This window comes from Hyla sarda, chromosome 1, assembly GCF_029499605.1.
Source record: "Hyla sarda isolate aHylSar1 chromosome 1, aHylSar1.hap1, whole genome shotgun sequence".
NCBI classification, from domain to species: Eukaryota; Metazoa; Chordata; class Amphibia; order Anura; family Hylidae; genus Hyla; species Hyla sarda.
In genome coordinates, this window is record NC_079189.1 from 285,985,004 (window position 1) to 286,057,092 (window position 72,089).

Below are 72,089 nucleotides of genomic sequence, written 5' to 3' on the forward strand. Positions count from 1 at the left end.
AAGTCATTTTGTAACTTTTGGGGGCACTTTTCGGTAAAAATTACACCTTATCTTTATTCTGTAGGTCCATATGGTTACAAGGATACCTGATTTATGTAGGTTCTTATTTTACTACTGAATAAAAACTAATAACTACCTGCACCAAATTAGTATGTTTAAAATCTCATCTTCTGACCCCTATAACTTAATTTTTCTGCATATGGTGATGTATGAGGGCTCATTTTTGCGTGGTCTGTAGTTTTTCTCGGTACCATTTTTGTTTTGATTGGACTTTTGTATCGTTTTTTTTTTTGGTACATGAAGTTACCAAAAATGCATATATTGATCAATGCTATCGGTGCTCTGCTGCTCACACCTGCTGAAGTTTCCTGGAGCAGTAGATCACCGATCGGATGGCAATGGTCCTGATTAGCTGCACTGAGCTGTCGAGATCATATTAATTTCGTTTTAGATGCCGCTATCAACTTTGATTGTGGCGTCTAAAGGGTTAATGTTGGGCATCTGCCCGATCGGCGGTTCCCGGATTTACCCCTGGGTCCTGGCTGCTGAGAGCAGTCGAGACCTATAGGGTTTGAAGCCTGGTAACGTTACACCTTGCATCCTTAACAGGTTAAGATGATATATTGCTCCACGGCCCAGAGTGCCTGTAGTTCCCCCACTTTTTCAGCAGAGATTACTGCCAGCAAGGCCACTGGGGGAAAGCCTCTTTAGGCTGGCTTCTTCAAGACGTTCAAAGAATTAAGAACATAGTTGTTTAACCACTTAACGATCATAGACATGTATACACATCATTGTGCCGTTAAGGGTGTATAGCACAGGTTGAAGCCATACCGGGCGGCCCTCAGCTGATTACTAAGTAAATGGAGCAGAAGTTCCAGTTTCTTGTTGTACTATGTAGCCATCAGGCCCTTCAGCACACCCCAGTGAATGGTGAGCTGGGGAAAGACTTCTGTAGTCAGAGACTACATATTGTCATATTCCAGGCCCACCAATCTGCTAGAACAGTGTTTCTTAAGCGCGGTCTTTAAGAACACCCCAGGTCATGTTTTCAGGGTTTCCTTAGTCTTTCACAGGTGATATAACTGTGGTGATGCTTGATTCACTGACCACAATTATATCACATGTGAAAGACTAAGGAAACACTGAAAACATGACCTGTTGGGGGGTCTTGAGAACCGCGCTTGGGAAAGGATATGTGTTAATAATACACTAAATACAAGTAAGAGCTGTGCAATGTGTAACACATATCCTTTCTCAAGCGTGGTTCTCAAGACCCTCCAACAGGTCATGTTTTAAGGGTTTCCTTAGTCTTTCACATGTGATACAATAATTGTCAGTGAATCAGGAATCACCACTGTTATATCACTTGTGAAAGACTAAGGAAACCCTGATCCGTTAAGGGGTCTTGAGAACCATGCTTGAGAAAGGATATGTGTTATTGCACAGCTCTTACTTGTCTTTAGTCTATTATTTACATTATTCCTAGCACCTCCGGAGTACTCCATTGTTAGATTAACCCCAGCTCCCTGCTGATTAAGGCCTTTATGCTATACATGTTGACCGTGTGACTACTTTGTGGTTCCACCCAAGCTTCTATATCGTTAAGCTTGAGAAACACTGCGCTAGAACATTCTGTACATCCCTGATGTGAACAGCAAATAATCTGGTTATTCTGGAGGCCGTATTGTACAATCTTATGCGAATAATTTCTCCGAGGAGAGGGGAAAACACTTCAGGGTGTAGTACACTGCTCTTAATTCCTTGGTATTGGAAAAAAGTAGATTTTTGGACTTACCGTATAATCTCTCTTTCTCTAAGCTTCTATTGGGGGGACACAGGACCATGGGTATATGCTGCCTGCTGCTAATAAAAAAAATCAAGAGAAAGTCGCCTCCTCCCTGCAGAATATACCTGCCTCCTGACTGAGCAACTCAGTTTTGTCCCAAAGGAGAAGGAGAACCGACCAAGAAAGAACAATCCGAACACAAACCCAGACAAGGAGGGAACCGGAAGAAAAAAAAAACACACACACACCCCTGAGGGGCGGAAACTGGCTAGTCGCAAACAAACCAATGGGTGGGTGTTGTGTCCCCCAATAGAAGCTCAGAGAAAGAGATTTTACGGTAAGTTCAAAAATCTAACTTCTCAAGAACTTCATTGGGGGACACAGGCCCATGGGATGTCCTAAAGCAGTCCCTGGGGAGGGAAGACCCATCCCAGCCAGAAAAGAACTCAGGCGGACGTCTGAACTGCCGCCTGTAAGACCCCACGGCCCAAAGCTGCATCGGAGGACGCAAAGCTATGAACATGGTAAAACTTGGCAAAAGTATGAATAGACAACCAAGTTGCCGCCTTGCAAACCTGAGCCAAAGCCCTGTGGCTGACCGCACAGGAAGCTCCCACTGCACAGGTAGAGTGAGCCGTCACTCGAAATGGGGACACCTGACCCTTGCAGCGATACCCCTTCGAAATGGCGAGAGCATCCACCAGGAGATAGTAACCTTGGAGGCTGGGAGCCTCATCAGGGAGCACAAACAGGGAGTCACACCGGCGGAAGGAGGAAGTGACCGACAAATAGGTCCAAACCGCCCGAACCAAGTCCAGTTTGTGAAGCTGACGCTACCAGGGATGAGAAGGGGATGGAAAGAAAGAAGGCAATATGATCTCCTCGTTCTAGTGAAAAGTAGTCACGACCTTGGGTTGAAAAGAAGGCACCGGCCGAAGAACCATCTCGTCTTGGTGAATCACCAGAAAAGGGGAACAGGAAGAGAGGGCAGCCAATTCTGGCACACAGTGAATGGATGTAACTGCTACAAGGAAGGCCACCTTCCAAAAAAAAGGAAATGAAGGGAAACCTGACAAAGAGGCTCAAACTAAGCACCCTGAAGAGCATCCAAAACAAGGTTAAGGTCCCAAGGCACAGTGAGGGGCCGGAACGGAGTGACCTAGTGAGCCACACCATGCAAAAAAGTGCAAACATGAAGGTCGGACACAAGGGCATTGGAAAAGGTCAGAAAGCGCCAAAACCTGCCCCTTGATGAAACTGAGGGCAAGGCGCATCTCCAGCCCTGATTGCAAAAAGGGACAAGAGATTCGGCATAGAAAATTAGGTGGGAGAGAGAGAGAATGAGCTATGAGAATGAGGTACGGTGGTAAATCCTGACAAGGGGTTTCCGGGCACGGAGCATAGTCCGGATCACCCGGAAAGAAAAACCCAGAGCCCTCAAAACCGCGGTTTCCGCCGCCAAGCCGTCAAATGCAGCGGAAGTAAATTGGGGTGGCAGAGGGGCCCTTGGGAGAGGAGGACTAGATGATCCAGAAGACAGAAGGGAATGTCTGCCACGAGACTGACCACGTTCACGTACCACTTGACGAGGCCAGTCCGGAGCCATCAGAATCGCCGAGACTCCCTCCCCCTTGAGCTTCCCGACAACCCTGGGAAGTAGCAGAAGTGGCAGAAAGAGGTAGGGAAAGCGAAGGGGGTCCAAGGGACCATGAGAGCATCTACCGCCAGTGGATTTTGAGACCTGGACATGAAGCGAGGGACCTTCCTGTTCCAGCGTGACGTGAACAGATCCATGCCTGGAGTCCCCCAGCAGTGACAGATTTGATCAAAGACCTCCGGGTGAAGGGACCACTTGCCTGGGTCTGTGGTGGAGCATCTCAGGAAGTCCGCCTCCCATTTGTTGATCCCAGGAATGTGCACTGCCGGTATGGGTGGAACTTGAAGTTACGCCCAAAAGAGGATCGACACCTACCTCTTGGCCACTGAGCTGCGGGTGCCACCCTGGCGATTGATGTATTCAACGGCTGTGGCGTTGCCAGTCTGCATCCTGGACAGTTTGGTCCCAAAAGACCCCTCCCCAGCCGAGGAGACTCGCATCCGTGGTCAGGACATGCCAATAGAGACGCAGGAAGGAGCGACCCTCCCAGAGGAGAGTGGACCGAAGCAACCAAAGGAGGGAGCGTCAAACTCTGCGTGAGAGTTGGATCCTGAGAGATTAGTCCCACTGAGGTAAGATGGCCCACTGGAGAGGACTATCGAAATTGGGGAAAGGAAACCGCCTCCATGGAGGCCGCCATCTTGCCCAGAACTGATATGCAGGTGTAGACGGGAATCAGACCCGGATGCCGAAGTAAGTGAATACCTGACAAGAGCTCCCGGAGCTTGTCCTCCGGAAGAGAGAGGCGAGCCGCCGCCGTGTCAAAGTGGATCCCAAGAAACACCAGAGATAGGGATGGAGACAGGTTGGATTTCGTGTGGCGGATGATCCAACTGAAACTGGAGAGGGTCTGTAGCGTGATGTTGAGGCTGACCCGATTCTGTTCCAGAGAGGGCGCCTTGATGAGTTGGTCGTCCAGGTAGGAGAGAACAGACACCCCGAGAGTGGAGGAGAGCCACCACTGCTGCCAGCATTTTGGTGAATACCTGGGGTGCAGTCCCCACTTACAGGGGATGACAGTTGCACTTTAAGCCCGACCTGGCAAACAGGGGCAATTGGGGGAGCCGGACCCAGGGTACACCACCAGGCACTTGTTGGTGGCGAGGAGGGGTTAACAATACAGCGTGTCCCTAGCTCACAACGCCATGCTCCTGTCGCCCCACGCTAGAAAAAAAAATAAGAAGAGAAAATCTAACTAGATGCTGAAACTAGGAAAAATAAACAAAAGAAATAAGACATGTGTCTGCCTCCTGCTGACACTGAGCTAAAACTGAGTTGCTCAGTCAGGAGGCGGGTATATCCAGCCAGGAGGAGCAGGCTTTCTTTTATTTTTTTGCCTAGTGTCTGCCTCCTTGCGGCAAGCAGCATATACCCATGGTCCTGTGTCCCCCAATGAAGCGCTCAAGTGCAAACTCTTCTGGATTCCATCTTCCAGACACTGTACTGGTCAACAGATAAGCACCCCAGCCTGAGCCATCTGTGGTAAGAACTGTCTAGTCCAGTTCTTCCAGGAACATGCAGTCTTGAAGGTCAGATGCCGTGATGAGATGAGCGAACTTACAGTAAATTCGATTCGTCACGAACTTCTCGGCTCGGCAGTTGATGACTTATCCTGCATAAATTAGTTCAGCTTTCAGGTGCTCCGGTGGGCTGGAAAAGTGGGTACAGTCCTAGGAAAGAGTCTCCTAGGACTGTATCCACCTTTTCCAGCCCACGGGAGCACCTGAAAGCTGAACTAATTTATGCAGGATAAGTCATCAACTGCCGAGAAGTTCGTGACGAATCGAATTTACTGTAAGTTCGCTCATCTCTAGCCGTGATCAAAGTCGGTCCTTAGGATACCCATAGAATTAAACACTACATCAGCCAATGCACTTACAGTTGAAATGTAATTAACCGCTTAAGGGCCTAGCCAATTTTCACTGTAGGACCCGACCATTTTTTGCACATTTGACCACTGTCACTTTAAGCATTAATAACTCTGGGATGCTTTTACCTTTCATTCTGATTCAGAGATTGTTTTTTGTGACATATTCTACTTTATGTTAGTGGTAAAATTTTGTCGATACTTGCATCATTTCTTGGTGAAAAATTCCAAAATTTGGATGAAAAAATTGAAAATGTTGCTATTTTTTTTTTTTACTTTGAAGCTCTCTGCTTATAAGGAAAATTAATATTCCAAATAAATTATATATTGATTCACATATACAATATGTCTACTTTATGTTTCCATCATAAAGTTGACATGTTTTTACTTTTGGAAGACATCAGAGGGCTTCAAAGTATAGCAGCAATTTTCGAAATCGAAATTTTTCAGGGACCAGTTCTGTTTTGACGTGGATTTGAAGGGCCTTCATATTAGAAATACCCCACAAATGACCCCATTATAAAAACTGCACCCCTCAAAGTATTCAAAATTATATTCAAAAGGTTTGTTGACCCTTTAAGTGTTTCACAGGAATAGCAGCAAATTGAAGGAGAAAATTCAAAATCTTCATTTTTTACACTGGCATGTTCTTGTAGACCCAGTTATTGAATTTTTACAAGGGGTAAAAGGAGAGAAATCTTTCTAAAATGTGTAACCCAATTTCTCTCGAGTAAGGAAATACCTCATATGTGTATGTCAAGTGTTCGGCGGGCGCAGTAGAGGGCTCAGAAGAGCGACAGTGGGATTTTGGAGAGTGAGTTTTTCTGAAATGGTTTTTGGGGGGGCATGTCGCATTTAGGAAGCCCCTATGGTGCCAGAACAGAAGAAGAAGAAAAAAAAAAAAACACACACCACATGGCATACTATTTTGGAAACTATACCCCTCAAGGCACGTAACAAGGGGTCCAGTGAGCCTTAACACCTCACAGGTGTTTGACGACTTTTCATTAAAGTTGGACGTGTAAATTATTTTACTTTTTTTTTCACTAAAATGCTAGTTTTTCCTCAAATTTAAAAATTTTATAAGGGATAATAGGACAAAATGCCCCCCAAAATTTGTAACCCCATCTCTTCTGAGTATGGAAATACCCCATGTTAGGACGTAAAATGCTTTGCAGGAGAACTACAATGCTCAGAAGAGAAGGAGTCACATTTGGCTTTTGAAAAGCAAATTTTGCTGAAATGGTTTTTGGGGGGCATGTCCCATTTAGGAAGCCACTATGGTGCCAGGACAGCAAAAAAAAAAAAAATATATAAAAACACATGGCATACTATTTTGGAAACTACACCCCTCAAGGCACATAACAAGGGGTCCAGTGAGCCTTAACACCCCACAGGTGTTTGACGACTTTTCGTTAAAGTTGGATGTGTAAATGATTTATAAAATTTTTTTCCCTAAAATGCTAGTTTTCCCTCATATTTAACATTTTTACAAGGGATAATAGGACAAAATACCCCCCAAAATTTGTAACCCCATCTCTGAGTATGGAAATACCCCATGTGTGGATGTCAAGTGCTCTGCTGGCGCACTACAATGCTCAGAAAAGAAGGAGCGCCATTGAGCTTTTAGGAAAAAAATAATTGTTTGGAATGGAAGTCAGGGGCCATGTGTGTTTACAAAGTCCCCCGTGCTGCCAGAACAGTGGACCCCCCCACATGTGACCCTATTTTGGAAACTACACCCCTCAAAGATTGTAATAAGGGGTGCAGTGAGTATTGACACCCCACTGGCGTTTGACAGATCTTTGGATCAGTGGGCTTTGCAAATGAAAAATAAAAATTTTCATTTTCACGGACAACTGTTCCAAAAATCTGTCAGACACCTGTGGGGCGTAAATGCTCACTGTACCCCTTATTACATGCGGGGGTAGTTTCCAAAATGGGGTCACATGTGGGGGGGGGGTCCATTGTTCTGGCACTATGGGGGCTTTGTAAACACACGTGGCCTTCAATTCCGGACAAATTTTCTCTTCAAAAGCCCAATGGCGCTCCTTCTATTCTGAGCATTGTAGTTCGCCCGCAGAGCACTTTACATCCACACATGGGGTATGTTCTTACTCAGAAGAAACGGGGTTACAAATTTTGGGGGGCTATTTTTCCTATTTTCCCTTGTGAAAATGAAAAATTTAGGGTAACACCAGCATTTTAGTGAAAAAAATGTTCTCTTCATTTTTCCATCCAACTTTGAAGATTATCAAACACCTGTGGGGGTGTTAAGGCTCACTATACCCCTTGTTACGTTCCGTGAGGGGTATTGTTTCCAAAATGGGGTCACATGTGGGTATTTCTTTTTTGCGTTTATGTCAGAACCGCTGTAAAATCAGTCACCGCTGTGCAAATCACCAATTTAGGCCTCAAATGTACATAGTGCACTCTCACTCCTGAGCCTTGTTGTGCACCCGCAGAGCATTTTACGCCCACATATGGGGTATTTCCTTACTCAGGAGAAATTGCGTTACAAATTTTAGGGGTCTTTTTTCCCTTTTAACGCTTGTGAATATAAAAAGTATGGGGCAACACCAGCATGTTAGTGTAAAAAAATTAAAATTGCTGGTGTAGCTCCCAACTTTTCCTCCCGAGAACGGAAATACCCCATATGTGGCCCTAAACTGTTTCCTTGAAATACGACAGGGATCCGAAGTGAGAGAGCTCCATGCGCATTTGAGGACTAAATTAGGGATGGCATAGGGGTATTCTACGCCAGTGATTCCCAAACAGGGTGCCTCCAGCTGTTGCTAAACTCCCAGCATGCCTGGAGAGTCAGTGGCTGTCCAGAAATGCTGGGAGTTGTTGTTTTGCAACAGCTGGAGGCTCCGTTTTGGAAACACTGCCATACAGTAGTGTTTTTAGGGTACATTCGCACTGGCATGTTACGGTGAGTTTCCCGCTAGGAGTTTGCGCTGCAGGAAAATATTTGCCGCAGCCCAAACTTGAAGCAGGAAACTTACTGTAAACCTGCCTGTGTGAATGTACCCTGTACATGGGGGCGGGGGGCAAACCTCCAGCTGTTTCAAAACTACATCTCCCAGCATGTACTGACAAACCGTGCATGCTGGGAGTTGTACTTTTGCAACAGCTGGAGGCATCCAGGTAACAGAACCTAACTGAAGGTTTTCCAACCAAACTCAGTATTTTCCAACCAGTGTGCCTATAGCTGTTACAAAACTACAACTCCCTGATCACCGAAGGGCATGCTGGGAGATGTAGTTATGCTGGAGGTACGCAACTACAACTCCCAGCATGCCAAAACTGCTGTTTGGGCATGCTGGGATTTGCAGTTTTGCAACATTTGAAGGGCTACAGTTTTAGAGAACACTGCAAAGTTATCTCGCAACTGTGACCCTTCAGATGTTGCAAAACTACAAATCCCAGCATGCCCAGACAGCAAACAGCTGTTTGGGCATGCTAGGAGTTGTAGTTTTGCAAGATCTGGAGGGTACAGTTTGAGACCACTATACAGTGGTCTCTAACTGTAGCAAAACTACATATTCCAGCATGCCCAAACAGCTGTCTGGGCATGCTGGGAGTTGTAGTTTTGCAACATCTGGAGGGCTACAGCTAGAGACCACTGTATAGTGGTCTCAAACTGTACCCTCCAGATCTTGCTAGGCAACTCCCCGGCTTTCGTAGGATCCAGCCGCACGTCGCCGCCCGCAGCCTTCGGATGGGCAAGTGGATCTTCCGAGCCGGTCCCCCCCCCCCCCCATCTGTTATTGGTCGTCGCTTCTGGTGACCAATAGCAGGGATAGGAGGGGTGGCATCCCTGCCACCTCACTCCTATCCCTTCATGGGGATCGTAGGTGTCTTAGACAACCGCGATCCCCCTTATATTCTTTGTCACCATAGACCCGTAATGACCCGGAATCACGCAAATCGCAAGTGTGAATTCACTTGCGATTTGCCATGATCGCCGACATGGGGGGGGTCCCCTGGGCGTTTGCATGGGATGCCTGCTGAATGATTTCAGCAGGCATCCCGGTCCGATCAACGCGCGGAGGGGGGCCTGAAGTACCAGGGTGTCATGACGTAAGCGTACGTCAAGGGTCCTTAAGGGGTTAAAAGGATGCAGTTACATTAGTGATTTACAGATGACAGGTCCCCCAGTAGTAGTTTCCCCAGTATATAGGTTCCTTAGTATGTAGGCCCTCTTTAGTTAGGCATACCCACCTTACCTGCAGTCACTGACATTCTTTCCTCTACCTCCATGGTCACAAGCTTCATGCCTGCGGTCACTAGAGACCTGCAGTGTCTCCTCCTTTCTGACGCACATGCATAGGATGACGTTACTCATTCTCCACACGTGTGTCATAAAGAAAGATGTTCAAGGCCCATAGTGGCGGCAGGCATGAAGTTGTATGCAGCCATGAAGATAGAAAAAAAATGCTGGGGGAGCTGGGAGAAGTTGAGTATCTACTGGTCCAAACTAACTATTAAAGGGAAACTTTATACTGGGGGCACTATATACTAGGGGAACTGTCATCTGTAAATCACAGAATATAACTGCAGTGTATTCGCTTATATGGTCCTTAGAGACTGTGTAGGACTAGTATTTACCACCATATTGGAGGGGGGGGGGGGGTCGGTGTACGTACAGTCTTATTAACAGCATTGGGATCGTTGGGTTTGTGGTTATGGTGTATTAAAAAATTCTCAACCCAACTCAAAAAGAAAAAAAAAAATACGCCTACGCCCCTGATCTCGTAATAATGTCACACATATATTAATATTGAGTTTATAAAGTGATATCAAGCAAAGTCACTAGAAGTTAGCTTTATTAACCATGAACTCTTACCATCAAAATTACATAAAAGACATTAAAAAGAGGTATTCCAGGAAAAATTATATTTTTTAAAATATTATATCAACTGGCTCAAGAAACAGATTTGTAAATTACTTCTATTAAAAAATCTTAGTCCTTCCAATAATTATCAGCTGCTGAAGTGGAGTTGTTCTTTTCTGACAACAGTGCTCTCTGCTGACATCTCTGCTTGTCTCGGGAACTGCACAGAGTAGAAGAGGTTTGCTATGGGGATTTGCTTCTACTCTGGACAGTTCCCGAGACAGGTGTCATCTGAGAGCACTTAGACAGAAAAGAACAACTCAACTTCAGCAGCTCTTAAGTACTGAAAGGATTACATTTTTTAATAGAAGTAATTTACAAATCTGTTTAACTTTCTGGAGCCAGTTGATCTAAAAAAAAAAAAAAAAAAAGTTTTTCCTGGATAACCTTTAACCATAAAGAAGTGCACAATATTAGTAACTAGATCACTTCATCATGCAGATAACAAGATCTGACTTAGGAAAGATCAGTGCAATTGTTGTAGCGTTAACCCCAAAACTTCTATGGTATTTTCTCACAAGAGTCCATGCTGGTAGATTCTAATAGAACTTGTGGAATGATATCTGCACCTGCACTAATTCTCTATCTCAGTGTCACTTGTGGTTACAGTTTGCTCTAGTCCATTACAGTGGCCATTTTTTATGCTTTGGTGGTGAAAGCCATTAACTTGACCAGTCACTTTCTTACTGGAAATGGGACAAGTTGTTGAGATTGAGCTGGATGTCTTCAGACTCATAAAACTTCTTTGCATCTTGTGCTCCAACATCATATGGTTCTGAGGTGGTAGACCCAAGCATGCCCTGATTACAAAAAAAAAAAAACAGACAATGTTAGAGAATGCGGTAGACGTGACATATAACAAAGGAAAAACGGCAACTCCCAGTAGGGGAACCCTACCTTTAAGAATATTATAATCACACCTTTACAAAAGGGACATCAATCGGGGCACTGGACCAAGGACAGCAATATACACAAAATTCACAGGGAATGATATTTTATTGGTAAAAGATGCAACACATACACAAGCGTTTCCAGACTGGACTGGGTTCTACGTCATGCCCAATTTTGCATCATATAAGCCTGTGTTGCATCTTATCAATAAAATACCATTCCCTTTTAATTTTGTCCTTTGTACAGTGCCCTGATGGATGTCCCTTTTTCCTGGGATATGTTGCCTTTCCTGCCTGCAGATTAGTTACCGGTGACCAGCTGGCTGCAGACTCCATTTACATATGCTTATAGCTGTTGTGCCCTGAGCAAAACACATCTTGGGAAGGCATTTCCTCCTGACTACCTACACTAGATGCGCACCTTTTTTTGCTATTCATTACTTTCAATCATCTTTAGTCTTTGGGTCAGTACGATTACAGTGGTACCCATTACCTTTTTGTTTTATTTTTCTACTTGGTAAAATGGTAACTTAAATGCTAAAAAAAAAAATTCCCTATTTATTTTTCCATATAAAGGGATGTATGGGGGCTCAATTTTTTATTGTTATCTGTAGTTTTTTTTTATACTATTTTTTGTGTAGATTGAACTTTTTGACTGGCCAAAAATCAGCAAAGTTTTTTTTTCCTTTTCCCTGGTTCACTGTGCAGTTTTGAGTGTCCTATCTAAACTTGTAAACAAAAAAGGGAAACATATCCAGTGTATAGAATTGTCCAAGTTTTATCTGAAAAATGGAAAGGGAAGGAGGAGATTTGAATTTTTATTATGGGATTTGTTTTAAAATGTTTTTACACTTTTTAATCCCCCTAGGGGACTTGTGTGAGCAATTAACCGATTGTTCATACAGAGCCATTACATTGCATTGATCCATTAACCCCTTGGGGACCAAGGGTTTTTCCCATTTTGTGCACTTTTGTTTTTTCCTCCTCACCTTTAAAAAAAATCATAACCCTTTCACTTTTGCACCTAAAAATCCATATGATGCCTTTTTTTTGCATCACCAATTCTACTTTGTAATGACATCAGTCATTTTACCTAAAAATCTACGGCGAAAGTAAAAAACGGCATTTTGTAACTTTTGAAGGCTTCCGTTTCTGCGTAGTAAATTTTTCGGTAAAAATGACACCTTATTTTTATCCTGTAGGTCCATATGTTCAAAATTATATCTAATATAGGTTTGATTTTGTCGTACTCATAACTACATGCACGAAAATGAAAATGTTAAAAATTGTCCTTTTATGACTCCTAGAACTTTTTATTTTTCTGCATATGGGGCGGTATGAGGGCTCATTTTTTTGCGCCGTGATCTGAAGTTTTTGCAGTACCATTTCTGTACTGATCTGACTTTTTGATCACTTTTTATTTCATTAAAAAAAATGAATAAAAAAGCGACCAGAAATACGCTATTTTGGACTTTTGAATTTTTTTTGGGCATACGCCATTGACCGTGCGGTTTAATTAACTATATATTTTTATAATTCGTACTTTTCCGCACACGACAATACCACATATATTTTTATTTATACTTTTTTTAATGGGAAAAAGGGGGGTGATTCAAACTTTTATTCACTTTCACACTTTTTTTTTTTTTCTGCAGAGTTACATAGCTCCCATAGGGGGCTATAACACTGCACACACGGATCTTTTACACTGATCACTGCAAAGCCATAGCTTTGCATTGATCAGTGTTATCGGTGCTTGACTGCTCCTGCCTGGATCTCAGGCACGGAGCAGTCATTTGGTGATCAGACGCGCAGGATGAAATTGCGAAGTCCCGATCAGCCTGACTGAGCTGCCGGGAGCATTTTAGTTTCGCTTTAGCCGCGGCGATCAGCTTTGAATGCCGTGACTAAAGGGTTAATAGCGCACAGCACTGTGATCAGTGCCGCATGCTATTAGCCACGGGTCCCGGCCGTTGTTAGAGGCCAGGCCCGACCCTCCTCTAACCCGCTATGACGTTACAGAAAGGGAGGGGGCTAAGGGCGTACAGGTACGCCCTTGGTCCCTAAGAGGTTAATGACAGCCATGAAGACCTAATAAAGGCCTAAGACTGCCATGAAACCGTGTTTAAGGGTAAGGTCACACGTGTTTTGCTGCGTATTTTGCTACCCAAAGACTTAAATGGGTAGGAAAATATGCAGCAAAATACCCTAAATGTAACTGTCAGCATTGTCGGTAACTTTTAAACAATTAAAATAGCCGGCATTTGAGATGGCCGTGCTGGCTATTGGCAGAGAAAGCAGCCAGGAGCCACAAAGTATGGAGGCGACTGCTTCCAAGCTCGCTCCATACACCCTAAACACCACAAATCATGTACATGAATGATTGGTTGTTAAGGGGTTAAATGCACACCAATGTAAGGCTACTTTCACACTGCCGTTGCTCCCCGTAGAGAACTGCCGTTGGTTACTTTTTTTTTCTTTTTGACTAAATGCCGTTCACTTAACAGAACGGGTCCCGGCGGCTCCCATTTAGTATTATGGGGCACCAACAGCAGTGTGAAAGGGGACTTATGAGTGTTTTTTCAGTGATCAAGAGCTTCAAGCTATAAACTGTAAATTTTATAGTGGACATCTGAAAATGTCCCATCTGCTTGCCACATATGAAACAGAACAAAAAATATAGTACATTAAGTACCTTAGGATGTTCTCAATGCAGTTTCTCTGTCTGAAAAGTGCATTAACTACTGGGGTTCCCGCTGGCACAAGTGGGGCTTTACAAAGGAAGCTGAGAATAGAGAGGACACTGTGAAAAGTCTGGAAGTCTTGGTCTTTTTCAGTGCAGAAAGTAATCCTTTGACAGATTTCAGTGAGGATCGCTAGGTCTAGAATAATGGGACTAGCAAGAAGGGAATCCTATAAAAAACAAAAAACAAAAGTGGTTAATGCTTTCAAATGAACCATTACAGTAATGGGGAAAGGAAATAACTATTCTAAATGATTATGAACACTCGGGAAACTCAGAGAAATAAAAAAGGTAATTTTGAAATGTGTGTGTGTACTGTCTGAAATGCACAAAAAAAAACAAAAAAAACACTAGACTAGACAATTGCTGTTTCAGCAGAGTGGTAAAGAGATTTGACCATTTGAAGGGGTACTCAGTAGGAAAAGAAATGTTTCCAAATCAAGTGGTGTCAGAGGTAATTTACTAATCTGTATAACTTTCTATCACAAGTCTTCCAGTACTGCTGTATGCTCTAGAGGAACTAGTTATCTAGAAAGTAGTTCTTTCTAGTCTGACCACAGTGCTCTCTGCTGCCACTTTTGTCTGTGGAAGGAACTATTCGCAGCAGGAGAGGTTTCCTATGCTGATGTGCCCCTGCTCCGGACAGTTCAGTCACAGACAGAGGTGGCACCAAAGAGAACTGTGGTCAGACTGAAAAGAACCACACAACTTTCTGGAGCATACAACAGCTGATAAGTACAGGAAGGCTTGGGATTTTTAAATAGCCATAATTTACAAATCTGTATACATTATATATCTGTATACTTTTACTCAAAGGCTTGAACCCCAAATATTAAATCCTGATTGGATATTAGTAGGGTGAGAACTAAAGACCCCTTTAATGGTCCTTACTGCATTACTATTTTATTTAGCCTGCTCCGATACCCCCTCCCCCTTACTGCTGTTCCCATAATGCCCAGTCAATAGCGTACCTACACTTTGGCAAACCCAGGACACTTGCCTTGGATTCCCTGACGAGTGAGCTCAGCTCTCAGCTGTATGCACATATGGTTGAAAGAGTGTAGACTGTGACTTAAGCCTGCACTGAGGAGCAAGAAAGACTCGGCCAGCCTGTACTGCAGAGATTACTGTGTGGGACATGAGGCAAGCCTAAATTTTTCTTCTTTTTTTTTGATCCTGGCATCCTTGGGTGGGTGGGGCTGACTAGTACCCATAGTACCCCAGGCCCTGCACATTACTGGAAAAACAGATCCACAGTTTAGCAAGACAAGGGATCACTGCAGCACACCAGCGTACCTAAGATACACTGGTGTGCTGCAGTGTACCCTTGTCTATGTATGCTACATAGCTACCTGGCTACCAACCTACCTATATAGCTACCCACCCGGCTTCCTACCTGGTGTTCATGCAGCCTTATACTTTATACCTTTATCGACAGCACAACCCTTTTACAATGTGAGGCCAACAAACAATGATGTTTAAACCTATACAAACAGAGTTAGCTCATTCGTCTGCAGATCGCTGGGTCCATTACACTAGGCATTTATTTGCCTGTTCGGCCATAAGCACTCTGTGTAATAGAACTTATCTGACTAGAACACTCCCTGAGGTAAGAACGTAAACAGTCTTAAAAAGGACTGCTTTAATATCCTGAATAAGGTATACATGTGTCTAAACACAAATCCATATTTTGTTTATTTTGTTATACTGACATGTCCTAAAGCAACTGCAGATACTTTATATAAAGTATTAAATAATGATAAAAGGTGAACAAGACAAATAAAAAAAAAAAGGATTTACCTCACAAGTGTTGTGAGTAACAATGGTGTTGGTTCCCCCCATCATGATTTCGGATGTATACTCATCCATTGCTCTTTTACTGTCTCCCACATATGGGACATATTTAATAACCACCTAGAAACAGAAGTAACATGATAAACATACAACATTATCAACTGTTAAATAAATATATAAAAAATAAAAATCAGCCTACAGCTGGTATCATGTAAAAAGAGAAGATGTTAGGTGCCAGACACTTGACATTTTACCACCTAACAACCCTGAACAAGATGCAAATACACAAGTAAAAGGGCAGAAACAACTGACTTGGGATATGGATTAACATGGAGTATTACTTCAAGTGGTCCAGTGGATCCCCATCTTTTACTATCATTGTATCAGGACTAGAGAGCACATTTTGTCTGACAGGACATGATACAGGACAAAGACAACAGAAGGGTCTGGTAAGTAAAACTACTCACACAGTGGTCTGGTTTTTCATTCGGTCCATATAAAATAGGGTTTGACTCGACCATGTCATCCACCACATTGCTTTTGGAAATCTCCTTTGAGCGGAACTGCTGAGGAGCAGAAAGATTCTTCCCATCATTGTTACCAAGGTGGTTGTAACTCACAATAGACACAGTCTAGATTGATAAAAAAAAAAAAAAAATGAATAAATGAGATGTACAGTGGGTTACTTTTAAGACAATACTCTTCTTAATGTAAGGAATTCTATCTATTTATTGATCACATATCTACATATTTTATGTTAACAATATTTAGTCATTTAACAGTTTATTTGCAAAGCAAATCTATTTTATAGGAAATTCACCCCTTAGCGAACACCCACTTATACGTAGCATCACCATGTCGCTGCAAGGTTGGATGTCCAGAAGTCAGTCACAACTGTACATACACTAGAGAGAAGGCAGAAGCAGTTTTTAACCCTGCCTCCTTCATTGCTGTATACACCATGCTAAATGAAGTCTATTAAAGATGAGCGAATCGAAGCTGACAAACCCAAATTAGTTACGAATTTCACGAAATATTTGATTTGCAACGAATGCGAATATCACCGCGATTCTATCGCACAAATCGCTTCATTAAACTCCATTTACTACGGTCCAGGCTCCAAGGCATCTAAAATGGCAGGTCCACATGTCAGTACATGGGGTAAGGAACGCTGGTAAGGGAAGTAGGTGGGATGGCCATGAATCATATGCAGGATGCAGCCTATCAGCAGCCAGTCACCCCTGTGATGCCAAAGCCCTATATATTCGCCAGCCATTTTGCGGCTCGTCATATTCATTACACTGCTTAGAGATAGGACGGACATCGCAGTGTGTGCGTTACACAGAAAAGCTTGTTGCAGCAGCGTTTCACTTCTGTGTCACCTCAGCCTTCTGTAGGACACAGAGCACAGCGTTTTTGCACAGAAATGAATTCTTACTGCAGCGATTAACCCCTCAGTCACTGAACAGCATTGTATTGCATAGAGGGGCAGAGAGCTGTGTGTTGCCTCAGCTGCAGAAAGGTTTTCAGAAGAGGGAGAAATAATTTCTTAGGGCAAATCTGTGTCTTTGTTCCACAACTGGTCTGCTGTATAATCCATACCTAGCAGTCCATTCCTAATAGTGTTTGAGAGAGAGTCTTTTTGCAATTTTGGGTTTAGTACACATTGACTGTGCGCTCCAGCACTGTTGTGTACTGCTGGTGCTGAGGGCAATATATAATTTTTGGTTTTTTTAGCGCATTTTTCTGCCCTCATAAGTGCATACCACATAACTACATCTAAGTGGTGTATTATTTTGTACCTGTTAATCTGTCAAGGGCCTATATACTGTGAAATGACAGCCAATAATACACACCTGCTGCTGTTCAATACTGTTTTAAGCGTAGTGAAGCGTATTGTACTTCCCTCATATACACAATAAGTAGGTCAGGCAGAGTAGCGCCAGGATGTGCACAGTTCAGTGGCCTAAATTCATCAGGCGCAGGCAGAGGTCGCAGCAGAGTAGGGGTGAGTGGCAGCCGGAGTCGCAGCGAGAGGTCTGGGCTTCTGGTGTCAGCTGGCAAGTAATGTCTCGACCAGCAACCATGATTGATCGGTTCACTCGGTCATCCACTTCATCCCAAGTGACATCCGACACCCCAGTCAACAGTAGGTGGTTCCTCAGACTCAACCCTCAGTTGGCATGGCCCTCATGTTGCTGCTGCCACCTCAAGGCTCTCCAATTGTGCTACTCTATGGTCTCCTCATGCTGATGCTACCACCTCCAGGCGCTCTCATTGTGCTGCAAGACATAATTAAGGTGCTGGTCCCCAGTTTCAGAAATTCCTCTGCATTAGGGTGACTATCAGGAATCCTGATGCTGCTGCTGCCACCTTCACGCTGTCTCATTCAGACACTATATGGTCTCCCCATGCTACTGCAAACTCCAGCCAGCCAGCCACTATATGGTCTCCTCATACTGATGTCATCTCCAGACGCTGTCATTGTGCCGCCATGTGACTCCTTGTTAAAATTTGGTCCTTTGTACCCACACGCCGGGGCCCGGGACACTAAGACTTGGGAGTTGAAATTTCAATATCCTCAACTTTTAAAATCTTAAATTACTATGGTCCCCTCATGCTTCAGCCAACTCCAGGCTGTGTCATTCAGCCAATATTTAGTTTACTGATGCTGCTGGGCGTAAAAATGTTAAATGGTAGAACTAGCTACCATGAATCTTCAATTTAAATTTCAAAATTAATCTTTTAATCTTAGGGATTGTGAAGCCCTAGTGTCTACTCATGCTGCTGCCAGCTCCAGGCTGTGTCATTCAGCCACTATATGGTCTCCTCATGCTGCCAACACCTCCACTCTGTGTCATTCAGCCACTATATTGTCCCTCATTTACTATTCTAAACCCAACTGGTTTTGTCAGTTTTTTTGGCGCATCTTTGTCTGCGACATGTTGCAGACATCGTGCGCCAGTCTGCGCCACGATGCGACATTTCTTTCCGATGGACCCGATGTGGATTCTCCCAAACCCGAAAAAGGGGCGTAACCCGACATTTCTGAGCTTTCCCACGTATTTATAAAGGTTTCCAACCCGAATTTGTTGAATTGTTGTGGATTTTTTTCCAAACAACTCAGAGGAGTTGGAAACCAAAACCAACAAAACCCACGTGCGACAAACATAATGCGACATATTAAATACCAGTGGAAAAAAAGCAGTCGGGTAAGAAAGCAAGATAGACTTACAACCCGATTTTCTAAGTAAATGAGGGCCATTGTGTCCTCATGCTTCAGCCTCATTCAAGCTGTGTCATTCAGCCACTATATGGTCTCCTCATGCTGACAACACCTCCACGCTGTGTCATTCAGCACTATATCTCCGCATATTGATGCCACATGCAGGCTCCGTCATTGTGCCGCTCTGCGGCAGTGATTCTAAAAGGGATGCCTGTAATCTGCATGTCATACTGAATAACCGTATTATTTCACTACCCCAGCACATACCATATGCGTGTTATAACAAAGCAAAAAGTGTTCTACACCCCTATTGAGGCTCTCTGTACGCCAGAAATAGCAGTTTTTTTAATATAGATTTGCCGTGAATAAATTTGGATTAAAACAAATTTTTTCTGTTAATTCGGCCGAATCGAATTTTTCAAAAGTTCGCTCATCTCTAAAGTCTATGTATATAATACTGGTAGGGCTGGTTCCTATATCTTTAGTACTCTTCCAGTAGTCATGTGATTTGTTACACTGTATCAGAGCAAATGGCCAGATATACATCATGATTTGTGGTTCCAAAGCACGGAAACACGGTCAATTTTCAAAATGTCATGGTGACAGATCTGTGCTCAGACAGGTACACAACAGCCCAAGCGTAGATAATTACATTCAGGTTGTTTGCCAAAGGTATCCAGGCTTTGTCTCAGACTGCTGTAAGCCACATCTGCCCATTCTTCAACCACAATTTCAACTGAACTAAACAACAGACAATACTTAGCAGAATACATTCGGTCTATTTAAGGCAAGAGGCACACTGCCGATACACCATAGTACACATTAGATTACAGTATCCCACTGTATACCAATTACATACTCCAAAAAGGTGACATGAATGGTGCCTGATATGTGGTTATTGTTGTAGGGTGCAAACCTTGGAGAATAAGGCAGGAGCTGAGAAAGAAATGTTTAGAAGCTCTCTTTTCCACCAATGTCTTAAACAGTCATGGCCTTAAATGTTGGCACCCTGAAATTTTTCTAGAAAATGAAGTATTTCTCACAGAAAAGGAATGCAGTAACACGTTTTGCTATAAATTTATTCCCTTTGAGTGTATTGGAACTGAACCAAAAAAAGGAGGAAAAAAAAAGCAAATTGGACATAATGTCCCAAGATTCTCCAAAAATGGGCTGGACAAAATTATTGGCACCCTTATTTTTTCCAAAGGGTGTGCAACCAAATATTAACTGAAATCAGTTGATTCCTATAACCATCTATAAGCTTCTTACACCTCTCAGCCGGAATGTTGGACCACTCTTCCTTTGTAAGCTGCTCCAGGTCTCTTATTGGAAGGGCGCCTTTTCCCAACAGCAATTTTAAGATCTCTCCACAGGTGTTCAATGGGATTTAGATCTGGACTCATTGCTGGCCACTTCAGAACTCTCCAGCGCTTTGTTGCCATCCATTTCTGGGTGCTTTTTGACATATGTTTGGGGTCATTGTCCTGCTGGAAGACCCAAGATCTCTGACACAAACTCTTTCTGACACTGGGCTGTACAGTGCGACCCAAAATTCGTTGGTAATCCTCAGATTTCATGATGCCTTGCACACATTCAAAACAACCCAAAACATAATTGAATCATTTTTCACTGTAGGTACTGTGTTCTTTTCTTTGTAGGCCTCATTCCGTTTTCGGTAAACAGTAGAATGATGTGCTTTACCAAAAAGCTCTCTTGGTTTCATCTACCCTCAAGACGTTTTCCCAGAAGGATTTTGGCTTGCTTAAAGGGGTACTCCGATGTTTTTTTTTTTAAATCAACTGGTGCCAGAAAGTTAAACAGATTTGTAAATTACTTCTATTAAAAAATCTTAATCCTTCCTGTACTTATTAGCTGCTGAATACTACAGTGAAAATTATTTTCTTTTTGAAACAGCTGTCTGCTGACATCATGAGCACAGTGCTCTCTGCTGACATCTCTGTCCATTTTAGGAACTGTCCAGAACAGCATATGTTTGCTATGGGGATTTCCCTTTGGACAGTTCCTAAAATGGACAGATGTCAGCAGAGAGCACTGTGCTCATGATGTCAGCAGACAGCTCTGTGTTTCAAACGGAAAAGAATTTCCACTGTAGTATTCAGCAGCTAATAAGTACAGGAAGAATTAAGATTTTTTAATAGAAGTCATTTACAAATCTAGAAGAAGAACAGAAAAAATTTGTTGCAGCTCACAATTATACACTTACCGAGGTAACTGGGGTACACACTATACCTTGGTGTGTTAGAAAGGTACAATAAAAAATAGCAAATTACCCCAACCTCAAGGTAGGTGTTAGTATAAATTACAATAAGACCGTGCTTCAATTATTCTATTGGTTTATTAAAAATAAATAACAGATTCCCCTCTCACAGGGCCCTTGTGGGAGAGAAAAATGAATTATAATACAATAAAATACAATCAATACGCCACTGGATTGCTATAGTAATTGCTGGTTATATTGCAGAATAATGTTTATTAAAAAATAGCAAGGCTTTGTAGGGTGAAACAGTCATTGAAAATGTAACAATATCAGTCATAGCACTGCTATAGTGTCTCTGGTGAAATCCTTCTACATCAATTGTATCAAATAATATAAACAGATTGAATTCTTTTACCAGTTCCTTTGATGCTCCATTCAGCGATGTTTACTTAACTACAGATGCACTTGCAGAGAGTAGGTGCTGGCGTGCACCAACGGCGGCTGGTCCTGACGGCGCAGGGCCCGGGTGATGCCACCCGATGGAGTGTATGCAGAGCCTCGTGGTTTCGGCGTCTGACGTCACAGCTGATGCGGGCTGTTGGAGCTATGACTGGTTGAGTGGAGGCTTGGATGTAGGTAAGCGCTGGAGATGGATTGCTCGTTCAGACCTAAAGGTGCTAGCCGGATGATAGCTGTCCAGAGACGTTCACCAGTAGATGTAAAGCAACAAAAATCCTTTTTGCAATAAGTGGTGGAGATTTAAAAGCAACTAGACGTGTTTCAGGGTACTAGTGTTATCCAACCCTTTCTTCAGTAGTTCTTCTGACTACTGAAGAAAGGGTCGGATAACACTAGTACCCTGAAACGCTCTAGTTGCTTTTAAATCTCCGCCACATATTGCAGAAAGGATTTTTGTTGCTTTACATCTACTGGTGAACGTCTCTGGACAGCTATCATCTGGGTAGCAACTATAGCTCTGAACGAGCGAGCCATCTCCAGCACTTACCTACATCCAAGCCTCCACTCAACCAGTCATAGCTCCAACAGCCCGCATCAGCTGTGACGTCAGACGCCGAAACCATGAGGCTCTGCATACACTCCAACGGGCGGCATCACCTGGGCCCTGAGCAGTCAGGACCAGCCGCCGTTGGTGCACGCCAGCACCTACTCTCTGCAAGTGCATCTGCAGTTAAAGGGGTATTCCAGGCAAAACCTTTTTTTATATATATCATCAACTGGCTCCGGAAAGTTAAACAGATTTGTAAATTACTTCCATTAAAAAATCTTAATCCTTCCAATAGTTATTAGCTTCTGAAGTTTTCTGTATAACTGCTCAATGATGATGTCACGTTCCGGGAGCTGTGCATGATGGGAGAATATCCCCATAGGAACTGCAGAGCTCCCGGGACGTGAGTTATCAGAGAGCAGTTAGACAGAAAACATCAACTCAACTTCAGAAGCTAATAACTATTGGAAGGATTAAGATTTTTTAATAGAAGTAATTTACAAATCGGTTTAACTTTCTGGAGCCAGTTGATATATAAAAAAAGTTTTGGCCTGGAATATCCCTTTGAGTAAACATCGCTGAATGGAGCATCAAAGGAACTGGTAAACGAATTCAAACTGTTTATATTATCTCATACAATTGATGTAGAAGGATTTCACCAGAGACACTATAGCAGTGCTATGACTGATATTGTTACATTTTTAAGGACTGTTTCACCCTACAAAACCTTGCTATTTTTTAATGAACATTATTCTGCAATATAACCAGCAATTACTATAGCAATCCAGTGGCGTATTGATTGTATTATAACTCATTTTTCTCTCCCACAATGGCCCTGTGAGAGGGGAATCTGTTATTTATTTTTAATAAACCAATAGAATAATTGAAGCACAGTCTTATTGTAATTTATACTAACACCTACCTTGAGGTTGGGGTAATTTGCTATTTTTTATTGTAATTTACAAATCTGTTTACCTTTCTGGCACCAGTTGATAAAAAAAAAAAAAGTTTTTCACCGTAGTACCCCTTTTAAGTTAATTTTGGCAAAATATAGTCTTGCTTTTTTATGTGTCAGAAGGGGGGGGGGGGGGTCCTCCTTGGTCTCCTGCCACAGCATTTCATTTATATGTCGACGTATAGTTCACGCTGACACTGATGCTCCCTGGGCCTGCAGGGCAGCTTGAATAACTTTGGAACTTGTTTGGGGCTGCTTCTCCACCATCCGGACTATTCTGCATTGACACCTTTCAATTTTTCTCTTCCGTCCACACCCAGGGCGATTAGCTACAGTGCCATTGGTTGCAAACTTCTTGATAATGTTGCGCACTGTGGACAAAGGCAAATCTAGATCTCTGGAGATTGACTAGTAACCTTAAGATTGTTGATATTTTTCCACAATTTTGGTTCTCAAGTCCTGAGACAGTTCTCTTCTCTTTCTGTTGTCGGTGCTTAGTGTGGCACACACAGACACACAATGCAAAGACTAAGTGAACTTCTCTCCTCTCTCCTTTATCTGTTTTCAGGTGTGATTTTTATATTGCTCACACCTGTTACTTGTCCCAGGTGAGTTTAAAGGAGCATCACCTGCTTGAAACAATCTTTATTTTTCCACAATTTTGAAAGGGTGCCAATCATTTTGTCCAGCCCATTTTTGGAGTTTGGTGTGACATTATGTCCAATTTGCTTTTTCCCTCCTTTTTTGGTTTAGTTCCAATACATACAAAGGGAATAAAAATGTGTATAGCAAAACATGTGTTACTGCAATCCTTTTCTGTGAGAAATACTTCATTTTCTTGAAAAATTTCAGGGGTGCCAACATTTACGGCCATGACTAATTATATTTGTGTTTAATACACGTTATTGCTTCTTTTTAATGTTTTACTGGAATGTTTTCTTTAATGTGTCTTATTGTAGAGGAAAAATGGGGAAGGTACACTCACACACACACACACACTTAGGTCTACATTACCTTCAATCCAGCACTGATAAGAAAATCCACCAGAACAGACTTTATCTTGGTCTGCCCAGATTTAAAGTCATCGCCACCGATAAAGACGGAGTGTCTGACAGCAAGTTCTATCGCTCCAGGAACAAATGTGTTTTGAGGAGAACCATTGATATAGGCACAGCCTTCTAAGATACTGGCCACTGCAAACATTGTGGAAGGAGAGACCTCAAGTCCAAGCTGTGTAAGTAAAGAAATCGGAAATAAAAACATGGCGTTAAAGTAATGCAGCGACTCAATGCATGATTTCATCTTAATATGGCAGATTACAGTTTATGACCTAACAACTGTGTAGAAATCATCTTTATATCTGTACATCATAAAGGATAGAGAGGAAAGTTCAGCTGTAGATGTTCTAGAGCAAAAGTAGTGTAAACCTTATAACCTTGTCATTGCGTAAGAAGCAAATGTATTAACAGATTTCCTTTAAGAAGTCAAATGTGTAAGTGAGTCCAGAGGTCTATGCAGAGGAGAACATTGCTGATGAAACCTGAACCTCAGGAAGGAAATGCAGAGACTTTAACATGAATGGTGTCATCACGCTGAACCAACCAGATATGTGAACACTACAAGGTGATGGGGAGGAACTAATCTGCTTACATAAGCTCTCCCCCTCCCTCTTAAGATTTTGTACAGGCAATGACATTTGCCTCAACAGTGTAACAGTGCAGTTAGTTGCCCAGTGACTATATATTTATGACATCCTTACTATTTTTACCGTGTGACATTCATAAGTATTTCCACTTAAGTTATATCCAGATTTTGACATATGACAGATAAGGCATTATTTTCCTTGTGTTTAGAATTTTTTTGTTCATAGCCTTTTTAACCTCTTAAGGACGTAGGGTGTATGCCCTACGCCCAGTCCCGGTTTTTAAAACGGGGTCATGCCGTGACCCCCCGTCATACCGGGTCGGTTCCGGCGGCTAATGATAGCCAGGACCCTGGGCTAATAGTGTGCGGCACCAATCGTTGTGCCGCGGGCTATTAACCCTTTAGACACGGTGATCAAAGTTGATCGCCGCCTCTAAAATGAAAGTGAAAGCTTCCCGGCAGCTCAGTCGGGATGATCGGGACTACGCGATTGGAGGTCCCCTTACCTTGCGCAATTGACTGCCTATAATACTGATCCATGCAAAGCTATGGCTTTGCAGGGATCAGTGTAAAAGATCAGTGTGTGCAGTGTATAGCCCCCTATGGGAGCTATAACACTGCGAAAAATAAAAATAACTGTGGGAAAAAAAAAGTTAAAGGTCATTTAACCCCTTACCTAATAAAAGTTTGAATCACCCCCCCCCCTTTTCCCATTAAAAAAAAAAAAATAATTAAAAAAACAAACAAAAAAAACTGTAAATAAAAACAAACATGTGGTATCGCTGCATACGGAAATGTCCGAATTATAAAAATATATTGTTAATTAAACCACACGGTAAATGGCGTACGCGCCAAAAAATTCCAAAGTCCAAAATAGCATATTTTTGGTCACTTTTTATATCATGAAAAAAAGAACACTGTGCAAAAAATGAGCCCTGATACCGGCCCGTACGTGGAAAACTAAAAAAAAAAATTATAGGGGTCAGAAGATGAGAATTTTTAACGTATAAATTTTCCTACACGTAGTTATGATTTTTTTCAGAAGTAATACAAAGTCAAACCTATATAAATAGGGTATCATTTTAACCGTATGGACCTACAGAAGATAGATAAGGTGTCATTTTTACCGAAAAATGTACTGTGTATAAACGGAAGCCCCCAAAATTTACAAAATGGAATTTTTTCCTTCAATTTTGTCGCACAATGAATTTCCTTTCCGTTTCGCCGTGGATTTTTTGGGTAAAATGACTAATGTCACTGCAAAGTAGGATTTTATGTCTAAAATTGAGTTATGATTTTTAGAAGGTGATGAGGAAAAAATTAAAATGCCAAAAACAGAAAAACCCTATGTCCTTAAGGGGTTAAAGTCTAATGTAGAAGCATGCTAAAAAATATCCACTCAAATTTTTGAGTGCAGCATGCTTAATACAGTATATCAAACTGGTCCTTCTGTACTTTTGCTTGTAGGTATGGTGAATTCATGATTATATGACACTACACAACACTAACATTATACAAAGCTAATCTGTGAGGCGTGCACTGTTTAGGTGTTTTTTTTGTTTGTTTTTGTTGTTTGGAACAATTATCAGGCTCTCTTCACTTTGTTGGGAAGAGAAAACTGCTTAATTTAAAATATTAAAACTAAAGCACTTACTAAATACAAATGTACAGTGTTGAAAAAACTGTAAAATGCATCTGGCCTCAAAAGAGCTTGTGGCCTATCAGGAAAATCCTATTTAGTTTAGTGCGGGTAATACTGCTGTCAGTTTCCCTTTAAAATGCCATGTGCCAAATAAAAAGCCTTAAAATTTTGGTGCACTGCTTCTGCCTATAGTAAGCCAACTAACAGTAAAAAACAAACTATACAAACTCAGATCAGAAAGTCTACAGATTATCAAACAGCCTGAGCCACTGTGATAAATCTAGTGCATTTGTAGTATAAGAAAGAAAGGTATTTTTTTCCAGTGGTGGGTCTCGAGACTGCGTCAGTGACCCTCATTTACTAAGAGTGGAGTGTACGTTTCTTTGTGGGTTTTAATTCCCTACAATTTATTTTCCACGGTATTTACTAAGCTTTACCTACATTTTCCACTTTCCCTACATTTTTCTTTTTACACATGCTCTGCTCTATGAAACACAGAAAAGAACTAGGGAGCAATAGCTACTGAAATTAAATACACTTTATTACAATTTGATAACAGGATAACACACCGGAATTAAAATCCAACAATGTGGAAGGCAGTTATGGCAGTACAGTGTATGTAGTTGAAGGGTTAACACTTGGGAATGAATCCTACATATCCATAAACATACTGACATTAGGAGAGGATCATGGTATCTCTATAATAATATGCCTAGAGTAAAGTGCACTGAGTCTTTGTGGACCAGTGCTAAACAGTTTTAAAGTGCATGATAGAGTTTTATAAGGATCACCTTCCCATGTCTATAGTGCCAGGATCTGCCTATCCAAACGCACGTTTCCTCTAATTGACTTTCTCAAGGGACGTAAACTATTTCCCTCTGACTTTCCTTTATATATGCTGTCCCCATCTGTGTTTGGCGCCGTTTGCCAGCGGTGGACGCCATTCCGGCGCATGTGCCGGGGGTCTGGGCGCACTTTCGGCCACAACATCTGCCGCATCGCAGCGTCAGAGCTCAGGCCCGGAGAACGTCATCTCCGGACCCACGGAAACCTTAGTAAATATGTTGGGTTTTTGTGAAAATGTCGGAACATTTACGCACGTGGCGATACCACATATGTTTATTTTTATTATGGTTACATATTTTTCTTATAAGGAATTTGGGAATTAATTGGGTTAAAGGGGTTAATGTGCGTTAGGGGACTTTTAGGAAGAATCAGTAGATTCCCCATACAGATCAATGTCGTTTCATAGAACAACATTGATCTGTGTGCTCTGTGCTGGATTGATAAAGCCTGGTCCTTCCAGGCTTTATCTCATTCTCAGTGCAGTAGCCACAGGACGTGAGGTAAGCCCTCCGGCTACTTCAGAAGTGGATCAACCCCCGTGGTCACGCTGCTAAAGGTTAGAGTTCTCTTTAGACGTCGCTGTCCGCTTTGACAGCGGCGATCTAAAAGGGTTAATAGCCGGCCATGGCAAACGCTGCATGTCGGCTATTAACCGCGGCCCCCAGCTACAGGAATCAGCTGGGAGCCGGCCGATATGACACTGGCTCGAGTTGGGAGCCCGCGCCATACACTGCTTTCCGGCTCAGGACGAGCCGGCTCATCCTTAGACGGCAACCGGTTAAGTAAGAATTAGACAGCTTTAGGTAATACTTCTACGATGTCTAGTCTGAACAATCGTTACACCTGGTAACTCACAATAGCACTCACCTCAATGGCTTTCAGCAAGTTATCAGCAGTATCATTAACCCCAGGGATGAGATCACAAAACCTCTCTGTGTTTGCAGTCCATAATACAATCACCTTGTCTACTCCACTAGCTCTCTTGAAATCTTGGATGTCTTCACGGATTTTCTGTACCTACATATAAGATGAGAAAAAGAAAAAAAAGTACTGATAAATGTAAAAGATAGATAATGGAAAACAAAGTGTTTGATGTTCAATGAACTTCCAACAATTGCCCAAAAGGATGGGAACTGGGGTAAAGCCACAAAACAATACTGAACCCTGTTAGCGCCAAAGGACCACAGTGTATAAACTGCCCTTTATTGTGAACCCTGTAAAAAAATGTTTTATCTTTATTAGTACACAGATATATATCAATTAAGTGGGATTAAAAGTACAGGTCCCTCAGTTAATGTCCAGTATATTTGTCCTACTCTCGAGCACTACAGTAGTGGCATCTGCCTACCCTTATGTGTGTGTATTCCCCTCAGGTATTAGTTTAGGCTGTCCGAAGATGCCACTACTGAGATGAGTATGCAGGATATTAACTGAGGGACCTATACTTTAACCCCTTAAGGACCAAGCCCATTTTCACCTTAAGGACCAGAGCATTTTTTTTTTTGCACATCTGACCACGGTCACTTTAAGCATTAATAACTCTGGGATGAATTTGATTCAGAGATTGTTTTTTCATGACATATTCTACTTTAACACAGTGGTAAATTTGTCACTACTTGCATCATTTCTTGGTGAAAAATGCAAAAATTTCATGAAAAATGGGAAAATTTTGCATTTTTTCAAACTTTGAAGCTCTCTGCTTGTAAGGAAAATAGACATTCCAAATACATTTTATATTGATTCACATATACAATATATCTACTTTATGTTTGCATAATAAAGTTGACATGTTTTTACTTTTGGAAGACATCAGAGGGCTTTAAAGTTCAACAGCAATTTTCAAATTTTTCACAAAATTTTCAAAATCGGAATTGTTCAGGGACCTGTTCAGTTTTGAAGTGGATTTGAAGGGCCTTCATATTAGGCTGCTTTCACACTATGAGCATTCATCCATTATTAAACGTCCGTTCTCTGTGTAAAAACGGATTTATAATAATAATGGATGAAATAACGGGTGCTAACGGATGAAAAAATGTTAATCCGTTAAGACCCGTTATAACATCCCTCATGTATGGCACCTCTGCCTACAGACTCCCACAGCCAGGACTACTACTACTCCCATCATGGAACAGACTTGTTCCATGATGGGAGTAGTAATTCCCTGGCTGTGGTAGTCTGCAGACAGCTGGGGAGGCTACATTAGTGTTTGTACTACTACCCCCAGTCTGTTTCATGATGGGGGTTGTAGTACAGGGGCTGAGAGATTGATCCCACCAGGTTTCACTTCTGCGACCCAATGCGAACAGAAGTTATTAAGCAGGGGAGCGGGCGGCAAGCTCCACAACCCTGCGATGAATGGTGTGTTTGAACTTTCATTGTTAAATCCCCCGCGGGGAGCCCTGAGTGGACGGTCCTTAAGTACCAGGGAGCCAGGGCGTACCTGTACGCCCTTGGTCTATAAGTGGTTAAAATATATATCCCTTAAGGGAGATTAAGACCGTGTACTAAAAAATATATACATTATTTTTAGGGGGGGGGGGGGGGGTCATAATAAAGTGGGTTTATTCCCCATGGTTATTTCAGATTAACAGGGTTCAGTCTTGTTTTAATGTTTCATGAGACCCTGATCACACTATAGTCATATGCTTCATTTATAATGTAGCCACAACAGCTATGAACCATTAGCACTGGAAGGATACCAATGTATCACTAAAGACACCACTGAACAATAGAGCTCATAATGTTTTCAGCATTTTGTCTTAAGAACAGCGCCACAGACTACACTACTCGCTGTAAAATCACCCAATCACTGGATAGTTAAGGGAAACATAATTGTGTACAGCAAAAAGTACAAGCAGTAGCTTTTTGTAGATCCCCATTACACGTTACCTGCGGGGATTTGCCCATCTCACCCACACACAGTGGTATGCAGATGTAAGCGGTGCGGCAACAGCACAATTGGCATATATTTGGATATACACACTTCATGGTGACGATTTACAGTTGTGGACTGGGCTGTCACTGCACCTCTCACTGATGTTTGGATTAAAGTGTGTACAGAGCCTAAGCTACCATATACAATAAAAACTAAAAACACAAAAAAAAAAAATCTCAACTCAAAATAAATTTACTTTGGGAAATAAACTTGTTAGTGAGGTGGGCCAAAATGTCTCTGGATTTTGCAAAGAAACAGATCCACTGTTATTCATCTGCTGTGCTTGATGTTGCAGCTCATGCATTAAAATAGATGTTGCTGAACTGTAATACCAGGATCAGCCCATAGACAAGAATTGAGCTATATCTGGAACTACCCCTTAACCCCTTAAGGACTCGGCCATTTTTTTGCAATTCTGACCACTGTCATTTTAAACATTAATAACTCTGGAATGCTTTTAGTTATCATTCTGATTCAGAGATTTTTTTTTCGTGACATATTCTACTTTAACATGGTGGTAAATTTTTGTGGTAACTTGCATCCTTTCCATGTGAAAAATCCCAAAATTTAAGGAAAAAATTGAAAATGTTGCATTTTTCTAACTTTCAAGCTCTCTGCTTGTAAGGAAAATGGATATTCCAAATAATTTTTTTTTTTTGTTCACATATACAATATGTCTACTTTATGTTTGCATAATAAAATTTATGAGTTTTTACTTTTGGAAGACATCAGAGGGCTTCAAAGTTCAGCAGCATTTTTCACAAAATTTTCTAAGTCACTATTATTCAGGGACCAGTTCAGGTTTGAAGTGGATTTGAAGGGTCTTCATATTAGAAATACCCCATAAATGACCCCATTATAAAAACTGCACCCCCCAAATTATTCAAAATGACATTCAGTCAGCATTTTAACCCTTTAGGTGTTTCACAGGAATAGCAGCAAAGTGAAGGAGAAAATTCACAATCTTCATTTTTTTTTACACTCGCATGTTCTTGTAGACCCAATTTTTTAATTTTTGCAAGGGGTAAAAAGGAGAACATTTTTACTTGTATTTGAAACCCAATTTTACTCAAGTAAGGAAATAACTCATATGTCTATGTAAAGTGTTCGGCGGGCGCAGTAGAGGGCTCAGAAGGGAAGGAGCGACAAATGGTTTTTGGGGGGCATGTCACCTTTAGGAAGCCCCTATGGTGCCAGAACAGCAAAAAAAACAAAAACAAAAAAAAAAAAAAAAAACACACATGGCATACCATTTTGGAAACTAGACCCCTCGGGGAACGTAACAAGGGGTAATGTGAACCTTAATACCCCACAGGTGATTCATGACTTTTGCATATGTAAAAAAAAAAAATGCTAAAATGCTTGGTTTCCCAAAAGTTTTAAATTTTTAAGAAGGGTAATAGCAGAAAATACCCCCCAAAATTTGAAGCCCAGTTTCTCCCGATTCAGAAAACACCCCATATGGGGGTGAAAAGTGCTCTGCTGGCGCACTACAGGTCTCAGAAGAGAAGGAGTCACATTTGGCTTTTTGAAAGCAAATTTTGCTCTGGGGGCATGCCGCATTTAGGAAGCCCCTATGGTGCCAGAACAGCAAAAAAAAAAACCACATGGCATACTATTTTGGAAACTAGACCCCTCGGTAACAAGGGGTAAAGTGAACCTTAATACCCCACAGGTGTTTCACGACTTTTGCATATGTAAAAAAAATGTATTTATTTATTTTTTCCCGAAAATGCTTGTTTTCCCAAAAATCTTACATTTTTAAAAAGGGTAAAAGCAGAAAATACCCCCCAAAATTTGTAACACAATTTCTCCCGAGTACGGAGATACCCCATATGTGACCCTAAATTGTTGCCTTGAAATAAGACAGGGCTCCAAAGTGAGAGCGCCATGTGCATTTGATGCCTAAATTAGGGACTTGCATAGGGGTGGACATAGGGGTATTCTACACCAGTGATTCCCAAACAGGGTGCCTCCAGCTGTTGTGAAACTCCCAGCATGCCTGGACAGTCAGTGGCTGTCTGGTAATACTGGGAGTAGTTGTTTTGCAACAGCTGGAGGCTCCGTTTTGGAAACAGTGGCGTACCAGATGTTTTTCATTTTTATTGGGGAGGGGAATGTGTATATGTAGTGTTTTTTACTTTTTATTTCATTTTGTGTTAGTGTAGTGTAGTGTTTTTAGAGTACAGTCACACGGGCGGGGGTTCACAGTAGTTTCTCGCTGGCAGTTTGAGCTGCAGCAGAAAATTTGCCGCAGCTCAAACTTGCAGCCGGATGCTTACTGTACACCTCCGCCCATGTGAGTGTACCCTGTACGTTCACATTTGTGTGTGTGTGGGGGGGGGGGGGGGGGCGGGGTCATCCAGCTGTTGCAAAACTACAACTCCCAGCATGCGCTGACAGACTGTACATGCTGAGAGTTTTAGTTTTGCAACAGCTGTAGGCACACTGGTTATGTATCACTGAGTTTGTGACCTAACTGTTTCACAACCAGTGTGCCTCCAGCTGTCGCAAAACTACAACTTCCAGCATGTACGGCGCATGCTGGGAGATGTAGTTTGCAACAGTAGGAGGCACACCGGTCGTGAAACACTGAGTTAGGTAAAAAAAAAATCTGAGTTTCACAACCAGTGTGCCTTCAGCTGTTGCAAAACTACAACTCTCAGCAGTCACCGACAGCCAACGGGCATGCTGGGAGTTGTAGTTATGCAACTAGCTGATGCACCACTACAACTCCCAGCATGCACTTTAGCTGTTTGTGCAAGCTGAGAGTTACAGTTATACAACAGCTGAAGGTACACTTGCCTCCAGCTGTTGCAAAACTATAAGTCCCAGCATGCCCATAAGGGAATGCTGGGAGTTGTGGTGGTCTGCCTCCTGTTGTTGCATAACTACAGCTCCCAGCATGCCCTTTTTGCATGCTGGGAGCTGTTGCTAAGCAACAGCAGGAGGCTGTCGCTCATCTCCAACTGCTGATCCACACCGCCACTGCAGGTCAATCCCTCGCCGCCGCTCCTGGGGCCCTGATCCCAACATTGACGCTGGGGATTGGGGTCCCCAGCTGCCGGGGTCCACATCCTCCGGAAGGGTTGCGGGAGTGACTGCTGAACGATTTCAGCAGGCATCGGGCACCGGCTCCCCTCCAGCTAGGGGCCGGGGGGGGTTAGGGGGGGGTCCTTAAGACTCAGAAAATGGGCCGTTTGACTACGTCCTGCGTCCTTAAGGGGTTAAAATAGTGCTATTTTTTTTTCCTATCAAAGATGTTATATGATACTAATTGTTACAATTGCAGGTTATAATTTCCCATACTAGTTGTCCTTTTGGAAATAGACGATATGTACCTGTTCAGCTTTGGTGCCATGAATAACATGATCAGCCCTGTCTCCTTGATTGGCGGCAATGAAATCAGGAATGTAAATTGAAGGTCTTGGCTGCATTTTTTCCATGTAAGGTCTCAGATGTTCCTGGAGTTGCCAGTCTAGAACCTCTGCTCTCCTCATGGCATCAGCCAGATTTAAAGATGAAATGTCCCAACCTAAACACAATATTCTAGTTAAATACAATCCCAATTAACATTTTTATTACCTAAAAGCCACTCTGTTAACTTAAAGATCAACATTTGACTGAACTGCAGAGCTTAGTAGATACTCACTATAGCCATTAACATGAATGCAATATCAACACAATACACCATAAAAGGTGCCAACTCTTGGACTTCTTGAGAGAATAGTCTCCTGGCCTTTGTACCGCCAAATGAGGAAGTTGCCTCCAGCTTTGTGTGCGGCTACCTCCATTTATGTCTATTGCAGTTATGTAAAGAACAAAGCCCCCAGCTTGTTGACTAGACACTTTTTTTTCTTACACATAAAGCAAATAAACCTTAACTTACCATCAAAGATAATGTCATTAGGATGTACCATGGGGAGAAGGTCACGAAAAGGGATATATACGTCTCCATCAGGCCCAGAACCCAGACAGACAGTGGAGGACTGGAACAAGGAACCATAATAGTTTGCAACCTAAAGAGAGAATTTACAAAAGGTTAAATGTATTCATCTAGACAAACATTCACCAGACTTCTATGCACTCAATAAATCAGCTTAGAAAGTCATAAACTTTAAGCATTTCATAATCTTATCACCAATAGGAAGCGAGATACAGCAGAGCAGAGCTGGAATTTTTTATGTTACATTTTAGCAGTGAAGTGGTTTTGTAAGTGTATTATAATCATGTATCTCTTATTTCCCAAAACTATTATTTGTAGCCCATTATTAATCATATACATAAAATGTATGTAAGGTGAAATTATTGTACAAGGAGCAATGCAGATTTAGGCAGTAATACATGTAATACCTTCTTTCCTGTCTTGGTCATCCAAGATAGTCCTAATTGATTGGCTAATACTGCGGCGGTAACTGTGGTTCCATTGTTTCCACCCCAACCAACCAACATGACTCCAAGTTTGGGGACTTTTCTTTCAGTCCTGAAAGTAAACTTAGTGGAACATGGTTTGACCTGTGGACAAGACGTCATATGTTTATATTGTGAACAAATACAACAAGCAGTACGCAGTAGAAACATGGAGTATCTGTCACTAGAAAAGGTGCTCTGGCCAAGTGGAAAAAGATTAATTTGCTCCTGTTGTACAAGAGATGTTCAAAGAGCGCGACATTCGCTGGCATATTTAATTTTACATGCACAATTTCATCTTTAATTGACAAAAATGCTGCCAGAGTATTTTACGCTGTGTGAACATACTCTGAATGCAGACTAAGATGGCAAAGAAGTACATTTTAGTTTACACATAAAAACCAAACTCTGAACTGTGGTACAAATGTATTTAAGAACAAGTGGAATGCAGAATGCTAAATGAGATATATGAAGCCTGTGGAGACAAATAAGGGTTTATGGGGTAGATTTATCAAACCTTGTGCACAGGATTGGTGGAGCAGTTGCCCATCGCAACCAATATTGTGAATAGGTCGTAAGTTTCAATTATGGTAAAACCTTTTAACTACAATGCTGATGTGTAAAAAAAATAAAAATAAAATTCCCATGTCACCTATAAAGCTGTGGCAAATAAAGGTTACACCCTTCAAGATGGCATAGACTGGGTATATGTCAGAATGCTGCACTCATGTCAGCCTAACTACAAATTATATAATATTACCACTTTATTCACCCTGGCATAAGGGTCAGTTCTAGTCACAATTGGATTACATTTCTTACTGCTTCTCAGCAACGTCTTTCCTGTAAGCAAAGCCCCCAGAAATATGACTCCTAAGGTACATATTAGGCCTCATGTACATCAAGTCTTTGGGGTAAGCTGTCAGTATACATTGGAATACTGTTCAAAACACACACACACACACACTTGAGTATGCCCACCGACACTGAACAAAGCCAGAAATGGATCCAGTAGGAAGAAGAAGTATAAGTATTTCATTTAGATTTCCTATTCCTTTTGAATACACTTCAGGCTTTGGCTCAAAAACTGCAGTGACAGTTTTTCAAAAAATAAAAAACACCAGAAAAAAAACCTGTGTGGAAACCCAGCCTCACGGGTCATTCATATGGCAAACTGTCCGAATGCCACTGAAAGAATAATCATGTAAATATTTTTTTTTGTGGAATCTGCTTGGACATGCAATGTTGTTTATAGGGAGTGATTGAGTCAGCGCCTGCCGCACACAGAATGTCCGTGGGCAGATATTCCGGTTCTTTTTTTTTTAGAGGAAAACTACAAAAAAAGAGTGGATTCAAAAGGGATGGGAAATATAAAGGAAGGACTTGTACTTTAGGCTGTGAGGGCAGCCTAAAGCAACTCTTATTCATATGCGTGGTTGGGTTCATATGTAGTATTTTGGTCAGTATTTGTAGCCAAAATAAAGGTCCAAAGTTTTTCTCTGTCTGTCTTTCTACTGGTTTTGCTAAATATACTGATCAAAATACTACATCTTAACCCAGCTTTACCATTATAAGCTCAATTACATATCTGTGACATACAACACGTCTAATAGTATGTACCAATCTCCTATTCCGGTGAAATAGGATTTTTATAAAATCATCTGGTGCCAGAAAGTTAAACAGATTTGTAAATTACTTCTATTAAAAAAATCTTAATCCTTCCAGTACTTATCAGCTGCAGTATACTACAGAGGAAGTTCTTATCCTTTTGAATGTATTTTCTGTCTGATCACAGTGCTGTCTGCTGACACCTGTCTGTCTGTCTCATGAAATGTCAAGAGCAGGAGCAAATCCTCATAGCAAACCTCTCCTGCTCTGGACAGTTCCTGAGACAGACAGAGGTGTCAGCAGAGAGCACTGTGGTCAGACAGAAAAGAACTTCCTCTGGAACATACAACAGCTGACAAGTACTGGAATGGTTAAGATTTTTAAATAGAAGTAATTTACAAATCTGTTTAACGTTCTGGCACCAGTTTATTTACAAGCATGACATTGCAGTAATTACCTTGGTAACACCACATTCTTCATAAACTAGGGTAGTAGCATAGTTGTAATCTGCTTCTATAAGATCCTTAAAATACCGCACATTGGGACTTTCAATCTTGAATTTCTCTGCCATTTTTATAACCTATAAAGAAGAGGAATATTAATATCAGCCCTTATTGAAAAAAACTAAACAAAAAAAACATCATACACAGAGGTCTGCTTTGTCATGTACAGTAAATGCCTCTGCACAGACAATCCTGGGATTAGTACTGTAACACGAGGTAAACCTTTAGGCTGGGTTCACACAGTATTATGACTCAACATTTTACAGTCTTTTAGGTCCAAACACACAAAACAGGGCAGACCTGACAAGCATGGCAGCGCTCAGCAATCTGTATGGAGCGGTCTCCTGCCCGATCCGTACTCTGCAGCCCCCGGCTGTTCTCAGTAGCCAGGGGCCACCGCTAATAGCCAGCATGCGGCAATTGCCAAGGCTGGCTATTAACCCTTTAGATCGCCGCTTTGACAGCGGCGTCTAAAGGGACATGTGAATGCTCCCTCGTGGGATAGTGGGGTGGAACAAAAAATGAGCCCTCATACAGCCTGGTATGTGAAAAAAATAAAAAAATAAAAAAATTAATAAAAAAAACCTACAGGGGTCAGAAAATGGCAATTCATTTTTTTTTCTTAAAGTTCAGATTTTTTTTTTTAATTAGTAAAACATGATGGAAACTATACAAATCTGGTATAATCAGGTGACCTAAAGTATTAACCTCCTGAGCCGTTATCCCGAGCGTGACTCGGGGTTAATTTTCCCTGCCAGGATCAGTAACCCCAAGTCACGCTAGGGGTAGAATTGCAGAGTTGCAGACCGGGCTGCACGATATATCACAAAAGCAATGCGATATAGCGATGCGGCCCCTGGGAAAACATGCGATTATCTGCTAGGGTTGGTTCCCGTTGCGGGGGCCGGCCAGAGCAGGTAAAGAAAAATAATAAAAGTAAGTGTTTCCCTACCAGGGGGCCTCCAGATGTTGCAAAACTACAACTCTCAGCATGCCCGAACAGCCATGCTGTCTGGGCATGCTGGGAGTAGTAGTTTCACAACAGCTGGATGCACCCTGTTAGAAAAACACTGAGCTAAGTGTAAAAGGAAAAAGTAGTAAAAAAAAAAAAAAACTTCTGCTCACCTAATCCCGCCCCTGCAGATGTCGTTCCCCTCTGTGCGCTCTGGTCCCTGCTCTCTTCACTATTCATCTTACAGGACCTTTCACTTTTCAGCCAATCACAGGCTGTAAAGCCTGTGATTGGCTGAAGGGGAAAGGGCTTGTTCTGCAGCAAACACACTAGGTTTGAAATCTGCCCGGCAAACCCAGTGTATACTGCTGCAGGACAAGGTGACAAGAGGGGGGGGGGGGGGGGGGGAGAATGTGACGACGGGGGGGGGGGGGGGGGGGGGAGAATGTCACAAAGGGGGGGGAATGTGAAATTCAATGCAAAAAATTGTACCACTTTCGGTACAAAATTTCCAGACAGAATCATACCGCCGGGGAGGTTAAAACAACAGGTTATCTCAACCACAAGGTAAATGGCCTAGAAAAGAAAGCCACCAAATTTGCTAAATTATCTTATTTCAATTTCACCCAAAAAATTATATATATATATATATATATATATATATATATATATAATTTTTTTTTATTTATTTATTTTTTTTTTTGGAGAATGTCAATGAAAAATTAAAAGGTATCATTATAGTAGGTAGTTATGGCTATTATAGGGCGAGGAGGAAAAAACAAGAGTGTGAAAGCAAAAATTGGCCGGGACAAGTGGATCGTCATGAGGGACAAGTAGATTTTGCTCTGTTTTAGTCCCGTGGACAAGTAGTTTTTTTAAATTTCATTTCCACACCCCTGATTGATATATAGTTTTTGTGAGAAAAGTTCCAGGATAACTTGTCATTTATTCATGGTTATCTCTGCTCATTCTGGGCAAATAGTCCTGTGGGTGGTCCTGTGCACAGATGCTATGTGGGACCGCCCACATGACTACTTCGCTGAGAATAAATGAATAAATGACAAACCTGTAACTTTTCCCACAAAGCTATATATCAATCTGATCAGCTCCTATTGCTGTATAAAATGATGTCTGCAGATTAGACTAGGAACATATAGCAACATTATTTGAAAGATTTAAAAAAATATTAAAAAGGTAGGATGTCCATCAAGTTCCATCTATATCCCTACTATGTCCATCCGGTGTTGATCTAGAGCAGTGGTCTTCAACCTGCGGACCTCCAGATGTTGCAAAACTACAACTCCCAGCATGCTCGGACAGCCAACGGCTGTCCGGGCATGCTGGGAGTTGTAGTTTTGCAACATCTGGAGGTTCGCAGGTTGAAAACCACTGATTTAGAAGAAGACAAAAAACCTTATGGGGCTGATGCCTTCCTGATTGCAATATGACAATCAGAATAAATCGCTGGATCAATGTTCTGTCCCTATAAATCTAGTATAACCTATAATGTTATTACTCTCCAGAAACACATCCAGGCCTCTTTTGAACTCTTTTACTGAGTTTACCAGGACTACTTCATCTGGGAGAGAGTTCCACATTCTCACTACTCTTATAGGGATCGACCGATGCGGTGGGGGCGGTGCTGGGGGCGGGGCATTATCGGCAAGGTAATTGCCGATACCGATAATGCCCAAAATCGTGATTATCGGCCGATAATATCGGCCATACCGATAATCAGTCGATCCCTAGTAAACACTGAAATATACTGTTTAAGGGTGGGTTCACACCACATTTTTGCAATACAGTTCCTGTATCAGGTTTTTGATTTAAAAAAAAACTGATTTCTCAAAACCTGACTAAACTGTATTAAAACATGTGCACAAAGTTTTATCTGTACACGATTGAAAACCGTATACGGTTTGAAAAATGATGTCGGGTTGAATCTGCTTTTTAAGAAAAAAAAACGTATACATTTTGAACTTTTCACTCCATGATGAATAAAGTTTCATTTGTTTGATTGAAATTCCAAGAAAAAAACTTTGCAAAGTCAAACACTGTATGGTGGAAACCGGATGGAACCGTACGCACATACGGTTCTGTACGGTTCCCATTGACTCCCATGTTAAAAAAAAAAAAACGTATACAGTTTAATAGTTTTTCACCTGGACCAAAAACTGTGGTAGGCCACGATTTTCTGTGTAAAAATTGTATAGCAAAATCATGGTGTGAACTAAGTTAAAGGAGAACTCCGGAATATAAAAATTGTCGCCCAAAGTGCAGTCAGTAAAAAAATAAAGATGTACATACCTTCCTCCGCTCCCCCGGGGCCTCCTGTAACCGGCTTCGGCATCTGCCGCAATCCACTTCCTGGTTGCCGGATGAATCGTACTGCGCTCAGCCAATCACCAGCCGCAGCGAAGTCTGACTCGGCCGGCAATAGGCTGAGCGGCAGTGTGAAAACGCTTCAGGACACAAAATTCTTCACTACTCCGGCACCTGCGGCCGGGGCCAAAAACGTCACACTGCAGCTCAGCCTATCGCCGGCCGAGTCAGACTGCGCTGCGGTTGGTGATTGGCTGAGCGCAGTATGACTCATCCGACCACCTGCAACCAGGAAGTGGATCGCGTTGGAGACCGGAGCCGCTTACCGGAGGCGCAGAGGAATGTATGTACATCTTTATTTTTTTACTGCCGACACTATTGGGGAAAATTTTTATGTTCTGGAGTTCTCCTTTAACTTATGTCCCCCTATAGACAAGGGCCATAAATCTTATGGGCCATTCTGGGTTGTTTCCCAATGTCGGAGAGTCTCCCCTTTCATGTACTGGTGAAGGTAGAAGAATTTCCATAGGCCGCACAGTAGACTTTTCATTCATTTGCATGAATCAGATGGATGACAAATGTTCTTACTACACCCACTCGCCCTAATACTGCCAATACTGGCATCAGAGGCATGGAGGGGCAAGTGATGGTACAGGTGAACACGAGAAAAAATATACCTCACCTGAATGAGAGTGGCAAGGTGAAGGTGCAAGTACCCCCTCCACCCACCCGATCAGTAAGCATTTCATCCAGTGACCCAAATAACAATGAGTCAGTATAAAAAAATTAAATAATAAAATAGATACCCTCATGGGGCAAAAAAAAGAAGAGGATTCAGGGTTAAGTACTAAGGATACGTTCACACATACGCTGCTTTGATGCGCAGCAGATTTCAATGTAAACTGAATGAGTGGGCACAGCTTCTAATCTGCGTGCATCAAATCTGCGCAGGATCCTGTTCATGTGAACATACACCACCAGGAGAGATGTGGGCAGCAGAACAGGTGGCACCAGTGGGTACCAGGCTGAACAAGTACATAGCTAGTAACAACATTACAAGAAACACATTCATATCTACAGTAAGAATAGAGAACTAAGCAGTGTGCTCTCCATGCCAGTACAGGGAAGCTGTGCCCTGCCATCTCTGTACCCGGAGCTAAAGCGTAGAGGCATACTCACCAGTGTTCCTACGAGCTGCGACTATAGCAGAGCTGGAGCTTCCTATAACACACGTCTGCAGCTCCCAGCCTGATATTACTCGGCTTCCTCCTCCTCCCTCTAGTCATATCTCTCCACTCCCTGGCCACGCCCCCTACCACCCCGCCCTCCTGTTATACAAGCCCGGAGGAGGGGGACACCTCAGCTGTAACTCTGTCACTGAAGTGTGAGAAAGAGACACATGGAGGGCACGACTTCTGGAAGCTTCCACGCTCACAGTCACTTCTCAAGCCACAATGTATCTTAGTGGTGGAATATTAACAGGGAGACACAGGAACGTGTACAGAGCCCCTGCATGGCCCATGTTGTAAGAATGGCAGGGTCCTTGTATTTCCTGTCCCTATAAACACTACTCCCCAGCTATGCACAGGAAGCATGCTCCTATACCTATTGAGGACCAAGGGAGAAAACTCTTCACTAGTGTCTATTCTGTCACAAGGTTAGGAAAACATGGCCCTACTGCTGTGTGAGGTGTCATAGAAATGACTCCACGGTGTGGTTTATCTTTAAAGGGTAGCTCCCACCATCCTATATTTTTTTTTTGCTAGCCCGTACCCCCCCCCCCCCCCCTACGGCACTAGCCCGTTCCCTCCTCCTACCCCCCCCCCCCCCGCCCTGCATATCCCACTCCCCCATTACGCTTGCAGTTACTGCAGAGTTCGGCAGCGGGCGTGCAGGGACAGCGGCGGCATCGAGGCGGCAGCGGCAATGTGCGGGAGGAGTGGCCTCCCAGCCAGTGGCCGGGGAGCCAATGCTCTCGCTCCCGCCTGTCTGATTGACAGGCAGGGAGCGAGTGCAGCCTAACTGAAAAAGGACTGATTGCCACTCCAAAATCCGTCCTTTTTCAGTGGCCCGTTTTTAAATGTAAATTAAACCTTTTTAATGAAAATTTTTTATAATAAAAGTATATTAGAGATATGTTGTAGTACATAAGTACTACAACATATCAAAAAATGAAGTTGGTGACAGTGCCCATTTAATACCACCCAAAGGTACCCCGCTGGATCCTGGGCTAGGCATGGGGGGCAATAATGACTCAGACGCCAAGTTACGGACAACGGTAGCTTTACTGAGTGACAGGTGTAACAGTCTATACAGTGTAGCCAGGCCCACAGAGGTGACAGTGACTTCAGAGACCTTAAAGGGTAGCTCCCACCATCCTATTTTTTTTTTCTGTCCCTGCCTATTGCCAATCTATCCCTAACCCCCTCCCTGCTTTTAATTTTAATTTTTACTATATTAAAAATGACTTTTTGTCTGCCTGGCAGTGTGCTCACTACCAGGCAGACTTCCCCAGCAGGCACCACGTCACTGATGCCTGCTGGGGGGGGACTTCCACCCTTAGTTCATCTACACAGGGTGCCTCCAGCTGTTTCACCACTACATCTCCCAGCTTGCCCTGACATCTATTGGCTGTCAGGGCATGCTGGGAGTTGTAGTATTGAAACAGCTGGAGGCACCCTGTGTAGATAAATTATTAGTTAGTTACATGCGGCGCTAGCCCGTCCCCTCCGTCTCCCTCCCCCCCGTGCCATACCCCGTTCCCTCCATCACAACCCCCCCGCATACCCCGTTCCCTCCATCACAAACCCCCCTCCCGCATACCCCGTTCCCTCATTACACTTACTGCAGAGTCCGGCAGCGGGCATGCAGGAACAGCGGCGACGAGGCGGTGGCGATGTGCGGGAGGAGTGGCCTCCCAGCCAGTGGCCGGGGAGCCAATGTGCTCACTCCCTGCCTGTCTGATTGACAGGCAGGGAGCGAGTGCAGCCTAACTGAAAAAGGACTGATTGCCAATCTCCTGTTTAGAGCCCCGGCTCTCCTATACAGCGGCGCGTCACAACCCCCACCCGAAGCTGGGGCCGTCACGCCCCCTCTATATAGTTCTATGGGAGAGCCGAAGATTGCCGAACAGCTCTCCCATAGTGCTATATGGAGGGAGCGGAGGTCGGGACACACCGCTGTATAGAAGAGCCGGGGCTGTAAACAGGAGATCACAGGGGCCCCAGCGCTCGGACCCCCCGCGATCTAAAACTTATCCCCATCCTTCGGATAGGGGATATGTTTTTTTTACATGATGCTTGTCCTTTATCCATAAATAAAGGTTAGTATACAAATATGAGTAATAAACACCTATAAAATCTTACCCAAAATATAAGGACAAAAAGAGAGATTTATCAAGACCTGTGCAGAAGAAAAGTTGACCAGTTGCCCATAACAACCAAACAGATCGCTTCTTTCAGAGGCCTTTTAAAAATGAAAGAAGCAATCAGATTGGTTGCTATGGACATCTGGTCAACTTTTCCTCTGAACAGGTTTTGATCAATCTCCTCCAATGTTACAATGTAACCGAAAAAAAATGATAATTGAATTTTTTTTAAACTTTTTTTTAAACACATTTAATGTTTCCATAGGGGACTATGTATAGCAATCATCAGTATTATCAGCAATCTACTTCTCTGGTCTGCTGAAAGGCCCTGGGATGACAGCCAAAACAAGTGAAGGGACCTCCATCCGCCAACTAGGTTGAACAGATCCCCGTGGCCGCATTGCGGGTGATACTATCATTCAGATTTAGAATGCCTGCATTTCCGCATCACCTGAAGGGTTAATGGCAGACATCAGCGCGACCGCTAATATCCACCATTCCCTGGCTGCTGACAGTAGCCAGGACCTGATGTGCATGTGGTGAGCACCGTTCTGTTCCGTTGCATGTACAAGACATAAATGTACGTCCTGGTTCTGTAAGTACCAGGACACCATGACGTACAATTATGTCCTGTGTCGTTGACCCCTTGGGGACACAGGGTCTACCTGTATGCCCTGTGCCCGCTTACACGATATCATACCTCCCAACCGACCCATTTTTTGGGTCATGTCCCACCATCCCAGAACGGTCCCCTGATATCCCCTTTTTTTGGGTACTTACAGTACAGGAAAGGTCTGCCGCTGTCGGCAGCCACCGCCACTTTAAGAGGTGTAGCGTAGCAGGATGTGCAGTGTGCAGGCACATCCCTTGCTACGTCATCAACTGGCATCAGGAGAGGCAGCGGGGGGACAGGAGCGCGAGGAGGAGTCTGGCTGACCCAGCCACAGCAGGTAATTGCAGCTTCTGTGCTCCACTGCTTGTCCGGTCGGGGGACCTACTGCTTAGCATAGGACAAGCATAGGAGTACAGGAAATTATATGGCTGCCAGGGTGAGCACCTATCTTATGGGTGGGGGGGGGGGAGTGTGCTACCTACAGGGGGTGGAAGGGGTCTGCCTGCTACCTACAGGGGGTGGGGGGTATGCCACCTACCTACGAGGAATGGGGGGGGGGGGTCTGCCTGCAACCTACAGAGGGTAGGGGGTTCACCTGGTACCTACAGGGGGTGATTGGGGGTCTGCCTGCTACCTACAGGGGGTGGGGGGTCTACAGGAGTTCTGCAACCTAGAGTGAGGGCATTTATATTCAGAGGGTCTGCTACCTACAGGGGTGGCATATACCTATATGGGGTCTGCTACCTACAGGGGAGGCATTTATCTACAAGGGTTTCTGCAACCTACAGAGGGGGCATCTATCTACAGAGGTCTGCTACCTTTTTGGGGGATCTATTTACAGGGGGACTGCTGCCTATGGGAGGTAACTATTTAAAGGGGGCAACTATCTACAGGGGGACTGCTACCTTCGGAGGGGGGCAAATATCTACATGGGGACTGCTACTTACGGAGGGGGGCAACTATCTACAGGGGACTGCTACCTGTGGGGGGGTACGATCCTGCAGAGGTGGGGGGGGGGGTGTCATCTATTGCAGTTTGGGCACTATAGGTCTTGGAAAAGTGTGGAGCCTAAAATGTTTTTTTCCTGCAGGAATAAGTGGTCGCTGTAAGAAATGATCATGACAGCCTCAGCTGGATGGAACAGAAAAAGGAAAGTGAACGACTCCGATTAGCAAAGATTTCACCTGTGTCACAAGATGTAAGTATGTAATCTCTTATATGGTCTGTAGTGGTAATTATGGGGGTTGTTGTCAGTCAGTCACCTGTATAGAACGTCCTCCTGACTCAGATGACAGACTGACAACATTATTTCTGTTTAAAGGAGAACTCCAGAATATAAAAATTGTGCCCCATACTGCCGGCAGTAAAAAAATAAAGATGTACATACCTTCCTTCTCTCCCCCGGGCCTCCGGTAACCGGCTCCGGTCTCCGCCGAGATCCTCTTCCTGGTTGCTGGTGGTCGGTGAGTCATAGTTCACTCAGCCAATCACTGGCCGCAGTGAAGTCCCGGCTCGGCCGGCAATAGGCTGAGCAGCAGTGTGAAGTTTTCGGCCCCGGCAGCAGGTGCCGGTGTAGTGAAGGATTTTGTGTCTTGAAGTGTTCTCACACTGCCGCTCAGCCTATGGCAGGCCTATCTTTATTTTTTTTTCTGCCGGCAGTATGGAGGACAATTCTGATATTCTGGAGTCTGCTCCCGTTCTATAACGCAGGGCCACGGAGTGGCCCCGCATCATAACGGGTCGGGCCCGGCCTCTAACAATGGCCAGACCCGTGGCTAATAAAGCGTGGCACTTATCGCAGTGCCAAGCACTATTAACCCTTTAGACACGGCATTCAAAGTTGATCGCCGCGTCTAAAGTGAAAGTAATCATATCCCGGCTAGCTCAGTCGGCTGTTCGGGACAACTGAGGAGAGATTGCGGCTTCCCGAAAAGCTGGAACATACAAGGAGGGTCCTTACCTGCCTCCTGTGTGTCCGATCGCCGAATGACTGCTCAGTGCCTGAGATCCAGGCATAAGCAGTCAAGTGGCAGAATCATTGATCAATGTGATCCTATGGGATAACAATTATCAATGTAAAAGATCAGTGTGTGCAGTGTTATAGCCCCCTATGGTGGCTATAACTCTGCAAAAAAAAAAAGTGGAAAAAAAAAATGTTAAGAAAGATAATTTAACCCCTTCCCTAATAATTGTAATCACCCCCCCTTTCCCATAAAAAAAAAATCAGTATAAATAAAAATAAACATATGTAATATCGCCGCGTGCAGAAATGTCCGAATTATAAAAATATATTGTTAATTAAACTGCACGGTCAATGGTGTATGCGCAAAAAAAATCCAAAGTCAAAAATAACGTATTTTGGGTCGCTTTTTATATATTGAAAAATGAATAAAAAGCAATCAAAAAGTCCAATCAATACAAAAATGGTACCGCTAAAAACTTCAGATCACGGCGCAAAAAATTAGCCCTCATACCGCCCCATACACAGAAAAATAAAAAGTTATAGGGGTCAGAAGATGACAATTTTAAACGTATAAATTTTCGTGCATGTAGTTATGACTTTTTCCAGAAGGACGACAAAATCAAACCTATATAAGTAGGGTATCATTTTAACCGTATGGACCTACAGAATAAAGAGAAGTTGTCATTTTTACCGAAAAATGTACTGCGTAGAAACGGAAGCCCCAAGAATTTACAAAATGGCTTTTTTTTTCAATTTTGTAGCACAATGATTATTTTTTTTTGGGGGGGGGGATTGCCATATGTTTTGGGGTTTTGGTAGCACAAAAAAAAAGCCCTCATATGAGTCTGTAGGGGAAAAATTGAAAGGGTTATGATTTTTTTAAAAGGTGAAGAGGAAAAAATGAAAGTGCAAAAACGTCCTTCAGGGGTTAAGCGGTTAAATAAAATAAAGTACACAAAAATAAACAAACATACTTGGTATTGCCATGTGCGAAAATGTCTGAATTATTAAATTATCATAGTAACATAGAATCAGAATAAATCCCTTGATTAATGTTCTATCCCCATAAATCTACTATCCATAACGTGTAATATTATATTTTTCCAGAAAAACATCAAGGCCCCGTTGAACTTGATTATTGAGTCAGACATCACATCATGTGGCAGAGAGTTCTATAGTCTCACTGCTCTTACAGTAAAGAATCTCTGTGATGATAGTGAAACCTTCTTTCCTCTAGACGTAGAGTATGTCCCCTTGTCATGGTTACCGGTCTAGGTATAAAAAGATCACTAGAAAGATCTCTATACTGTCCATTCATATGTTTGTACATGGTGGTCAGATTGCCCCTAAAACGTCTTTTCTCCAAACTAAATAACCCCAAGCTTAAAGGGGTACTCCGGCGCTTAGACATCTTATCCCCTATCCAAAGGATAGGGGATAAGATGCCTGATCACGGGGTTCTTGCACGCCACACCCCGTTAAAATCAGTCCCCGGAGCATGTTTGCTCCTGGTCTGATTACTGTCGATCACGGGACCAGAGCATTGTGACGTCACAGCTCCGCCCCCTCAATGCAAGCCTATGGGAGGGCGCATGACGTCACACGGGGGCGGAGCTGTGACGTCACAATGCTCCGCCCCGTGATCGACAGTAATCAGACCCGGAGCGAACATGCTCCGGGGACTGATTTTAATGGGGTGCGGCGTGCAAGATCACGGGGGTCCCCAGCGGCGGGACCTCCGCGATCAGGCATCTTATCCTCTATCCTTTGGATAGGGGATGAGATGTCTAAGCGCCGGAGTACCCCTTTAATGACCTGTCTTGCTACTGTAACCCTCCCATACCATTGAAGAATTACCCTGGAGCTAATTTTTTTTGGGCCATTGCAAAGCTAGCAAGAAGTTATACAACATTCTATTTTTCCTCCGTTAAGTTACATACACGCTTCTCCGACTTTTCAGAAATCCGGAAGTACAGCCTGCGTTTCACAATGATGAATTTCGTACCCCATGTATTTGGTGGGCCGCAGCCATCTTGGTAACAAAACATCACCATTCTCTAGATCCTCCCTGCTCTCTGCCGGCCCCCCTAGCCTCCAGTGGGTCACTCCCACAGTTTACATATTCATAGTTTCTTCGTTTGTACATCCACGATTCTCTGAGCTGTGCAAACGCCTCAGGATTCCCCTCGCCTATCAGCGCGATCCGTCCGCGCCTGACCACAGCGCCGGGACCGGACATGTGATATCTGTAGGCCAATGATATCCCTGCTAGTTATGCTGCCGTAACTAACAGGGATCATCTGAAAACCATTTAGTTGGTTTTACAGCACAGGCTTAGTTCATTGCGCATGCGCCCCCACAGCAGCCAGGTAATGCGTGTAACGTACCTTCCCTACCTGTTGAATCCCTCATATGTAAATGGGGTTTGTTCATTACAATATGAATACGTATGTATTATTATGTATAAATAATTTTAATGTAAAAAATATATATTTTTTTTTATTTATTCAATATATTATTAGTGTAAAAGTATATAATGAGGCTTTATACGGTATAGAAAAAATATATATACATTATTTTTTTTAAATGTAAGCAAATCATTTTTATCTGATCAGATACAGTTACACTATAACAGTGTACCTCCAGCCTTTTACAAAAAAATATAAACTTGCTATACATATGAAATTATGAGGTTATGGTGGCATACCGAATATTTTATTTTTTGGCACAGGCTGGAGGCACACTGTTATGGGGTAACTCTACCTTATCAGATAAAAATCATTTGCTTACATTTTAATTAATAATATACTGTGACACTGTGGCAATGGAAGGGTGCATTTCCCTAGCTAATCCTGGAGAAACCTCCACCTGTGGCTTAAATAATGAGGTAGCAGAAAGGGGAAGTGTGTTTAAAAGGAAGACAGACAGAATAGTTGAGGATCTTCCCAGAAGACAGCAAAGTGGCAGTGGGGGGAGGCAGGAGTCCCGGTGAGGAACACACAGCCCAAGCTGTGAGTGGCCCCAAGTGTGGACGAGACACACAGAAAGAGGTTGCAAACGCTGTGTGTGAACAGTGAGTGGAAGGTTGCAGGAGGCATACGTTTAACTGGCCGGGAAAAGCCCACCAGTTGATAGTCAGGGCACACAGGATTGTTTAGTAAGTGACTAGATGGTCTAAGGTTTTGTTTGTTCCTGTCTTATGTTTTTATGTATCGTGCAACCTATCTAATAAAGCTGGCGAGGGGACTGACTTGCATAAAGTACTGTTGTTTGCCTGCTGATTGAAGTGGAAACGTGTCCTGTGGCGGTGTCAAGGACGATCCCAGAGCTATCCCCAGGGAGAAATCCTTACAATGTTAATAAATATTTTTTTTCAACACCGAATACAGCGCCATGCAGTACCCATATTAGTCCAGTAATGCTCAAGCAAAATCCACAATAGAGATCCAACAGCACTCCAGGAGTGGGTGAATAAAAAACATGTTTATTGATCCATGGTCAGCAGTGGATGCGAGGTTTCAATGGCATCACGCCATTATTTTCAAGCGTGATGCCATCGTAATGTCGCATCCACTGCTGGCCATGGGTCAATAAACACGTTTCTACTTCACCCACTCCTGAAGTGCTGTTGGATCTCTATTGTGGATTTGGATCTTAATATCAGTCTGCGACTGGGACTGTATTTGTGTCCGTATGCACCCTGCACCTTGATTCATCTGCATTATTTACCGGGTTGTGCTGCTTCTGCCGTTGGTTTTTGTGTAGATATATAGTATTTTGGAGTATCCGTAATAGTCCAGTGAGACTGATGGAAAATTATGGTATAATCTTGTCTTTGTTCACATATGTCTGATGTCCAGCACATTTTCCATCAGCTATGCAACCGTTGGAAAATGATGCTTGAAGTTGTCCCATTAATTTGAATGTGACAATTCACAATCATCCAACGTCACAATTTAGCCACCTCATGGTTGTACATGCTTGAGAAGGTATCCTAACAGGTGAACGCAGCTTCTGCTGCCCAGAAACAAAGGACGCTGTATGCCACACAACAGATGACAAGCTGTCTTCAGTTGTGCCATCAGTTACGTTGTGATTTAGGTTGATTTCACCTATGCCGGATGCCGGACATATTTTAAACTAGCGTTATACCTTTATTAATGTTCCAACAGTATAGTTTTAGTCAAATTTAAAAGGTATTAGGTTGAGTTCACATATGTCCGTCATCCGTCATAGGTGAACTCAGTATAGCAAATGAAGCCACAACTCATGACTACTTTTAGCAGTTAGATGGCATCTGGCATCCAATGTTTATGGGCAGTGGAAAGGGCTATGCAGCGAGTTATATTCCCATGTTAGGATGTCCTCCAGCGTGTCCAACCATAAAAAATGTACACACTCAATCCAACATAATTTTCCATGTTAGCGCAAGCCGCAGTGAAACTATTCTGGCAGTTAGGTATATGTAAACCTGCCTTTGCAAGAAAATTAGTGAACTAATTCTAGTTTGCGCACGCACACACACACACACACACACACACACACACTATATATATATATATATATAGTCATGGCTGTAAGATTGTTTTAAGCATGTTCTGCTCCTTTAAACTCACCTGGGGCAAGTAACAGGTGTGGGCAATATAAAAAACCACATCTAAAATCAGATTAAAAGGAGAGAAGTTCACTTAGTCTTTGCATTGTGTGTCTGTGTGTGCCACAATAATCATGGACAACAGAAAGAGTAGAAGAGAACTGTCTGAGGACTTGAGAACCAGAATTGAGGAAAAATATCAACAATCTCAAGGTTACAAGTCCATCTCAAGAGATCTAGATGTGCCTTTGTCCGCAGTGCGCAACATTATCAAGAAGTTTGCAACCCATGGCACTGTAGCTAATCTCCCTGGGCGTGGACGGAAGAGAAAAATTTATGAAAGTTGTCAATGCAGGATAGTCCGGATGGTGGATAAGCAGCCCCAAACAAGTTCCAAAGATATTCAAGCTGTCCTGCAGGCTCAGGGAGCATCAGTGTCAGCGCAAACTATTCGTCGCTATTTAAATTAAATGAAACGCTATGGCAGGACCAGGAGGACCCCACTTGCGACACAGAGACATAAAAAGGCAAGACTTTAAAGTTTACCAAAATGAACTTGAGTAAGCCAAAATCCTTCTGGGAAAACGTCTTGTGGACAGAGGAGACCAAGATAGAGCTTTTTGGTAAAGCACATCATTCTACTGTTTACCGAAAATGGAATGAGGCCTAGAACACAGTACCTACAGTGAAATATGGTAGAGGTTCAATGGTGATTTGGGGTTGTTTTGCTGCCTCTGGCACTGAGTGCCTTGAATGTGTGCAAGACATCATGAAATCTGAATTTTTGGTCACACTGTACAGCCCAGTGTCAGAAAGTTGGGTTTGTGTCTGAGATCTTGGATCTTCCAGTAGGACAATGACCCCAAACATATGTCAAAAAGCACCCAGAAATGGATTGCAAAAAAGCGTTGAAGAGTTCTGAAGTGGCCAGCAATGAGTCCAGATCTAAATCCCATTGAACACCTGTGGAGAGATCTTAAAATTGCTCAATAAGAGAGACCTGGAGCAGTTTGCAAAGGAAAAGTGTCTGAGAGGTGTAAGAAGCTTATGGATGGTTATAGGAAGTGACTGATTTTACTTTTTTCCAAAGTGCAACCAAATATTAAGTAAAGGGTGCCAATAATTTTGTCTAGCCCATTTTGGGAGTTTGGTGTGACATTATGTCCAATTTGCTTTTTTTCCTCCCTTTTTTGATTGAGTTCTAATACACACAAAGGGAATAAACATGTGTATAGGAAAACATGTTATTGCAATCCTTTTATGTTAGAACTAAACTACTTAATTTTCTTGAAAAATTTCAGGGGTGCCAACATTTACGGCCATGACTGTATATATTTATATATATATATATATATATATATATATATATATATATATATATAAAATCCTTTAGTACATAGTTTTTTTAAACTATGTTCTAAACCATTGTCTGTATATCAAAGACCGTAATGATCAAGCAGACTGATGTAATTAGACTAGTCGTCTCCAACAAGGTCTAACTATTCACCCACCCCCCTCCTGATAACCCATCATCCACCCTACATCTTTTGTTATTGTAAACCTTTTTTTTTTCTAATCTACACACTTTAATTTGCATCAGATAGCTTATTGATCTTAGACAGCTAGAATAGGACAGGTGGTCTCCACTAATGTCTACAACATAATACTCTCACCTCCACCCCCACTCAAGTCTACACAAACACTTACCATCACCCTTTTTTTCAAGTAGCGAAACTTCCTTTGTCCCAGACAGTGTGGTTTCAGAATTTTACCTCTTTTTTTTACATTGAACTTGAGACTAGTAGTAGGATGAGACAATCTAATTGGTTTCTTCTTAAAAACCTAAGAGTTCCCACCAGCCTATGCTTATCACATTCACATGCCTTATCTTTTTTTTACTCTAATCTAAATTTGAATATAAATAAAATTTTAGTCCGTCATTTAAATTACAAAGAGTGATACAGTAGAATCTCCTAATAGCGGACACACACAGTGAATGAATAATTTCCACTATTGAGAGATGTCCCCAATGGGGAAAAAAGGCTGAAAAATCTATCTATATGACAGATGCCCTGTACTCACTACAGAGTATGATTACCTATAAAACATGATAAAAAAGCAGTATTATAGTAGAATATCCCAGTGTCATTTAATTTCCCCTTATCCCTCCTCACGTATGATTTCATTCCCCCTTTATACCCCGTGCAATCTTGTTCCCCCTTTGCCTTGTGCCAAATTATCCCCCCTTCTCCCCTGGGCTACATCATTCCACATTGATCCCCCTGTGCAATTTAATTCCCCATTTATTACCCATTCATCTGCCCCCTTTATGAAGTGGCACAAAGGGGGAATAAAACGGCATAGGGGGTGGTAAAGAGGGGGTGATTAATTTACACAGAGGGCAATAAAGGGGTGATGAAATGGCATAGGGGTAATCAAGATGAAATTATGTGGCACAGGGGGTAATAAAGGTGGACATGATATGGCACAGGGGGAAATAAAGTGGCACGGGGGGATGAAGGAAGGAGGGTGGTGAATAATGTGGCTGGCGGACATACAGAAGCAGGAGACCACTGTTTAAACATCAGTCTTCTGCATCTGTGTTGGGGCTTCTGCAGGGGGTTGCAGCGAGGGCTTGGGCCCTTTACTGGGGTATTGGCTGTACCCCTGATGGCAGCCCTGTAAACAAGGTATGGTCGGCATATAAGCCTGATTGTCCCCTATTGGGAGTGTTTTCCGCATTCGCTATTGGAAGTGTCCACTAAGGGAGATTTTACTGTTAATTCTGTTACATCTTTAGCCAAAAATCTAAATTATTTATATATTTTTTATTAAATACATTAAACAAAAATAAGTAAAAAATAATAATATAATGCTCTTGTCTAGAGCCAGTGTGCTCCTCACTTTACTTTGTCATACTTGTTAACTCCTGCTGGTAAATGATCACAGGCAGTTTTCACATGTCAGGCATCCGACATAGGTGAACACAGCCAAAATCTACCCACAAATGCTGCCACAATTGAGGACAAGCTGTCATCAGTGATGTGGCAGACAGCATCCATTGATCTGGGCAGTTGATCTGGCAAGGCAGAAAGCCGCGTTCTAATGTAAGGATGCACTCCAGCGTTTCCAACCTATCTGCGTTAAATTTGAGATGCAGGAAGATTGTGAACTGTCCTTTTCAAATGAATTATATGAGTTTGGCTGGGTTGACATATGTCTGGCTTCCGGCATAGGTGAACTCACGATGGAGGTTGTAGTTATGCAACAGCTGGAGGCACTCATATCGACAAAATCATATTGTCAGGATCCGGGCTGGCGAAGGGTGAGGACACTGGAAGTGGATTCTCTGTGCCAGAGAGGTGATGGCGTGGACCGTACCAGGGGAACGGAGTCTAAGGGGTTACTGGTATTCACCAGAGCCCGCGTCAAAACAGGATGGACTTGCTGCGGCAGGTAACCCCCAGGTCGTTCCACCCGGTAGCGACTCAACCTCTCTGGCGGCTGAGATGGCGCGGTACAAAAGGACAAGACAAGGCAAGGTCAGACGTAGCAGAAAGGTCAGGGCAGGCGGCAAGGTTCGTAGTCAGGGGCAACAGCAAAGATTCTGGAAACACAGGCAAAGGACACACTGGAACGCTTTCACTAGGCACTAGGCAACAAGATCCGGCAGGGACAGGAAGGGGAAGTGATGTTTTATAGGGAAAACAGTGATTGGACTTGATTGGGCCAGGCACCAATTAGTGGTGCACTGGCCCTTTAACCTCTTCAGGACATAGGCCGTATGGATACGCCCTGCATTCCGAGTCCTTAAGGACCGAGGGCGTATCCATATGCCCGTGGGAGTTCCGGTCCCCACCGCTAGCCGGTTGGGGACCGGAGCCGGATGCCTGCTGAAATCGTTCAGCAGGCATCCCGGCATATCGCCCAGGGGGGTCATTATGCCCCCCCATGTCGGCGATGGCCGCAGACCGCTGGACAATTCAGTCCAGCGACCTGCGGCGATTCCGGGTCAATCGGGTCTCCAGTGACCCGGTGACCCGGAATTACTGGCTGTTCGGGGCCGACCAATCAGGGGGCCTGCTGCGGGTGTCACTCCCGCAACCCGCTCCGCCCCTCTTCCGGAGGACGTGAGCGGATGCGGGACGTGCACCCAAGGTGCTGGGGACCCCGATCCCCGGCGTCAATGTTGGGATCGGGGCCCCAGGAGCGGCGGCGGCGAGGGACTGACCTGTGTGCCGGCAGCAGCAGGAGGTGAGTGACAGCCTCCTGCTGTTGCTTATCAACAGCTCCCAACATGCAAAAAGGGTATGCTGGGAGCTGTAGTTATGCAACAGCAGGAGGCAGACCACCACAACTCCCAGCATTCCCTTATGGGCATGCTGGGACTTATGGTTTTGCAACAGCTGGAGGCACATTTTTTTCTATGGAAAAGTGTACCTTCAGCTGTTGTATAACTACAACTCCCAGCTTGCACAAATAGCTAAAGTGCATGCTGGGAGTTGTAGTAGTGCATCTGCTGGTTGCATAACTACAACTCCCAGCATGCCCGTTGGCTGTCGGTGACTGCTGAGAGTTGTAGTTTTGCAACAGCTGGAGGCACACTGGTTGTGAAACACTGAGTTAGGTCACAAACTCAGTGATACATAACCAGTGTGCCTACAGCTGTTGGAAAACTAAAACTCTCAGCATGTACAGTCTGTCAGTGCATGCTGGAAGCTGTAGTTTTGCAACAGCTGGATGTTCCTCCCCCCCCCCCCCCCCAATGTGAATGTACAGGGTACACTCACACGGGCAGAGGTTTACAGCAAGTATCTGGCTGCAAGTTTGAGCTGCGGCAAACTTTCTGACGCAGCTCAACATGCCAGCGAGAAACTACTGTGAACCGCCACCCGTGCGACTGTACCCTAAAAACACTACACTAACACAAAATAAAAGAAAAAGAAGAGTAAAAAAACACTACATATACACATACCCCTAAACAGCCCCCCTCCCCTCCCCAATAAAAATGAAAGCGTCTGGTACGCCACTGTTTCCAAAACGGAGCCTCCAGCTGTTGCAAAACAATAACTCCCAGTATTGTCAGACAGCCGTTGACTGTCCAGGCATGCTGGGAGTTTTGCAACAGCTGGAGGCACCCTGTTTGGGAATCACTGGCGTAGAATACCCCTATGTCCACCCCTATGCAAGTCCCTAATTTAGGCCTCAAATGCGCATGGCGCTCTCACTTTGGAGCCCTGTCGTATTTCAAGGCAACAGTTTAGGGTCACATATGGGGTATCGCCGTACTCGGGAGAAATTGTGTTACAAATTTTGGGGGGTATTTTCTGCTTTTACCCTTTTTAAAAATTTTAAATTTTTGGGAAAACAAGCATTTTAGGTAAAAATTATTTTTATTTTTTTACATTTGCAAAAGTCGTGAAACACCTGTGGGGTATAAAGGCTCACTTTATCCCATGTTACATTCCCCGAAGGGTCTAGTTTCCAAAATAGTATGCCATGTGTTTTTTTTTGCTGTTCTGGCACCATAAGGGCTTCCTAAATGCAACATGCCCCCCAAAAACCATTTCAGAAAAACGTACTCTCCATAATCCCCTTGTCGCTCCTTCCCTTTTGAGCCCTCTACTGCGCCCGCTGAACACTTTACATAGACATATGAGGTATGTGCTTACTCGAGAGAAATTGGGCTACAAATACAAGTAAACATTTTCTCCTTTTACCCCTTGTAAAAATTCAAAAATTGGGTCTACAAGAACATGTGAGTGTAAAAAATGAAGATTGTGAACTTTCTCCTTCACTTTGCTGCTATTCCTGTGAAACACCTAAAGGGTTAAAACGCTGAATGAATGTCATTTTGAATACTTTGGGGGGTGTAGTTTTTATAATGGGGTCATTTATGGGGTATTTCTAATATGAAGACCCTTCAAATCCACTTCAAACCTGAACTGGTCCCTGAAAAATATCGAGTTTGAAAATTTTGTGAAAAATTGGAAAATTGCTGCTGAACTTTGAAGTCCTCTGGTGTCTTCCAAAAGTAAAAACTCATCAATTTTATGATGCAAACATAAAGTATACATATTGTATATGTGAACCAAAAAAAAATTTTTGTCGTTATATCAATTTTCCTTACAAGAGAAAGCTTCAAAGTTAGAAAAATGCAAAATTTTCAAATTTTTCATCCAATTTACAGATTTTTCACCAAGAAAGGATGCAAGTATCGACAAAAATTTACCACTATGTTAAAGTAGAATATGTCACAAAAAAACAGTCTCGGAATCAGAATGATAACTAAAAGCATCCCAGAGTTATTATTGTTTAAAGTGACAGTGGTCAGATGTGCAAAAAACGCTCCGGTCCTTAAGGCCAAAATGGGCTTGGTCCTGAAGGGGTTAAATTTCAGAGAGCCGGCGCGCGCGCCCTAGAGAGCGGGGCCGCGCGCGCCGGGACGAAACAGAGGAAGGACGGGGCAGGTGAGAAGAGACATGGGATGCGATCCGTGAGCGGGCACGTCCCGTGCCGCGGATCGCATCCCCTCCGGTGACAGGGTAGCAGCCCTCTCGGTCAGCACCGCCGACCAGAGCGCTGCAAGCAGAGTAATGCCGCGAGCGCTCCGGGTCCCGCTGCTTCCCCGGAGCGCTCGCGGCGTTACAGTACCCCCCCCTTGGGTCTCCCCTTCTTTTTGGAACCCAGAAATGTACAAATTAGTTCCTTGTCAAGGATATTGACCTCGGGTTCCCAAGAACTCTCTTCGGGGCCACAATTCTCCCAATCAACAAGAAAAAATCTTTTACCTCGGACAACCCTGGAGGCGAGGATCTCTTTCACAGAGAAGATATCAGAGGATCCAGAGACAGGAGCAGGAAGAGTGACTTTGGGAGAATAGCGGTTAAGAACAACAGGTTTGAGTAGAGAGACATGGAAAGAGTTAGGAATACGGAAAGAGGAGGGCAGATGAAGTTGGTAAGAGACAGGGTTGATTTGTTTTTTGACTTTGAAAGGGCCTAAAAATCGAGGGCCCAACTTGTAACTGGGTACACGGAATCGAATGTAATTAGCAGAAAGCCATACCTTGTCACCAGGGGAAAATACCAGCGGAACCCTTCTCTTTTTATCAGCATGCCCCTTCATTCGAGATGAGGCCAGTAGAAGCGACTTTTGAGTCTCACGCCAAATGGAAGAAAAATCTTGGTCAATTCATCCACGGCAGGAACCCCAGAGGAAGTGGGAATGGGGAGGGGGGGAAGCGGGTGATGGCCGTACACCACAAAAAATGGGGACTTGGAAGATGACTCAGAGTTTTTCGACCCATCGTTTGTCGAATTCATCGTATGTTGAGGGATTCGTGCAATATAAAGTATAGGAAGTTATACTCACCTGTCCCCGCCGCTCCGGACCGTGTCCTTACCGCTCCCGATGCTGTCCCAGGGGCTCCCGATGCTGTCCTCTGGCTTCTTTCGCATCTTCTGCAGGGTCCGGGCCTGGCTTTCTGGTAACGTTATTACGCTGCTGCGCCGGCACGGCGTGCGTAGCGACGTAATAACGATGCCGGAAAGCGAGGCCCGGACCTTGGAGAAGATACAGAAGATACCGGAGGATCGCGAAGTGGACCCGGAGCAGCGGGGATAGGTAAGCGAACCTGTCCGGGATGCTTAAACTGCTATCTGACAGCAGCTTAAGAATTTTGCGCTGTCGGATAGCAGTTAATGCGATGGCCCCGACATATAAAAGCACAGTATGTTGATGCTGACATCGACATGCGATGGCCTCTGAGAGGCCATCGTATGTTGATTTGATCATATGTCGGGGCCATCGCATGTCGGGGGGTTACTGTATATATACACACACACATATATATATATATATATATATATATATATATATATATGGAGGTAGAACAGCACTTCACAGCACTTCGAGGACTCAGAGACCTTTTTGCACTTACTGTAACAAGCCGGGCCATTGGAAAATGCAATGCTGGGATTTAAATGGATTCACCCTGAAGTCAAGGAACGGCCCTCAGAAAAACAGTCATCAGGTTTCTGCTGCCCAGAAACAAAGGACGCTGTATGCCACACGACAGATGACAAGCTGTCTTCAGTTGTGCCATCAGTTACGTTGTGATTTAGGTTGATTTCACCTATGTTGGATGCCGGACATATTTGAACCAGCGTTACACCTTTGTTAATGTTCCAACAGTATAGTTTTAGTCAAATTTAAAAGGTATTAGGTTGAGTTCACATATGTCCGGCATCCGTCGTAGGTAGAACAAATGATGCCACAACTCAGGACTACTTTTCAGCAGTTAGATGGCATCTGGCGTCCGATGTTTATGGGTGGTGGAAAGGGCTGTGCAGCGAGGTGGTACTTAATGCACCAGGACATACATTTACGTCCTATACATAACCGCAAGCATCGGAGCGATGCTCAGGTCATGCACGGCAGGTCCCGGTTGCTGAAAGCAGCCAGGGACCCGCCGGTAATGGCGGACATCCGCGGTCATGCGGATGTCCGCCATTAACCCCTCAGATGCCGTGATCAATACAGATCACGGCATCTGCAGAAGTGCTGCACTTAATGTGGACAATCAGATCGCCCGCAGCGCTGCCGCGGCGATCCGATCATCTGTAATGGCACACGGAGGTCCCCTCACTTGCCTCCGTTTGTCTGCCGGCATCTTCTGCTCTGGACCAGAGCAAAAGATGTCCTATACATAGCACTGAACAGTATTAGCAATCAAATGATTGCTATAAATAGTCCCCTATGGGGACTATTAAAGTGTAAAAATAAAAGTAAAAAAAAAGTAAAAAATAAAAGTAAAAAAAATGTGAAAAATCCCCTCCCCCAATAAAAATTTTAATTGTCAGTTTTTCCCCATTTTACCCCCAAAAAGTGTAAAAAAAATTTTTATAAACATATTTGGTATCACCGCGTGCGTAAATAGCCGAACTATTAAAATATAATGTTAATTATCCCATACGGTGAACGGCGTGAACATTAAAAAATAAATAAATAAAAAAAGTCCAAAATTGCTGCTTTTTTTTATAACATTTTATTCCCCCCAAAAATTGATAAAAAATGTATTAAAAGTTTTATATATGCAAATGTGGTATCATCAAAAATTACAGATCACGGCGCAAACAATGAGCCCTCATACCGCTGCTTATACGGGAAAATGAAAAAGTTATAGGTCAGCAACATAGAGGGGTTTTAAACGCACTAATTTGGTTAAAAAGTTTGTGATTTTTTTTTAAGCGGTATAATAATAGAAGAGTATATAATCATGGGTATCATTTTAATCGTATTGACCCACAGAATAAAGAAAACATGTTTATTTTACAGTAAAGTGTACAGCATGAAAACAAAACCTTCCAGAATTTGCTAAATTGCGGTTTTCTTATAAATTTTCCCACATAAATAGTTTTTTTTTTGTTGCGCCATACATTTCATGGTAAAATGAGTGATGTCATTACAAAGGACAACTGGGTGCGCAAAAAAAAACAAGCCCTCATAGTAGTCTGTGGATGAAAATATAAAAGAGATCATTTTTAGAAGGCAAGGAGGAAAAAAAACGAAAACGTAAAAATAAAATTGTGTCCTTAAGGAGTTAAACACTATCATATAGTCAAGTTATCCAACATCATTTTCCATGTTAGCGCAAGCTGCAGTGAAACTATTCTGGCAGCTAGGTATATGTAAATCCGTCTTTGCAAGATAATTAGTGAACTAATTCTAGTTTGCACACACACATATATATATATATATATATATATATATATATATATATATATATATATATATATATATATATATATAGATACATACACACAGTCATGGCTGTAAATGTTTGCACAATGTTTTTCACAGAAAAGGATTGCAGTAACACACGTTTTGCTATAAACATGTTTATTCCCTTTGTGTGTATTGGAACTTAACCAAAAAAAGGAGGAAAAAAACTAATTGGACATAATGTCACACCAGACTCCAAAAATGGGCTGGACAAAATAATTGGCACCCTTTCAAAAATGTGGAAAAATAAGATTGTTTTAACCCTTTCCCGACCCATGACATACATGTACGTCATGGGTCGGCTCCCATTCTATAACGCGGGGCCACGGCGTGGCCCCGCGTTATAGTGTGTCGGGCCCAGCACCCAGCACCTAGTAATAGCGCGCCATTGATCGCGGTGCCGCGCGCTATTAACCCTTTAGACGCAGCGTTCAAAGTTGAAAGCCGCGTCTAAAGTGAAAGTAAACTAATGCCGGTTAGCTCAGGAAGCTGTTCGGGATCGCCGCAATCGCGGCATCCCGAACAGATTACAGAACAGCCGGAGGGTCCCCTTACATGCCTCCATGCTGTCCGATTGCCGAATGACTGCTCAGTGCATGAGATCCAGGCATGAGCAGTCAAGCGGCAGAATCATTGATCACTGGTTTCCTATGAGAAACCAGTGATCAATGTAAAAGATCAGTGTGTGCAGTGTTATAGCCCCCTAGGGAGCTATAACATTGCAAAAAAAAAAAGTGAGTAAAGATCATTTAACCCCTTCCCTAATAAAAGTTTGAATCACCACCCTTTTCCCATTAAAAAAAAAACCTGTGTAAATAAAAATAAACATATGTGGTATCGCCGCGTGCGGAAATGTCCAAATTATAAAAATATATCATTAATTAAACCGCATGGTCAATGGTGTATGCGCAAAAAAAAACAAGTCCAAAATAGCGTATTTTTGGTCACTTTTTATATCATGAAAAAATGAATAAAAAGCGATCAAAAAGTCCGATCATTACAAAAATGGTGCCACTTAAAACTTCAGATCGCGGTGCAAAAAATGAGCCCTCATACTGCCCCATAGGCAGAAATATTACAAAGTTATAGGGGTCAGAAGATGACAATTTTAAACGTCTAAATTTTCCTGCATATAGTTATGATTTTTTCCAGAAGTACGACAAAATCAAACCTTTATAAATAGGGTATAATTTTAACTGTATGGACCTACAGAGTAAAGATAAGGTGTCATTTTTACAAAAAAATTTACTGCGTAGAAACGGAATTACAAAATGCTGTTTTTTCTTCAATTTTGTCACACAATTATTTTTTTCTCCATCTCGCTGTCAATTTTTGGGTAAAATGACTGATATCGTTACAAAGTAGAATTGGTGGTGCGAAAAATAAGCCATCATATGGATTTTTAGGTGCAAAATTGAAAGAGTTATGGTTTTTTAAAGGTAAGGAGGAAAAATGGAAAGTGCAAAAACGGAAAAACCCTGGGTCATGAAGGGGTTAAGCATGTAAGGCTCCTTTAAACTCACCTGGGGACAAGAAACAGGTGTGGGCAATATAAAAATGACACCTAAAAGCAGATTAAAAGGAGAGAAGTTCACTTAGTCTTTGCATTGTGTGTCTGTGTGTGCCACACTAAGCATGGACAACAGAAAGAGAACTGTCTCAGGACTTGAGAACCAAAATTGTGGAAAAATATCAGCAATCTCAAGGTTACAAGTCATCTCCAGAGATCTAGATGTTCCTTTGTCCACAGTGCGCAACATTATCAAGAAGTTTGCAACCATGGCACTGTAGCTAATCTCCCTGGGCGTAGACGTAAAAGAAAAATTGATGAAAGGTGTCAACGCAGGATAGTCCGGATCGTGGATAAGCAACCCCAAACAAGTTCCAAAGATATTTAAGCTGTTCTGCAGGCTCAGGGAGCATCAGTGTCAGCGCGAACTATCCGTCGACATTTAAATGAAATGAAATGCTATGGCAGGAGACCCAGGAGGACCCCTCGGCTGACACAGAGACATAAAAAAGCAAGACTCTATTTTACCAAAATGAACTTGAGTAAGCCAAAATCGTTCTGGGAAAATGTCTTGTAGACAGAGGAGACCAAGATAGAGCTTTTTGGTAAAGCACATCATTCTACTGTTTACCGAAAACGGAATGAGGCCTACAAAGAAAAGAACACAGTACCTACAGTGAAATATGGTGGAGGTTCAATGATGTTTTGGCGTTGTTTTGCTGCCTCTGGCACTGGGTGCCTTGGGTGTGTGCAAGGCATCATGAAATCTGAGGATTACCAACGGATTTTGAGTCGCACTGTCATAAAGCTGGGTTTGCGTCCGAGATCTTGGGTCTTCCAGCAGGACAATGACCCCAAACATATGTCATAAAGCACCCAGAAATGGAATGGATGGCAACAAAGTGCTGGAGAGTTCTGAAGTGGCCAGCAATGAGTCCAGATCTAAATCCCATTAAACACCTGTGGAGAGATCTTAAAATTGCTGTTGGGAGAAGGCGCCCTTCCAATAATGTGGTAAAATGGAGAAAATACGGTCTTAGAGGCGCTGCGCACAAACGTGGTCACAAATGGGAAGACTCTAGCCAGCACAGGACAATAAATATGTTTTATTTGAAGCAATGGACGACGTGTTTCGGCACACAGAGAGTGCCTTCCTCAGGTCCAAACATAGAGTGCTAAAAGACAACAATATAAGGCATACAGATGATAGCGATATGTCAAGTTGTTTGGACATAGTTTCTTGTGAGTGTATATATCTGTATATTATGCACTAGAAGGGTTATAAAGATGTGTAGAGTTAATACCTGTATATACACATATGCGCTCATATGTAGCCATAGAAAATTGTGTATAAATAACAATAAAGAATATATAAAAAAAACATTTTTGTAGGCATATCAAAATTTAGTAAAATATACATAAAAAATACATAACAAATTAAAAGGACCAGAGGTATAAAATTACATATAGTGATGCATAAAAATAATATTGTAGGTACGGACAACATTGATATGTATATATATGCATTGGTTAAGAATAGTAGGGTGACAGTGGCATAATATAACAGGATTCCCCACCTTTGGCAGGACATGCAGTGGCGGACTCTCATGTTTTTAGGTAGTATAAATGGTTAAAAATGGTGAAAATTTTTTTTTGAAGACTTACCAATTTCTGGGGTGGATCAGATGCAAGATTGCACTGTAGGGAGGAGGCAAAAGGTGAATGTGGAGAACATGGGGATCAGGCTGTATGTAGCCAGAGGAAAGGAAGGAGAGGTACCTTGTGGGGTTCCTGTGTTGAGCAGTGCTGGCGTGGTTCTGCCTGCACGTGTCAAGGGAGCGCCTGTTTAAGGGATCCCTACACACCATGCGCACAATACCAGAAACTATGTCCAAACAACTTGACATATCATCTGTATGCCTTATATTATTGTCTTTTGTTTGGACCTGAGGAAGGCACTCTCTTTGTGCCGAAACGTGTCGTCCATTGCTTCAAATAAAAAATATTTATTGTCCTGTGCTGGCTAGAGTCTTCCCATTTGTGACCACGTTTGTGCCCAGCGCCTCTAAGACCGTATTTTCTCCATTTTACCACGTATTGCTCAAACTGGCCCTTGCGCAAGGGTCCAGTCCCGGTCAAAATGCAGCAGCCATTACCTACCAAAACCATACCCACACCTGCCCACTGCAGGCATTGGTCCCAGGAACCCAGGGATTAAGGATTGCCACAGATCTGGTGAGTATATCACTTAGGTGTGGTGGAGGGTCACACTAAGTCGGTATACGTAAACTAAGGGAGCGCCCCCTGTTTTCTTTTTACCTCTTTTTCTACGTCGCCCTTCCAATAAGAGAGACCTGGGGCAGTTTGCAAAGGAAAAGTGAGGTGAGGTGTAAGAAGCTTATTGATGGTTATAGGAAGCGACTGATTTTAGTTTTTTCCAAAGGGTGTGCAACCAATTATTAAAGGGGTACTCCGCCCCTAGACATCTTATCCCTTATCCAAAGGATAGGGGATAATATGTCAGATCGCCACGGTCCCGCTGCTGGGGACCCCCGGGATCCCCTCTGCGGCACCCCGCTATCATTACAGCACAGAGCGAGTTCACGGGCGATACGGGGGGCGGAGCAGCGTGACTTCATGGCTCCGCCCCTCGTGACATCACGGCCTGTCCCCTTAATGCAAGTCCCATAGGCTTGTATTGAAAGGGGCGGACCGTAACGTCACGAGGGGCGGAGCCGTGACATAACGATGCTCCGGCCCCTGTATTGCCCGTCATTACGTGCAGAGCGAACTCGCTCTGTGCTGTAATGAGAGCGCGGTGCCGCAGCGGGGATCCCAGGGCTCCCCAGCAGCGGGACCGCAGCGATCTGACATCTTATCCCCTATCCTTTGGATAGGGGATAAGATGTCTAAGGGCGGAGTACCCCTTTAAGTTAAGGGTGCCAATAATTTTGTCCAGCCCCTTTTTGGAGTTTGGTGTGACATTATGTCCAATTTGCTTTTTTTCCTCCCTTTTTTGATTTAGTTCCAATACACACAAAGGGAATAAACATGTGTATAGCAAAACATGTGTTATTGCAATCCTTTTATGTTAGAAATACTTAATTTTCTTGAAAAATTTCAAGGCTGCCAACATTTACAGCCATGACTGTATATTTATTTATATATAAATAGAATCCTTTAGTACATAATTTTTTTTTTACTACATTCTAGACCATTGTCTATATATCAAAAACCGTAATGATCAAGCAGACTGATGTAATTAGACTAGCCGTCTCCAACATGGTCTAACTATTCACTCACCCCCCTCCTGATAACCCATCATCCACCCTACATCTTTTGTTATTGTAAACCTTTTTTTTTTCTAATCTACACCCCATTAGTTTGCTTCAGATAGCTTATTGACCTCAGACAGCTAGAATAGGACAATACTCTCACCTCCACCCCCTCTCAAGTCTTCACAAACACTTACCATCACCCTTTTTTTCAATTAGCTAAAATTCCTTTGTCCAAGACAGGGCGGTTACAGAATTTTGCCTTTTTTTTATTTTTTTTATTTTTACATTGAATAGACTAGTAGTAGGATGAGACAATCTAATTGGTTTCTTCTTAAAAACCTATGAGTTCCCACCAGCCTATGCTTATCACATTCACATGCCTTATCTTTTTTTACTCTAATTAAATTTGAATATAATTAACATTTTTGTCGGTCATTTAAATTACAAAGAGTGATACAGTAGAATCTCCTAATAGCGGACACTCACGGTGAATGAATAATTTCCACTATTGAGAGATGTCCCCTATTGGGGAAAAAGGCTAAAAAATCTATCTATATGACAGATGTCCTGTACTCACTACAGAGTATGATTACCTATAAAACATGATAAAAAAGCAGTATTATAGTAGAATATCCCAGTGTCATTTAATTTACCCTTAATTGCCTTGTGCCAAATTATCCCCCCTTCTCCCCTGGGCTACATCATTCCACATTGATCCCCCTTTGCAGTTTAATTACCCATTTATTACCCTCTGTGAAAATTCATCTACCCCCTTTATGAAGTGGCACAGGGGGATAAAGGGGTAATAAAATGGCACAGGGGGGTGGTAAAGAGGGGGTGATTAATTTACTCAGAGGGCAATAAAGGGGTAATGAAATGGCATAGGGAGAATCAAGATGAAATTATGTTGCACAGGGGGTAATAAAAGTGGACATGATATGGCACAGGGGGAATAAAGTGGCACGGGGGGATGAAGGAAGGAGGGTGGTGAATAATGTGGCTGGCGGACATACAGAAGCAGGAGACCACTGTTTAAACATCGGTCTTGTGTCCACAAAGGGAGATTTTACTGTTAATTCCGTTACATCTAAATTATTTAAATATTTTTAATTAAATACATTAAACAAAAATAAGTAAACAAAAAAATAATATAATGCTCTTGTCTAGAGCCAGTGTGCTCTTCACTTTACTTTGTCATACTTGTCAACTCCTGCTGGTAAATGATCACAGGCCGTTTTCACATATGTCAGGCATCCGGCATAGGTGAACTCAGCCAAAATCTACCCACAAATGCTGCCACAATTGAGGACAAGCTGTCTTCAGTGATTTGGCAGACAGCATCCATTAATTCTGGGCAGTTGATCTGGCAAGGCAGAAAGCAGCGTTCTAATGTAAGGATGCACTCCAGCGTTTCCAACCTATCTGCGTTAAAATTGAGATGCAGGGGGGCGTGGCCTAGATGCTGAGCTGAGCGGATGCATGAGCCGGAGCTCCCACCGCTCTGCACTAATTACCCTTTAATTCACCCTGTTCTGTGGCCCGGTACTTACCCCCTGCGGTTGTCGGAGGTTGGCTGAGGACCCGGAGACCGTCTCTCTGGGCTGTGGAGGCGCGGGTGGTGGCATGCGCTCATGTGCAGTGCGGAGGTCCGGGCGTGTGGAGCGTCTCGGTGTAGGGTGGTGCCTGCCTGGAGGAGACTGCGAAAGGGTGCTCCTGCTTTCGGCTGTGGTCCGAGCAGCTCTCCTGGTCCCTGGGTGGCTGTGTGCTCGGGTCTGCTGTGGAGGACAGGCGCCGCCATTAGAGGCTTCATGGGCGTGGCTTCCCCGTTGCCCTGGTTGCTCCCGGGCTCTGCTTGCTCCTGGCTGAAGCTGCTGCACTACGATCTGTAGGTGCTATAACCCCTCGCTGGCCCGACTCTGTGACTCCTGATGTCCTGCCAAGGGTTCCTGACTGCTCTGAGGTCCTGGACTGCTCCTCTCCTTCAGGTGAAGCTTCTGTCTGGGGTCTGCTGCATGCTGTTGGGGACTGTTGCTAGTGCTGCTGGGACTTGTGGTGCTCTGCTGTGGTGCTTGGACTCTGCTTGCCGTGGGCCCTAGTGACTTTCTACCTGCTCTCTGCCTGGCCCTCCTGACCATGGGTTGCCCCCGTGGCAGCCAGAGGCACAAGAAGTCTAAACCGAATGCTGTTGCTCCAAGACAGACCTCTGGTGAGGATGCCTCCTCTGATGAGGGGTCCTACCGCTCTGGGGGCCCCTCGCATTTGGGTCCCGGCGCTCCAACTCCGTTGGCCGCTAAGGTGTCTGAACAGGCAGCGAAAGTGCTGAGTCAGTTCTCCCGCAATCCGGATCGCCCTGGGGGGGCATCTCCTGACCCTCCTCTGTCGTTCTTTAAAGGGTACCTCTCATCAAGTAAACTTTTGATCTATTTTAGATTAATGAATGTTGAATAACTTTCCAATAGCATGTTAATGAAAAATATGCTTCTTTCTATTGTATTTTTCCCGATCAGTCCTGTCAGCAAGCATTTCTGACTCATGCTGGAGTCCTAAACACTCAGAGCTGCCAGCCTGCTTTGTTCACAGCCAAACAGGCTGTGAACAAAGCAGGCTGGCAGCTCTGAGTGTTCTCCTTTGTGAACAAAGCAGACTGGCAGCTCGTAGTGTTTAGGACTCCAGCATGAGTCTGAAATGCTTGCTGCCAGGACTGGTAGGGAGACCCCTAGTGGTCATTTCTTCAAAGTGGAAAATTAAATAGAAAGAAGCATATTTTTTTAATAACATGCAATTGTAAAGTTATTCTGCATACATTAATCTATAATATATCAAAAGTTTTTTTGATGAGAGGTACCCTTTAAAGGCTCTCTATCTCTTCCACAGCAACAGTCCCCTGCTCGTCCAATGTATGATGCTGCAGTGCTGGATCAGCGGTTTTCTGAACTTCTGGCTGCTTTTACATCCTGTCAGTCTGTTATGGTAACAAAGGTGAATGAGCTGTGGCAGGACTTTGTTATTCTCCGGCAGGAAACACAAAAGATTCGTGATCGCACTTGGGAAGTGGAGCGCAGAGTTTCTGCAATGGAAGATACCCTGCACCCACTCCCAGAGCCGGTTGACTTGCTGCAGAGACAGGTGACTGGGGTGCTGGGCCGACTGGACGACATGGAGAATCGCCTGAGGCGCAATAATACCCACCTCGTCGGTCTTCCTGAAAGAGCTGAGGGGCAAGATCCTGTGCAGTTCCTCGAAAACCTGGCAGAAGGAGATTCTTCCAGAGGACACCTTCTCCCCCTATTTTTCTGTTGAGCGGGCTCACCGGGTCCCGGCCTCCTCCGCCTGGCGGTCCTCCTCGTCCCTTCATGGCTGGGCTTCTTCATTTCAAGGACAGAGACGCTATTGTCAGGGCTGTGCGCCTGAAAGGTGAAATTGTCCGGGACTGGAGCAGAGTGTCCATTTACCCTGATTCTCAGTTGAGCTTCGCAGGCAGCGAGTGCAGTTCACGGAAGTTCGGGCAAGGCTGCGAGCCAAGGGCTATCGTTATTCCATGTTGTATCCTGCATGCCTACGAGTGGTAGATGGGACTTCCACCAAGTTTTTCATTTCTCCGTCTGAAGACCTCCATTGGATTGAAGCTGCTGCCCCTGCCAGACCACCGAACTGAGCTGTTTCATTCTGGCCTGCTGCTCACTGCTCTCCGTGAAAGTTTGTAGCTAGGTTAGGAAGTCAGCTCCTTGTATAGGGCCTCCGTAGATTCCTGTGTCCCTAAGTCCTCTTGGGATAGTTTTCAGTTACCGGCCGTATTAGTTCCTGCTGGGGTGGTGGTTGGGGTTTATTAGCTTAGTCTTTTTCTCGCATTGATCTGGCTCTGGTGTCTGAGGATCTTCTTCCGGTGGTAAGAGACGTTTTTCTACACCTCTAGGGGGATCTCAGATCACTCTGCCCTTGTAGTAGTTCTGCACCTTGGCCCTACCCCCCTCTTCCCGCATATGACGCATACACCCTTGCTGCCTACAGGCTGAGGCGGTTGAGGAGGCTTTGGGGGTGGCTCATACTGAATAATGGGAACACAATTCTGACTATCCGAATCCTTTGGTGCAGTGGGACGCGTACAAGGCCACGATTAGGGGTGCTTTCATTGCGGGGGTTGCCGGTCAGCGTAGACGTAGGTCGGCCATGGAAGTTGCGCTCTTGCAGAGGGTGGGGGTCCTGGAGGCTGAATATGTTAGGAATCCGTCTCCTGAGAATGAAAGGGAGTGGGCTAGGGCTCAGAGATCCTTGTTGGTTGTCCAGAAAGACAGAGTCCAGTTGAAGCTAGCGGATAGGGAGGCTGCCCTGTTCGAATTTGGAGATAAGAACGGTAAATTATTGGCGTATTTGGCTAGGGCTACTCGCCCGATGGCCTCTGGAATAGAGGCCTGGAATTTGCATTATGGGAAGTGATGGGGTGGTTGTTACGGATCCTTCGGGGATAATGTAGTTTTCCAGGAATTTTATACCTTCTTATATGCTGCCCCTTTGGTGTCCTGTGAGGGGGAGATTCTCTCATTCTTGCAGGCTTTGTCTCTTCCCTCGCTTACGCGGGCTCAGGCAGTGGCATTAGATGCCCCCTTTACTGTGGAGGAGGTGGCTGAGGCTATTAAAGATCTTCCTCGGGGGAAGACTCTGGGTTTATATGGGATGGTGGGTGATTGGTACAGGATGAATGAGGAGCGTCTGGCCCCTATCTTATGTAAATTGTTTCACTCCATAGCCGATGCTGATGCCCTTCCGTATTCTATGAGGGAGGCGCTCATAATTGTGCTTCCCAAACCTGGGAAGGATCCAGTGCTTCCTGGCTCCTATAGACCTATTTCCCTTCTGAATGTTGATATTAAAATTATGGCTAGTGTCCTAGCTACTTGATTGTATGGCATTGTCAGTGCTATCATTCATCCTGACCAAACAGGGTTTATGCCAGGCAGGGCTACAGATGTAAATGTGAAACGCCTGCAGCTTAACATAGCGGCGGTAGTGAGGGGCTTTCCCACGGGTGTGGTAGTGAGCCTGGATATTTATAAAGCCTTTGACTCGGTTTTATGGCCTTATCTCTGGGAGGTGTTGGGGTCATTTGGGTTTGGTCCCCGCTTTTGTGCTTGGGTTCGCCTGCTGTATGATAAGCCTAGGGCCCGGATCCATACTAATTTGGACGTTTCGGCCCCATTCTCCTTGGGACAGGGGGATGAGACAGGGGTGCCCTCTTTCTCCTTTTTTATTTGCGCTTGCGATAGAGCCGTTGGCAGCGGCCATATGGAGGGACACGGATATATGTGGTATTCCCAGGGGGTCCATTGTAGAAAAGTTTTCCCTCTACGCAGATGATACTTTGGTATATATGGCAGATGCTGAGGGTTCCCTACTGTCCCTTATGGACTTACTTAACCATTTTGGTGTAATCTCTGGGATAAATCCTCCCTGATGGCGCTTTCTTCTGGGGTCCCCCTTCCGCCCTCTCTTCCAGCTGGGGTGCAGGTGGTTCCTCATTTTCGATATTTGGGAGTGGAGGTTACTCCGTCCCTGTTAGACTATATGCCCCTTAACTTGGAGCCACTATTGCACTCCACCGTGGAGCGACTGCTCGCATGGTCCACCCTCCCCCTCTCCCTGGCAGGCAGGATCAATATCTTTAAAATGATTTACCTTCCTAAATTTCTCTATCTATTTCACCTGTCCCCTGTCATTCCCCCCAAGAAATATTTTAATGCGCTATGCAGTGCTCTGGGATCCTTCTATTGGCAGGGAAAGCCTCCAAGACTTGGTCGGGCCCTTCTCCAGGCCCCCCGAGCGGCGTGGTGGCTTAGCTGCCCCTGATGTTTATAACTAATTTCTTGCCTCCCAGTTGGTCTATGCAGCGTGGTGGATCGACCTGGATTTGTCAAACTCGGCGACAGCCCTGGCTGGTGCGCTTATGGGATCATATGAAGCTCTGACCAATACACTCTACAGGTATCACTCAGGCTCCTCCTTCCCTACCCCTCTGTCCACTGTGGCTAAGGTTTGGTCCATGGTGTCGAGTAAATTTCCGCTGCCTCTGGTATCTCCTTGGGCACCCTTGTGGGGGAACGTTCATTTGTCCCACCTGCATGGGTTACAGGAGGCCGGTTTTTGGGGTGCTCATGGAGTTAAATTTGTGACCCACTTGCTCCGGGAGGACCAGGTTTTCCTGTCCTTTGTGGAGATGACATATTTTAGTATTAAATATTTTCAGCTTCGACATGTGGTTCAGGCGCACTTTGGCTCCCTGACGTTTACCCCGGCATTTTCTGAGGTGGAGCTTCTCTTGGGCACCACGGATCTCTCTAAACCTCTCACCCAGTCCTATGCCCTTCTCCAGTCATTGGGGCCCTGTCCTTTTTCCCTGGCCTTTTCTAAATGGGTGGCTGATATACCGGACTTGTCGGAGAGTCAGTGGAAGGAAGTGGAGGGCTCGTGTTATGCAACTGTGGTCAGTAGTTGATCCAATCTAGATAAGTTTTGAGGCTGTACTATACCCCTGCTAAGCTTAAGAGTTTTGTATTGTCCCCATCTGACCTTTGTTTTAGATGTTCAGTGGAAGTTGGTACCTTCCTGCATGCAGTATGGGATTGTCCTGTGATTGCAGCCTTCTGGAGGGAGGTGATGGGTTTCTTGGGGAATCATTTAGACTTTCCCTTTATATTTAGCCCTATGGTGTGCCTATTGGGGGTTCTTAAAGACTTGATCTTTAGTACTCAAAGGCGGTTGCTGATTCATTTCCTGCTGTTTTGTGCCCGCAAGGTGGTCGTCATGACCTGGAAGGATACATCCACCCCTCCGCTGTCTCGTTGGATAGCCTTGGTGAACAAATATGTTCCACTGTATCAGGCCCTTTATGTTAGTCGTGTGTGCCCTAAGAAGTTTGATATGGTGTGGACCCCCTGGTTGCTGTTGGCAGAGTCGGCTGACCCGCTGGTTGGACTGTCTCAGTAGCTTGACATAGGTTGTAACTGCTTGGTTGGTATCTGGGCTGGGGTGGGCGGGGGAGGGTGACGGGAAGTAAGTATGAATGGATGAGTGTCTGGTTGTCTG

At 43.6% G+C, this 72,089-nt stretch overlaps 1 protein-coding gene across 1 annotated transcript; it reads right to left on the minus strand.

Annotated features, from left to right (window-relative positions):
• Nucleotides 1–10,125: 10,125 nt before the first annotated feature.
• On the minus strand, nt 10,126–41,222 carry ISYNA1 (inositol-3-phosphate synthase 1). The gene is made up of 11 exons (XM_056574381.1): nt 41,081–41,222; nt 36,582–36,704; nt 34,463–34,624; nt 33,999–34,128; nt 33,451–33,644; nt 28,042–28,191; nt 24,057–24,272; nt 16,105–16,269; nt 15,644–15,757; nt 13,796–14,013; nt 10,126–11,010 (listed from the first exon to the last, which is right to left on the minus strand). The coding sequence occupies exons 2-11, from the start codon at nt 36,693–36,695 to the stop codon at nt 10,785–10,787; spliced, it is 1,689 nt and encodes a 562-aa protein (XP_056430356.1). The 5' UTR covers nt 36,696–36,704; nt 41,081–41,222; the 3' UTR covers nt 10,126–10,784.
• Nucleotides 41,223–72,089: the final 30,867 nt, after the last annotated feature.

Coding starts and splice junctions, on each gene's coding strand:
- ISYNA1 (XM_056574381.1), bottom strand. CDS start 36,695: ATGGCAGAGAAATTCAAGATTGAAAGTCCCAATGTGCGGTATTTTAAG. Junction 28,192..33,450: donor ATGGCACCAAAGCTGAACAG/GTACATATCGTC, acceptor TCTTATATGTAG/GTACAGAAAATCCGTGAAGA. Junction 24,273..28,041: donor ACTTGCTGAAAGCCATTGAG/GTGAGTGCTATT, acceptor TTACTTACACAG/CTTGGACTTGAGGTCTCTCC.